Here is a 72,089-nt window from a genome sequence, read left to right as displayed (position 1 = left end):
TGTAGACAGGGTTGTTATTCTGCTGGAAGAGATGACTTCATGTAGAAAAACATTCCGGAGAGGCATTATCCTCTGTCTATGAGGAAAAAATAAGGAGAAATAAACATATTTCTCCTTGTTACGCCTCACCAGGGGAGGCATGGGATTTTGACACATTCCCAGTTCTACCACTAATGATAAATCTGGGATTGTCTCAAAATCAATGAGTGTATGCGTGGGAACACCCACGTTCCACCACTGGAGCATCTCCCTGGGGCAGAGTAATGCAAGGCAGCGATTTGCACTATCTTGATTTACTCTAGATTTATCAAAGCAATAGGTATGCAATGCACCGCTTCTCTCTAAGAAACTCTAGACTGCATGCTTGCCTATGGTAGTGCCGCTCGAAGTTGCGAGGAGCTGTGTGGAGTTCACTGTCCCTTACCTGTTCCAAGGGGATTCCAGGATCTCTAAATGCGGAGAAGACACTGGCGTAGCTGCGGGACTGCAAGTCCCAGGACCCCAAGCGGCGTGCTGACCAGCCGCACCTGGTGACTCTTCCTGTCGGCCGCGCCCCCCGCTCTGGGTGCTTAAGACCGCGACTCGCGCCCCCTGCTCCACGGACGCCGCTCGAAGTTGCGAGGAGCTGTGTGGAGTTGACTGTCCCTTACCTGTTCCAAGGGGATTCCAGGGTCTCTAAGTGTGGAGAAGACACCGGCGTAGCTGCGGGACTGCGAGTCCCAGGACCCCAAGCGGCGTGCTGACCAGCCGCACCTGGTGACTCTTCTCGTTGGCCACGCCCCCGAAGGACACAGGTTACAAAACCACGCCCTAGGTCGCGCATCGCGGGACGCGGCGGGCGGGCACCGGGCTAAGCCCGGGCTAGGGCGGGCCGTTTGAGGCAAGTTAGAGACCGGACCGGGCAACCCCCCTAACGCCCTACTTTCCAGGTTACCTTTACAGATCCGCCTAGCGGCACAGAGCTCGGACGAAACACAATGGCCACCAGAGAAACAAGAAGCAAGGCTGTTTCCATGGTCTCAGGCACTTTGGACAATTTTCTTGCTAAGGCAAATACTGTGGTCAATAAGGGACTCACTGTGTTGGAAAAACAAATTGCGGAGGGTATAGAACATTCCAATCTAGCTTCACCAGGGTCATAACCTAATGTTAGGTCAACATTATTGCTTGATGCCACGCACCTAACACTCATGGATAATATTGACCAAACCATAGAGTCTGTCCTACAACAGCTAAGGACACCATCCAACTCTCATAGGGACAGAGACTCACTACGCATCACTGATGACGTGGAGCCCTCCCCCATCGTTGAGTTAGTATCATCTAGGGCTCTGGGGGACTGTCCCGCATCAATAGAATACATGGGTCATAGAGAGGATATTGCCCCGAAAAGGAAAAGATCTAGGAAGCCTAAAGGCGCCAAAAGGGCTAAAGTTGATCCCATAATGAACACCACTGAAGATAGCGTGGGCACCCCCGGAACATCTGCCACGGGGAATGATATGTAAACGGAGAGTATTCCACCTCCCGCCCCCATACCCACGCACACTGGCCCATTCTTTTTTGGTGTGGTTGTTCCTAATACCTCAGAGCACCTTATCTGCTCACTCACTGGTATCCTCAAAAGCCTTTTGGATCCTCTCTCCCTTAAATTAGACTCTATAGAGACTAGACTTCTAGCTATAGAAAGACTAAGTGGTAGTGTTGGCGATAAGCCAGAGCAAAGAGCAAGCACATATGGAGCCTATGGGGATAATGCCGGGACTTCTCATTCCCCTACTGTTACAACTACTGTGGCCCCTATTTTACCAATAGCTTCTTCCCGTGAAAACACCAGCCTAGGCCCCGTGCCACAATCTGCCCCCGTGCCCCTTCCCAGGCAACTGCCTCAGGTACCAACTGCTAGGAGGTCGAAGTCATCTGCTTCGACCACCCTACCCGGCCAGGAGAGACCATCAAATGAAACAGCTAATTGCCCAAACAGGTTAGTTAGTTCTAACAACCGGCGAAAAGCAGTTAACCTGCCCCCAGAGGCAGCAGCGTATACTGTGATTCTGATGAGGGTACCAGAGCTTTCCAGCGACGCGGTGGAATCCTATGATTCCCTACGTAATAAGGTTATTAGCTGGTTAAATATCCAAAGGCCCCTACCATCTAATCTAAGAGGAGTAGTTCTTATGCTTAGAAGGGTTCCATGGTTTGGGTATACCGTTAAGAAAAGTGTGGGGAATTGTATAATTGTAAGCTTCAAGAATCCTCAGGTTGCTACCTATATCTGTAATTGGCTTGGGAGTTCAGGAAATACATCCATTGAATTGGTCTCCCTGTCATACTTTTATCCTAGTGTACGCGATTTAACTGTGAGGAGGGATGACGGCTGGACAAGGGTGGGTTTTGCCGTTGATGGGTCAAGATACAGGCCCACCTGCAATGTTATCCCTGCTTATGGCAATTACATACACCCCAACAGATTCAGCCGTCTCGAACAGGTCGATTGACTCAAAAAGGGTGCATCTTCACGACGCATCCAAAGTATTGTTAGTGAATCTGTAGGACAGGGGATTGCGAGAGGTGATATTGACATTATTATTCGAGATTTTGATGCATCCCTTCGGGAAAGCTCAACTCCTATTAGCTCCAGGGGCCAAGTAAGTGACCCACCCCAGAGTCTACCAGGTCATAATCTAACATCGATAGCCCCGCCTGCTCCTAACTTAACACCCACTGTTCCATCTATCTTGGAAGAGGTAGTGTATGCAACAATTGCAGATACATCCCCTTACGAGGCACACCAGGCGTGATCAATAACGTGATTCAAAATTAATGCGATTTCATGATTTATTCATCATACTTCATTGTTGGTAAGTTTAAACATCTGATATTGTTTTCATATCTGCCATGTGGCTATTCATTCACTTTAATGGCACATGAACTTTTGGCCCGAAATGCATTGGAGAAAAGTTCATGTGCCATTAAAGTGAATGAATAGCCACATGGCTGATATGAAAACAATATCAGATGTTTAAACTTACCAACAATGAAGTATGATGAATAAATCATGAAATCGCATTAATTTTGAATCACGTTATTGATCACGCCTGGTGTGCCTCGTAAGGGGATGTATCTGCAATTGTTGCATACACTACCTCTTCCATAATCCTTTGGTGCCTGACGGAAGACACCACCCTGGAGAGCACCCATAACTTTCGAAAAATTCAGTGCAAAAGTCACATCACCCAGCTGTGCGCCACCGACTCCCCGTTCCCATCTATCTTGGAAACATCACTGCAAGGGCCCGTAGTCCCATCAACTGACAGTGCACTAGGGACAATTGAGGGGCTGGGATCAAATTCTTCAGCCGTAATCCTAAAGGTCCTCTCCTGGAATGTGGCGGGTATTGCCAATAAATTATACACAAATGACTGGGATTCTCTAATAGGCAGCAGTAATATCTGTCTTTTTCAAGAGACGTGGGCCAGGGAACCCCTGTGTAGAGCAGGATATGCAGTCTTTGAAATTCAAGCCAGGTGGAGTGGTAAAGTGAGGCCTTCAGGTGGTTTGGCGGTTTGGGTAGCTAGTCATATTGGGAGTAATGCGGAGAATGTACCTACGTTCTCGCAGGACATGCAGTGTGTTCTACTCAAGTGGCCAAATGCTTTAAATCTGGCAATTATTAATGTGTACTCTCGCCCAGTCAGTGCGGCTATGGAATCACCAACACTGGAAGATCTTTCGTCATTTTTGGGCCAACTGCCCATTGATTGTAAGATAGTGATGGGCGGAGATTTTAATTGCCACTTTGAACCTTTAGAAGGTTTAAAGGAGGGTGCCCTTACCGCCGAAGATGAATTCTGGGGTGTTCTGTCATGCCAATCCCCCCACCCTAAATCTTGGTCTCCTCTCGCAGTGCAAATTATGGCCCTAACATTAAATTTTGCGTTAAGGGCCTGTAATGGACGCACTCCTTCTGACATTCCTTCACTGTGTACCTTTAACAGGAAGGACCATGAATCGAGGCTGGACTACATTTTTGTAGACATTGGTCTGTGGTCCAAGGTCCAGGATTTTAGGGTAGTTGTAAGATCAGACAGTGACCACAACGCACTTTTATTAGATATGGCGCACCCTGCACTTGCTGTTGGGTCACTACCCGCCAATCCCAGCGAAGATCCAGGGAATCTGGTTCTTAGCTCCAATAGACGTAGGGTAAAATGGGGGAAATTGGCAAACTCAGAAGAGAGTATAAGCAAAATCTATGAAATAGCACTCCCTAAGCTAAAAGAAATGGATGTACTAATTAACCTGCCCAGACCTCCAGACTTCAACGAAAAATTAGCTCAAATCCATGTAGATTTAGTGGGAGCCCTAGGTGAGGTTTTCTACCCAGTGGTAGCCTCACGGAAGAAAAAGACTCAAACCTCAACCTGGTACAATTCTACGTGTAAAAAGATCAAGACAGAGCTAATAGCCACAATAAAAGCAGGTTCTGATAAGGGTAAGGTTGTTGAGCTTAGGCGGAAATAAAGGGAAGCAATGGCACTGGCAAGGTCGGAATGGGATTGGAACAGATGGCAGGACCTCTCTTTAGCACTAGAAGCGAGGGATTCTAGAAAATGTTGGTCCCTGGTAAATACTGGCACAGGAGAAGCCAAAGCTGCAGTGGAGCCAAACATTGCATCTTCTGTCTGGGAGGCCCACTTTGGCAAATTGTATCAAGATACCTCTGAATTTGCCAATGATGTGACCTCTGATGCTATATCCAATCCTGTAGCTGGACTAGAATTTACCCTTGGCGAGGTGGTCAGTGCAATAGAGAGATTGGCAGTGGGGAAGGCCCCGGGACTGGACAGATTGCCCGGTGACCTCTTTAGACACCATCCAGAGATCTGGGGCCCGTACCTCCTTATTCTTTTTAATTCCATCGCGGGAGGTATGGAGATCCCCTGTACTTGGCTGGGGGCGGAGATAGTGCCTATCTTCAAAAAGGGTTCTCCTCTTCTCCCAGCCAACTACAGGCCGATCAGCCTCATAGATGTCCCCCAAAAACTATTTTCTCGCCTCCTCCTGGACCGCCTTTTAGACTGGATGGAGGATAACGAAATTCTGAGTCCCCTCCAAGCTGGCTTCAGGAAAAACACGCCTACCATGGACCAGATTTTCCGCCTCGTCCTCCTCTACTGGAAAACTGTGAGGATCGAGGGGGGGAGGCTGTACAGTGTGTTCGTGGACCTGAGGTCAGCCTTTGACCTGGTCCCCCGCAAGAAATTATGGGAGGTCTTAAAGGAGCTGGGTGTTCCTACCCATCTGCTACATGCGATAATTAGGCTCCACGACAGCAATTATGCACAGGTTAGGTGTGGGAGGGATGGAGCGTTGTCATCCAGGTTCCCAGTTCTCAGGGGGGTAAGGCAGGGTTGCGTTTTGGTGCCAACCCTGTTTTGCCTCTTCGTTAACAGTGTCATATCCCATCTTGACAATGTTAGGGACAATGACGCTCCCCTCTTGGCAGGCAGGAGGGTACCGGCTATCATGTTCGCCGATGATACCCTCCTGCTTTCCAAATCCCCGATGGGGATCCAATGGATTTTAGATGGATTTGGTCTTTTCTGTAGACAACATGGTCTAGAGATCAATACAGAAAAGACCAAATTCATGATATTTAATCCTTCCCCTAAAACTAGACATAACCCATTACTGGGTTCAGCAAGACTGGAAAGGGTAAAAACTTTCCAGTATTTGGGGGTCACCCTACATGATAACTTATCCTGGGACCCCCAAATAGCAAGATCCCGGCTAAAGCTGTCCCAACTGTCGGGGGCAATTTTGAAGGTTGCAAACACTTCTACTTTCAAACCCATTAGCCCGGCAGTAGAAATTTATAAAACCCAAGCTAAAGCGGCCGCATCTTATGGCAGTGAGTTATGGGGGTATAAAGCAGGGACAGAACTTGTTAGTGTAGAAAACAATTTTCTCAGACGTCTCCTGGCCCTCCCCGTGGCACACCCTTGCTCCCTCTAAGACTAGATGTGGGTCTCCCTTCTATAGCTGAGGATTTGGAATTAAAGCCATTAAGATTCTGGCATAGGCTATGGACCACCGGTGAGCTTGCACCCTATAGGCAAGACCTCATTCATGTAATGAACTTGAACCAGCGTGATAGAATCCCGTGGCTGGCCTTTATAAAGAAAGAACTGTATCGCCTGAGACTCCCTGAGTTATGGGAGGTTCCTGAACAAGGCTGCCAAAGGGTCTCTCGCAAAAAACTGGTTGTAAAATACAAGGAGCAAAGTCTAGCTTCTCTGATGTCTGCACCCAATAATGGCATTTTAACTGATCGTTTTCTGGATTCCAAAAATTCTTATCAATTTGAAGGTTTTATGGACATCATTTCTCCCATTTTAGCAAAAAAATTATTTATCCAATGGAGGTTAGGCACTCTGCCTATCAAAACCTTTACCTGCAAATGGTCAAAGAGGGATGATAAAATTTGTCCAGGATGCAGTAATCATGATGAGGAGGAAGTCCATGTTCTTTTTTTCTGCCCAGCCTACAACAGACCAAGGAAATATTGGCTTGCGCCATTATGTAAGAACTTGGGCATTAGGAGTCACTTGTATTCGTACAGAATATTGAAAACAAGTACTCTGCCCCACATAGTCTTTGCAGTTGCCAAATTCTTATTGGCTATGTGGCAGATTAGGAAACTACTAAAAGACTGAACATTGATATGAACTGATTCATGATTGGACTCCCAGGGAAATGTATTTTTATGCAATGTTTTTTACATAGGTGAATGTCTTTTAAATGTTGAATGTTTTATTGTATCTTTTATGGTCTAAAAGACCGAAATAAAGAATTTTTGGATTTGATTGGATTGGTAGTGCCTAGAAGTAGGTTTTTGGGTGTTAGGATTTCAGATGATATTTCAACCAAATTAGAAACGTCTCAAAAATGTCAACTTTTTTCTAATTGTTTACAACATGCTGTCTTGCTGTTTTTATGATATCCTTTGTAATTATTTTAGATGCACTAAGAAGCAGGTTCACCCAGTTTACAGATCATGGGCACTGCTGAGGCACGGACGGGTCTAGCTTTTGTACACATTTGGTGACCTAGCGACTCACCCGTACTGCAGCTGCAATTAAGTAGGTCCTGAGAGGGGAAAGGAGAGCAGGAAGTAGTGGGCTGGGCTGGAAAAGATGCAGGAAGTGGGTGTGCGGGAGAACAGGAGAGGCGGGGAACATGGTAGGAGTGCACTGGGAGGGAGACTGAGGGAAAGAGTAGTAAAAAAGTCCAGAATGGAGGGGAATAAAATGAAGTGAAACAAAATCATGCAGATACAAGTATGGTGGCAAAAAGAAACAGGAATATAAGAAGGGTGGCCAAAATCAGCAGAAGAAAACAAAGAAATGATGCATGAAATGCAGATCAAATCAGACATTCACTACCAATCTCAGCTTGGGGAAAATTGATTGTTTTTGTTCACCACGCCTCCTTAGTTTGATCCAGCCATATGCAAATCAGTCTTGACCCTGTTTCCTATCAGTACAGTCCAGCTCAAACTGTCAGGTCATATCCTCCATGGACCAGAAAACAAACATCCTGGGACCAGCACAAATGGGTGAGATTGGAAAAAAAGAAACAAGCACAAAAGAGCACGAGAGAGAGAGAGAGAGAGAGAGAGAGAGAAGAACAATCACCAATGGGTGGAGCTTGCCTGGCCTAGAGAGCCGCCTGCTAGGAAATCTCTCTTGCCCGCTTCGCTCATTCTACACTATCGTGCTCCATCAAGATGCAGTGTGTCTCTTCAATTTTTGCTTTGAGCTGCCCAGACACAGCTCTGTTTATTGTGCCCAAAATTACCACAGATGAGGGTTTTTTGTAGGTTTATGGTGGCCGTTGCAGCCTACCCTCTCCTCTGGATGCGATGTACTCTGGGCTCGGCCCAGGGGGATGCCCCACTGATTGTGCATCGGTCCTCACCAGAGCCACTAGGAGGGTGAAGCCTTTTCCAAGGGCACAAGCCTATGTGGCTTCGAGTAGTGGGAGGGTAACTGTGAGCATGCAGAGTGAGTCCGCTGGGGACCCCAAGGCTGCCATCACCCAAGTCGTGGGAGTCTACCAGGACTCCCAAAGTGTCATGGGCCAGGTAGTGGCTGAAAACCTCATCATCAGCTATAGCCATATTACTTACCCCACAGAAGGAATCCTGCAGCAAATAAAAAAAGAGAAAGAGACACATGTCAGTGCAACAGTTTCTGACCACAGGGTCATTTCAATCCAGTGTTGCTTCCATCTGGTGAAATGTCACAAACAAATGTCAGAGATATGCCCCAAGCACTTAGGCCTACAATGAGGGGACACATTAACAGCTACATGCAGTTCATACATAATGAGGAATTAGCCAATGTTAAGGCAGGATAGCATGAAATGGGCGCAACACAGCAAGTCCAATGACGCAAGGTAACATTTATTCTATTGCTGTGCAGCTGTCTTCTTACCTGCTTTGTACACCCACACATTGTGACAGACATTCCCAGAACCAATCCATGTCAACTTCATATCTCTGAACTGCAACATATACCTACTAATGTCACAAACATGTTCTAAACTCCATCTATCATCCTATAGAGTTCCCCAAGGCTCGGTGCTGAGTCTTTTGCTGTTTAATGTGTATGTTCCTCCTCTGGCAGATGTTGCTGAGGAGGCGGGCTGTCCCTATTCTCCTGTGCTGATGACACGCAGATAATCTTTTCTCTCCCTTCATCCAAGGGATCTAATTCATCTGCCCTTCAGGCTGGCCTGAGACAAATCGCTTCTTGGATGCAAAATAACTTACTCAATTTAAATGGAGACAAAACTGAAGTCATGATCCTAGGGAAAGAACGCGATCTCTGGGGATCTCAACACTGGCCTTCTGAAATGGGTGTCTCACCTCAGCCTGTACATCAATTTCATAACCTGGGATTCATCATTGATGACCACCTGTCAATGAAAGCGACAAGCCACGAAGGTGGCCACAACCTGTTTTACCATCCTAAAATGGTTAAAGAAAATTCTATGGATGATAGCCCTCTCTGTACAAAGAAAGGTAGTCCATGCCCTGATTACATTCAGGCTAGACTATGGCAATGTTCTATATTTAGGCTCTAACAAAGCTACGGTACAAAGACTGCAGGTGGTACAAAATGAGTCTGGCAGGTTGCTCTGCCAGATGCCAAAGTCTATGTCAGTCACCAGCTCTCTCTGTGATCTTCATTGGCTAATAGTGTACAATCGTGTTAAATTTAAAGCCTTGAGCTATATGTTCAAAATTAAATCTGGAACAGCTCCTCAATACTTGCAATCTTTAGCCCAACTCTATATACCTTCTTGTCCTCTGCCCTCTGTGGGCCTGTTGAAATTCACCATTCCTAGAATTAAACTCACTTGGATGCGTGGAAGGTCCTTCTCGTTCCTTGGACCCTCCCCATGGAACTCTCTACCTAGCTCACTACGTGAAAAAAAACGTTTTTGGTAGATTCCGTAGAAGAGTGAAGACTTGGGTATTTAATCAATAATTTCTTCTTTCTCCCTTCCCTACCTTGGGGTAGCTGTGTGCCTTACAAATTTAAATAATAAATAATAAACTCTGAAATGTCCAGAGATTAGCTAAGAAAACATACATATGACACGCGTCACATTGTCAACTTCTAGAGAACACAGTTCAAGGAAATATTTTACAGCTGAACAAAGCTACACTTAGAAAACAAAAACCTTAATCAGATATTTCCAGACCCCTATATTCCTATTATGTAGCATTAACACCCTCCTCACAACATCACTACAAGAGTTGCAAGAAAAGTCATGGTTCATGGTCAAACAGTGTGAATCTCTAACGTGGTCTGTGTCAGAAATGTCATGCCTGTGATTGGTAAGTGTTTTCTAATTCTGAGTAACTCAAAATTGTGCTGAAGAATGCAGTAGTTAAGAAAGTGTAAAGCAGACAGCGGTGTATAAGTAGTGTCTCTTGTATTTGACACATGCTTGAACAGTCATGGGTTTGAGAAAAATAGGTCCTTATCATACTTCATGACTCAAGGTGGTTCTGGGTGTTCCATATTTTTACCAGGAGTGAGTTTTGGACATTGGCCATCTGCAGAGACAAAGAAGTACCTCTAAATCAGAGAATTCTGAAGGACGGGTTACTGAGAAGTGGGCGAGGCTAGTGTTACTATTCAGCCAATGCATTATATGATAATCCCTTTCGCAGATGGGTCTCTTAGACATGCACTACCACACACAATAAGCAGTAATGACATTTCCTGTTTTAAAACTTGGATACTTCAAACAAACATATATTTAGATACGATAGGCCTGATTCTCTCACTGCATTTTGTAGTATGTAAAGTAGCACAGTTAAAGTGTAATACCTTTTTTAATTTGTCCCTATGCTTTACCGAAGGGAGATCTCTGCCAGCAGGGACAAGCTCTCACTATGGGAAAGTATAGGGCCATTCAAAAAGTGTATTAAACTTGAATAAAATAGTAAAATGTGTTTACTTTAAATATGAATGTAAATTAATTGAATACATTTATTTTTGATGTAGAACAAAATATAAAACATACCACAACACTAATAACTTAATTTTGAAATAAGTATGTAATTTAAATATAAGGGGGGAGGAAGCAAACTGGCTCTCCTTTCAGCACAGTTCACCCCATTGCATTCTGGTAAATGCAGTACTCTTACTTCAATGTTGCTGTAGTTTTTCACTAAAGTTGATGCAAGTAGAGCTGTTATCTCTAGACTCATATTTCTGGGTCTAGCCCATCATCTCTAAAGAGAAGAAGTAGTAGAGAGCAGAGAAAATTCATGGGGTTTCTGTAATGCTGCCCAAGTCTTCACAGGCCACAGTACTACTCCACAGGCACACAGGGGCATCCCTAATGAGCGTGTGAGCTTGTTGGCTCAAGGAAGTCTTTTAAACACAAGAGGAAGGGAGCACACTGCCTCTCATCCCAGCACTGTTCAACCCATAGCATTCTGTTAAAGGCAGCACCCTTACTTCAAAGGTGCTGTAGTTTACCTGCACCAACTTTGGTCATGAACTCACCTGAGATACACCTATGATCCACTGTGCCTCCCACCTTGTATTTAATTTAAATATATTAATTTAAATTAGCATTGCTCTTTTAAAGATATAGTTACAAAAATCCCACCCAAAGTTAAATATTGGGTCAAGGGGCTCAGTGGATTAAAGCAAACCATGCAGGAATCTGTGGTTGACTGCATGGTCACAGGTTCGTAATCCTAATGGTTCAACTCAGTCTCTCATGATTCCATGTTCAATGAAATGAGCATCATTAAGTTGGGTAACAATAAACACCTGTTATTTCAGTTAGCACCAAATTACTACTGCTAGCATGCATGTGAGCTTTACAAATACACACTATATTAGTGTGTTAGAAATAACAAAACTTTACGTAGAGTATTAATGTAAGTTAATGTTATGAATGTTGTATAAATTAAAGTAAGATTTAGTTTGAAAGTGTAAACAGGTATTAACACATTTTATAATAACAAATATTTCGTTTTTGTAATATTTAATGTTGTATAGATTTAGTTTGAAAGTGTAAACAGGTATTAACACATTTTATAATAAAGCATATTTCGTTTTTGTAATATTCAATGTTGTATAAACGCACAAATACATTTTTTAAAAGTCAAAATAATTTAATGTAATTTGATATTATTTATTATGAGGTTACATTTTAAGTCCTTGCGTCCATTACTTTTTATGGGAGGGTTTTCCAGTTTCAGAGGATGGTCATGTGTGGTACCGGACTTACCTATGCTTCATTTTGGCTGTAAAACCTCACATTCATAATTTTGCCTCAACCCATGTTTAATGGGGTGGAGACATGTAAGTTTACCCTTTTGAGTAACTTTACGTTTGTTAATGTTAAATAAACAAAAGTAATGAAGGTATTCAAAAGTGTAAGAGTAAACTAACACAACTAACCCAGGTATAAGTTACCTTTGAGAAAGCACCAAATACTTATATCATGTGACCCAAGAGTTGCACATAAGCTTGATATATAATTGATGATATTTTGTGAAATTGATGGTATATGATTAAAATGAATATCAGCCTGGGTGGCCATTCTTCACAGATGCTGTACATAGATACATTCACGCCATCTTAACTACCAACATGTTAACATAAATGGTACATAAGTATTTTGGTTGGTTACTTTAACTGACACCGGGATGAAAAACTCTTGGCCCATTTGTCTGATGTAAAGCGAAGTAAAATTGCCTGGAAAAACATGTCTAAAATTACATCAATATAAATAGATGTATTTTTCTGACTCCATTCTCTCATACTTAACGTATTTGTCAATTTCAGCACTTTTTGAGAAATAGAATCTCTTTTTCTGACGGCTAGAGTACTATATTAAGACACATTAAACATTTACTTCCTTTCAAAAGTCTGATTTATGAATGAGTCAGCATCATATTTTGGTCATCTAATGTAAGATTCAAGTCTGCAGTATAAATGTTTGATGCCGAAATGTTATTCAAAGTTAAGAAAAGGTTTTTAATATTTTTACTTTTGAATAATGGGCGTTACACCACACCGGGAAGCATGGCAAAGACAATAATTCATTCATCAATTAAGAAATATACATTATTGTAAATCTAGGAAAACTGTGAAAACCAGGAATAGCCAGCATAGTTTTAAGTAGAGCAGTGAGTGCAGTGACGCGGCTGCGGAGGGATTTACTCTCCAGTGGGGCTGAGTTGTCTATATTTATTCCTTGCATTAGGGCACATAGCAGACCTGATAAAGCACCGGGAAAAACAGGAAATTGAATTTGCAGTGAACGTTACCTTTGCTTTCATTGCAGACATTAATGTGGAACACTCGAAACTATACAATTCTTTTAGACATTAATGTGGATCACTTCATATTATACAGTTCCATTTTGATAAAACATTCAGACTTTTCCATCTTTATAATGCTTATAGTAATGACAAGATGGCCCAGCTAAATAGCATTCGGATGGTCAACGGGTTAAACTCCAGTCTGGCAAGCTCAGCCTTAAGTTCTCGTGAAGTGGGTAACATGTGCATGATTACATTGGCTAAAGTAACGTGATACTTATAGCACTTATAAATGACAGGATGATATGGAACAAGCATTGTAAAAGCCAACAAATCTAGGTTTTATAAAGGAGAAATGACATTCAAATGGTCATGCCCTCACAGTATCGAAATAGTGAAATTGCCATTTTCCTGAAACAGGCTACAGTACCTTAGGCCTTTACTAAAGGTCCCAAAAGTCAGATACATGAGTGAACTGAATGAGGCTGGAGCTCAGCCTAAAGTGTGCATTTGTGCGTGCTTGTGTTTGCATGTATTAGCACTTTAAAGAAAAGACCTATTGGAGCGTTAGTGATCTATCTGAGGTCAGAAATGAGCCTATTCTTCTGTAAATAGTGTAAGAGTGTTGTCAATTATGTGGAACTGCTAGTCTGCGAGGGTGTCAGTTGTAGTGATTCACTGCTAGTCCTTGAATATGCTGAGACTGTTGTCGGCAGTTTAAAACTGTTAGACTGTGAGGAGTGTGAGAGGGTCGCCAGTAGAAGTGTGGACTGCTACTCTATGTGCAGTTTGAGAGTGCTTTCTGTAGTGTGTGACTGTAAGTCTGCGATTTGTGTGAAAGTTATGTTTGTAGTATAGGACTCATAGTCTGTGTTGAGGGTGAGAGTTCTAGTAGTAGTGTGTGACTCCTGCTCCTAGAGATGCAGGAGTGCAGGAGGTAGTCTGTGAAGTACTGATAGTCTTTCAAGAGTATGAGTGCTTCTAACTGTGTGTGGCTGTTTGCTGTCAGTAGTGTGATACTGTAACTCTTTGAGCGGCGGGAAACTGCTGTTGCTGGTACAATGTTGCCAGTTGCGAGGGTATTTAAAGTGATTTTGCTAGAATGTGACTTCTATTTTGTGAGCGGTCTGAGAGTGCTATCAGTAATGTGAGACAGCGTGTTTGAGAGGTGTGAGAGTGTTGTTGGCAGCATATGAATGATAGACTATGAGAGCCATAGGAGTGCAGTTGTAGTGTGCAACTGCTAGTGTGTGAGTGGAGATAGAGAGCTGTTGTTAGTGTGGGACTCGGAGGCTTCAATGTGTGCCAGTGCAATGTCTGAGGGTGGGAAAAAGCTGTTGGAAGTGTATGTGCAAGAAAGTGAATTATTTTTTGAGCTGGACGGTGACACACCTCAAGGAATAATAACCCTAACTTGTCAGGGGACCCCATCTATCACTAATTTAATCTGAGCTCAACCCCCTGATAGCTACAGAACAGACAGGCTTAACTTAAAGAAAGGTGTAAAGTATTTAAGCAGTACCAAAACAGTATCATAACACCAAACAATACAAATTAAATTTCAATTTAGAAAAATAGATTGAGTAAAATGTATTAAACAAAATTACATGCAAATCGAAAAAAACAATACAGCAAATTAGAGATATGATTTTTTAAAGTTTTAACTGAAAGTAGTGCTAAAATGCACTGACTGCCAATGATAGTCTAAGGCCTCAGTAAAAGTGTGGGACCTAGGCACACCTTGAGGCTCACTGCAATGGATGCCGAGGTCAGATACACCAATCGGAACAGCCTGGTCAAGGATTTTACCTTCGGACTTGATCTGCTAAATGGAGGAAAAAGTCTTTAAGTGACTAAGGTATCAGACTGCATTATTAGATGACGTCAGATAGCCATTGGGCAGGGACCCATAGAAGCTATTGTTTTAGGTGGGAAAAAACTCAAAATGGGACAAGTTACAATATCCTACTGATTAGAGTACTACTGTTGCCTGGATACTTTTCGCTCCTTCTACTAGTCAACATGTTCTCATTGGGACATAGTTTCTGAAATGGAGGTCCTTTTATTGTAGGAGGGCATGGCAGCAGGCTGTATCCAGTAAGGGCTACACAAGGTCAGATACCTTCTCACAAAGGGTTAGATGAGACAGATATGTTGCTGAAGAAACATTCCAAAATGGACAAAACTGTTTTTTGTGCCTGGAAATGTAATGTCTTTGCTGGATCTGCTCTGGTGCTTTATACCCATTCTCCAGCCGGTGAAAAGTAAAGTCCTAAAACTTTGCATGAGTAATCTATATAGAGAATATAGAGCAGCAGTCCTGCCGCTGGGTTGCACCACCCCAGTAAACGGGGGCCACATGACTCTCTATACAAGGAGTCCCGAATATGGAGCTGCGCGATGGATTGAGGACAGGAGTGGTGTTTGAGGCTCATGTGAGAGCCTTGGAACTCAGCATTCAATTAAAGTGCATCCATCTAGGACTGAATAACTTGGAGTACTGCTCCCACAACACAACATGCGGTGTCATCATGGGCGCACGATTTGGTGAAATGAGGGATGCAGGAAACTGTTACATGCACTTTACTGATGGCCCCTGAAGAAGGGAACAAATCTCTGAAACGCGTCGGGCCTATCAGATGCTTTTAAAATTCAAACACGCAACTGCCCTTATTGACAAACACTTTTGGGAAGGCGCACGCAGTCTTGAGTACAACCCACTAGTAGGACAAACTCACAGAGCTGGAATATCTATACATATATATATAAATTCACTGAATAAACCATAGGTTTCAGCCACGTTATAGTTAGGAATTAGCATTTAAAAAACCTTAGAAATTCACTGAAAAAACCATAGGTTTCACACGTGTTATAGTTAGTTGGACATTTCACTCATACAAAATCATTGAAATTCCCCCGTTATAGGGGTCGATTAGGATGGCGGACGGAAACGGGTACCGTCTGCTGAAAAATCACTCCCGCCGGCACCGCGGAGAATCCGCGGTTGCGATTAGGATATCCATGTCAAGAAACTCCGACCGCGGCGGACGGATCACATCAAACACCGTCTGCGGCGGACGGAACACATCTAACACCGTCCGCGGCGGACGGAACCAAAAGAACACCCACCGCCGCAGGCGGACATGACCGCGGGAACAGGCCCAACCGCCGCCATACCTGCGGAGGGTCCGTCCGCGCGATTAGGATAATGCTGCCATTCCAACGGAACTCACCGCCGTCCTCCACCATCGCTGACCATGACTGCGGAAGGACCACACAAACACCATCCCTGCCGTCACACCAATTACAAAATGGCAGATGGAAGTAAATAGAAAATACATTAAACCGAACACCAACCACCAGAAACACCCACCCCCAGCAACTACACGCCCCAATGACATCCCCCCAGCTCCGAAAAATGCACATAAATCACTACACCCACAGAACACCTGATTGCCTACAACCATTGGGATACCACCACCACGCAGAGTATAAAAAGATACCCTCCCACTACCACAGTCCTTTTCTTCACAGCATAGCTGCAAGCAAGAGCCACATTACCACGAACAGCAGACACACAGAAACACACATACAACCTGCTCACAAACACACACACCACACAACCCAACCCAACACCATCCCTACACACCACACACCTGCACATCCCACCCCACCACACCAACACCTTGCACATCACACACCATGGCACCCAAGAACAATCCTAAATTCACTGACACTGAGTTGAAGGTCATGGTGGATGAAATCATCCATGTCGAACCACAGCTCTTCGGCAACCTAGTCCAGCAGACAACCTTGGCAACCAAAAACCCCATGTGGGACAGGATAGTGACCAGAGTGAATGAGTCAGGGACCGTGCCATGCACCAAACACGACATCCAGAGGCGGTGGCACGACCTCAAGGCAAGGGTGAAAGGCATCAGGGCGAAGAACCACCTGCGGGCAAACCACACTGGCGGCGGCACTCCCCCGGAGCCCTTACCATTTGCTGAATGGGAGGAGAAGGTGCTGGGCATACTGCACCCTGAGTGCCTGGAAGGAATAGAGGAGGGAGAATAGGCTGGTAAGTACAAACAAATGACCACGATCACACTGCCATGGTCTGCCATGCACAACTGACAAGACACATCTCCCTGGCCCCAATCCATGCATGTGGACCACACAGTCACCCAAATGTGAAGTCCTCAGCTCAAATGCACCCACCATGACCAACCACAAATGTTGCCTCCTACGTTCCCATGCTTGCATGTATTCAGAGCAACCAACACCACAACTCCCAACAGGCCCCCATGTCCACAGGGAGGGATGGCGGTGGGGGGGGGGGGGGTGAGAGAGACCAGCACTACAACTCCCGACAGTCCCCCATGTCCACAGGGAGGGTGGTGGTGGGTGGGGGGTGTGAGAGAGGTGTGTGGGGTGTGTGGGAGACCAGCACTACAACTCCCAACAGGCCCCCATGTCCACAGGGAGGGATGGTGGTGGTGGGGGTGAGAGAGATCAGCACTACAACTCCCAACAGGCCCCCATGTCCACAGGGAGGGATGGCGGTTGGGGGGGTGAGAGAGACCAGCTCTACAACTCCCAACAGGCCCCCATGTCCACAGGGAGGGATGGCGGTGGGGGTTGAGAGAGACCAGCACTACAACTCCCAACAGGCCCCCATGTCCACAGGGAGGGTGGTGGTGGGTGGGGGGTGTGAGAGAGGGTGTGGGGTGTGTGGGAGACCAGCACTACAACTCCCAACAGGCCCCCATGTCCACAGGGAGGTATGGCAGTGGGGGGGGGAGAGAGACCAGCACTACAACTCCCAACAGGCCCCCATGTCCACAGGCACAGGGAGGGATGGCGGTGGGAGGGGGTGAGAAAGACCAGCACTACACCTCCCAACAGGCCCCCATGTCCACAGGGAGGGATGGCGGTGGGGGGGGGGTAAGAGAGACCAACACTACAACTTCCAACAGGCCCCCATGTCCACAGGGAGGGTGGTGGTGGGTGGGGGGTGTGAGAGAGGTGTGTGGGGTGTGTGGGAGACCAGCACTACAACTCCCAACAGGCCCCCATGTCCACAGGGAGGGATGGCGGTGGGGGGTTGTGTGAGAGAGGTAATTGATTAGTAATGTTGTTACCAAAACCATGTCATGTCCACAGCATTGATCATGATAATCTTGTCCCTCAGGTGATCGCAACTTGACTGGCGCAAGCACCAACCGCCAGCACCAATCACCCCCTCACAGCACGGACTCTCTGGGGACGAGCCCATTGCCAGCTCAGACGCAGAGGACGAAGCGGGACCAAGCAGACTTCCAGGGCCATCAGGCTCACAGGACATCACTGCCTCCACCACCACCACCACCACCACTCCTGCCTGTGCCACCCTGCCTGACCCATCAGCCGATGATGGGCCATCTATATCCCAGGCAAGCAGGGAGAGTGGACGTGAGAGGACATAGGGGAAGGCACAGCACACAACCAGGAGTGCAGTTGTCCGGCGAGGTGGGGAAGGACACCCACCCCATCCTGCCGCCGAAACCCTGGAAGCCATTGCAAGAGTCAATGCCTCCTATCAGCGGGCGCAGGAACAGTCTGAACGGGCCCACCAAGACTCACAGGAGAACAGCAATCTGTTGCGGTCCATAGATACGCGCATAGGGCAAATTGTGGACATCATGGGCCAAGCAACTGCTCTGTGGAGGGACTGGCTATCCCGCGCACCACCCCCCCCTCACCCTAGTGCCCAGTGGGACCGCTCCCCAACACCACCACCACCCACACCTGAGCCCACGGACATGGAGGTGGCCCCTGACCAACCTGTCCCCACAGCTGTCTCCGCTCCGGCTCCAAGACGGAGGGGCCATCCGAGGCTAGATGCAGGTGAGAACAGTGGTGTTGCCCCATCTACCCGCTCTAAGAGGGGGCGCCAATGACTTCACCCTTGTCTGAGCCTGCCATTCACCCTGAAAACTATCCTGTCCCACAATGCCAACCATTGCCACACGTCTGTTGGACTAGCTGGACATCACACATTGTGGTGTCCCCACGGTGATTTCATCTGCCATGACCTTCAACTCTCACTCCCCCACCAACACTTCCTTGTAAATATGCACCAACAACAATCCTCAACCTGTAAATAAACATCATGTAGACACTCAATGATGTGTTGCCTCCATGTTTTATTCACATGAATGTCTTAGAATCTAACGTTACCAGGTGCAGGGATCAATGTTGTTGATAATCATGCCTCTGTGGGAGTGACCTAGGGATAATGAGAGAACAACAAACACAGGTCAGGAAAGAGATTCACACCCATCACAACACACTGTACAGCAACATCCCACAAACCACACTCATCACCCATTAAGTGGATCACAGGACACACATCAGGGAGCATACCATGTACCCCATCTAACACACACATTTGCAAACAGAACAGGCTGCATAGACACACAACATCCACAGTCCACCACCAAACATACATCACGCATTGTCTGGCTGTACAAGCGGTAGTTACTCACATTCAAGGGAAATAGCGATCAATGAGCTGACGCCTCTGGTCCACACCTTCTTCCTTACCACTATCCTCATCAGTCGACATGGGTGGGATGGGAGGCCAAGCAACCTGTTGGTCTTCAGGGTCCATGATCAGTTCTATGTTATTGCGCGAGGCCAGGTTGTGGAGCATGCAGCAGGCAATCACGATTTTGCATACTTTGCCTGGTGAGTAGGGCAGGGCCCCTCCGGTTTTATCCAGGCAGCGAAACCTAGACTTCAGCAGCCCAAATGAACGTTCTATCACTCGACGTGTCCTCCCATGGGCATCATTATAACGCAATTCATCAGGGGTAGTAGGATTCCTGATGGGGCTCAGCAGCCACGGCCTGTTTGGGTACGCCGAGTCGCCTAGGTGGTGTGATGACAGACACAAATGTCACTACCATGAATTGTGGAAACACCATACCACACATACAACACAATTGTCCTCACAACACACTGACAACGCAATTGTCCTTTCAGCACACTCACCTACAAGCCACGCAGGTTCTGGACGCAGATTAGCCATCAGTTGGGGGACAATGCTGCTCCGCATGATGTGGGAGTCATGGGCGGAACCGGGAAATCTGGCACACACATGCGAGATGATGTTGTCAGCCAGGCACACCACCTGCATGTTGATCGAATGGTAGTGCTTCCGATTCCTATATACAGCTTCACGAGCCTGGGGTGGTATGAGACCAATATGTGTCCCATCCATTGAACCCACCACGTCTGGTAACTGGGCCAGGGCATAGTAGTCCCCTTTGACTGCTGCCAACTGTGCCTGACGTGGAAAATGGATGTAATCATCCTTGTAATGCATCATGGCATTCAGGACATCCCGCAGAACCATGCTGAACATGGATTGTGACATCCCTCCCGCATGACCAACGGTGTACTGGAAAGTGCCAGTCGCAAAGAAATGTAGTGCCGCCATCACCTTTGCTGTGGGTGTGAAAGCTCCAGGATATGTCCTGCGTGGCTGCAGATGAGGTGACAATTGTGTGACAAGCTCCTGCAATCTCAGTCAGTCAAGCCGGTATTTGCGGATCACCTCCTCGTCAACCATGTCCTCCAGCACAGTGTATGGTCGATGCACATTTGGAGCCCTCCTGTGTGGGAGTAGATGGCAGCAGATGTCAAATGATCAACAACGCATAGCTGTGCAACACTATCACATCTTGAGCACCACAATGCTAATAATACATGTTGCAGACAGTGATGATATGTGTGATCGCCACAATATCTCAGGAAACAGAGCTGACTACACACAATGTACAGCCACAAAGAACATCCTGTGGGCTAACATGGACAATGTAACGTGCACACATGTTAAAACATCTTGCAACAACACATGACTGAGGGCCCATATGTGGACAAGCGTCCACATAGACACACATGCACGTGCACAAACAACATGAAATTGGAAGACACCCTACTTGTGTTCATGCACCCATGAACACACAGACAATGCCCCCTCAGCTGACATGCATGGGCACACAACAACAGACACGCATACACTGAATGCATGTACACACCCATCATTGTTACTTGCACACACAAACAACACACTCACAACAGATAATGAATGTGTGTACACACCCTTGCGGTACTGTGTAGACGTGTAGAAATGAACACGTGTATCCACAAGACCAAAACGTCAACACGTCGCAATGCACATCTGACGCTACTTTGGCCCACAACACAAGCCTTTGTTAACCACTGGCAAGGTCTACAGTCTGAGCACACATGCAAAAAATGGACATGAATGTAGCACGTGGACATGGTCCATAGACTACACATCAAAAATCTTACAGCATTCCGGACATGTCCTGACACACTCGTACAACTAAGAAGATTACATGTGTGCGGAGACATGCAGTGTGTGTACATACGCCATATGGGGACGCCTTCCACCAACACAGGAGATGACCGATTACACAGCAAATATGCATGTCATATGCTGTATGGTCAATGACCATCTCGGTTGCACCCCGCTAAATGCATGTGCGCACTACCGCGGCGGTGCATCATTTGAAATCTATCACTCACTGGCGCCGCTATGGCGGTGCACGCCTTCCGCGGTGGCGCTGCAGGCAAACACATACATTTGATGACGCAATCTGAAATGGCAGTTGAAACAATCCCTACAGTGTTATTGCCTCACCCACCGTAAGTCCAGGCCGGTCACCCACCGCCAGTCCAGGCCGGTCACACACCGCCAGTCCAGGCCCGTCACCCACCGCCAGGACTGGCCTTGTGGACGGTGTGCTCAGCCACTATGAACGGCTCTACGGTGCTCCCGGACAGGTGGTAAGTGAAGTGTGTAACATGTTGGTGGGCATGAGGTGGTCACTGACTCCTTGCTTCTGCAAGCTTGGCGGTGTGCTGTGGGACCTTCACATGTGTTGTACTGCGCATGGATGCATGAAGATACGTGTTTCTGCAATGTATATGATTGTCAAACAGTCCACTGACGTTCCCTTCTTGTCTCCCATCCTGGTAGGTGAAGCTGCACCTTCACAAGGCCGTGTGGAGGACCATAGCACGTGATGTACGGGCAGTAGGGGTGTGCAATAGACGACACACACACTGCCACAAGCGCTGGGACGACATATCCAGGCTCAGCAAGAACGTTGTGGAGACGACACTGGGGATCATTCCGAGAACAGGCCGCCTTAAACGACGACCAAGACACCTCTAATGCACCGCATAATTGCTGTGACGCATCCTGACCTGTCCGCCCGGCTGAGAGGGGATCTACAGAAAACTAGCGGTAAGCACACTTTATGTGTCTGTAACTTGTGAGTGAATGCATGTATCCGTGCTCAGACACAGTAATGACATCTGTGGTGCGTATCTTTAGCATATATTGCATGTTGGAGGCATTAGCGGAGTGAGTGGTAGCACCCATGTCCGCCAGGTGGACATGCCAGTTGATTTGTATTTGAGGGTTCCAGGACATGCCGTTGAGGTCTGGTGTCCCATGGCATGACATGTGTGGTGGTCTGCATACACTTGCCCTGTTTGTATGATGTACAGGTTTTACATACACCCACGGATCTATGATGTGTGGATGTGTGGTAGGGGTGGTTCATGTACAGGATGGGTGCTACATGTCAATCGACTGTACGGAACGGTGTGACTTTGAAACCTTCAGTACGTGAGTTTGTCACTTAGGTTCACATCTCTTTACTCTCTCTTCCAGCTTCGGCCGAGGACACTGAGACACAGGCGACGGAGATAAGTGGTGGCAATGCATCCGGATCCGAGATGACACACACGCAGACTGACACTGAAGAGGGCAGCCACGGAGAGGGGGACAGAACCGTCCCTGAGGACTCACATGTGGAGACACCATCACCCTCATCCTCAGAAAGTGTTGGTGAGTCAGCACTGTTGTCAAAGACAGGGAGTGGGCAATCGACACCTTCAGTTGGGACACAGCACACAGGGCCCACACTGCCACCCACTGCAACATGTACTGCTCGTGCTCGCCAGAGGAGGGGGAGCAGAGTTGCCTTCGGTGCAGGAACCGCTGCCCCTGCACCTGTGACACAAAGTGCACTTTGTGCAGATCTGCTGCGACAGCTGTGTGTAGGGCAGACCAACATGATCAATGCATTCCAAGACCACGATAGGAAGTTGGGGCAGGTGGTGGCATTCATGGAGGGGATGCATGGCGATGTTGCTGGTCTCCACAGAACAGTTCAGTCATTGGCAAACACTGTGTCCTCAGCCATTGTACAGTCGCATAGACAGGGCGCTACTTCTGTACCACCATCCACACCACTTGATGTTACAGGGGAGAGTGAGTCATCAGACCAGGCCTCTTATTCAGGTTATTACACTAGGAGCAGCCACAGGCAGCAAGGCAGGGCACGGAGGGCACAGACACCATCCCCTATGACGGTGATATCTTTCTCCGAAGACGATGTGAGCAACACTGGAGTTGACACACAGGATCATCAAGGGGTGTAGGTGGAAATGGATTCACATGCTACACAGGCATCCCCCACAAAAAGGACTCCCATGCTAAGGCCACCTCCCAAGAGCAGGGACACTCCCAAGGACAAGGACAGTACCAAGGAAAGGGCACCTCCCAAGAGCAGGGACACTCCCAAGGACAAGGACAGTACCAAGGAAAGGGCACCTCCCAAGACCAGCGACACTCCCAAGGATAAGGACAGTACCAAGGAAAGGGCACCTCCCAAGAGCAGGGACACTCCCAAGGACAAGGACAGTACCAAGGAAAGGGCACCTCCCAAGAGCAGGGACACTCCCAAGGACAGGGACAGTACCAAGGAAAGGGCACCTCCCAAGAGCAGGGACACTCCCAAGGACAAGGACAGTACCAAGGAAAGGGCACCTCCCAAGAGCAGGGACACTCCCAAGGGCAAGGTAGCTTCAAAGGAGAGGGACACTACAATGGACAAGTCTGCACCCATGGACAGGGCACCGGCAAGGGATCAGGGACATTCCAGGGACAGGACACCTCCTACGTCCAAGGCACATTCCATGGGCAAGGGTTCTCCCATGGACATGAGCACCATCAAGGACAGGCATATATCACCCCTGGCTGCACTGAGGATGATGTTTAAGGAACGTACAACACATGTGTCAGCAGTGGAGTCCCCCCATACCTCTACTCCCATCCACGCCCCTCAGAAGCAGAGGAAGGAGTACACTGTTGTTGCATCCCCCATTACACATGATGCAGAGGGCAGAAGGCAGGCCCACAGCAAACGGCAGGCAGGGTCCAGCACGTCCCCAGAGAGCAGACCACCACAAGCACATGATACACCTTTGATGTCTGATGATGCCACTCCACTTACCAGTCCAGTCATGTCTGGGTGCCCCTACGTTTCACAAAGAAACGGAGACACACACCAGTGAGACCTGACCACCCCAATGTCGCTCCAGTACAGCTTTTCCCAGCTCCCAGAGCCACCCTGCCTCCTGGCCCATACAGCCCTGTGGCTCATCATTTCAGTGGTCCTAGTGGCTCATCTGCAGTTCACTCTCATGTGTCAGATAGTGGCACTGTGTCTATTGTTCACTGTCATGCATCATGTAGTAGCCCTGTGTCAGTTGTGCCCTCTCCTGTTGCAGGTACTGGCACTGTGTGTGTCCACCACTCTCATGTGTCAGATGCAGGCATGGTATTTGTTGGTCAGTGTACAGGGACATGTCCTGGCAGTGTGTCTGGGTCTATGGCTCATGTGTCAGTCAGTAGATCTGTGGCTGTGTCTCACACTCCTGTTTCTGGTGCTGGCGGTGTGTCTGGGTCTAGGGCTCATGTGTCAGTCACTACAGCTGTGGCTGTGTCTCACACTCCTGTTGCTGGTGCTGGCGGTGTGTCTGGGTCTATGGCTCATGTGTCAGTCAGTAGATCGGTGGCTGTGTCTCACACTCCGGTTGCTGGTGCTGGCGGTGTGTCTGGGTCTATGGCTCATGTGTCAGTCAGTAGATCGGTGGCTGTGTCTCACACTCATGTTTCTGGTGCTGGCGGTGTGTATGGGTCTATGGCTCATGTGTCAGTCAGTAGATCAGTGGCTGTGTCTCACACTCCTGTCACTGGTGCTGGCAGTGTGTCCGAGGCGAGTAGTTCAAGCAGTCCACCAGATTCTGTGGTGTGAGGTTTAGTTGCCATCACTCATATGTCATTTAACTTTGGGTGTAGATTGACGAATGTAACCACCTAGATATTATTATTGTCCTTGTCACGGGTCGCTTGACACACGTACTTGGGTTGCCTCTGATGTTCCTGCTGTGTTGTAAACACTGCCCTGTTGCTGTTCTGATACTGCATTCTGCCCTCTCATATGCTGCCTCTGATGTAGCTGTTCTGTGCAATGGACTGTTGATGCACTTACCCCCTCTCATATGCTGCCAATGATGTCGCTGTTCTGTGCAATGGACTGTTGATGCACTTACCCCCTCTCATGTGATGCCAATGATGTAGCTGTTCTGTGCAATGGACTGTTGATGCACTTACCCCCTCTCATATGCTGCCTCTGATGTAGCTGTTCTGTGCAATGGACTGTTGATGCACTTACCCCCTCTCATGTGCTGCCAATGACGTAGCTGTTCTGTGCAATGGACTGTTGATGCACTTAGCACCTCTCATTTACTGCCTTTGATGTACCTGCTGTGTTGGCCACAATGCCCTGTTGCTGTTCTGATACTGCATTCTGCACTCTCACGTGCTGCCTCTGATGTACCTGCTCTGTTGGCCACAATGCCCTGTTGCTGTTCTGATACTGCATTGTGCCCTCTCTTGTGCTGCCTCTGATGTACCTGCTCTGTTGTAAACACTGCCCTGTTGCTGTTCTGATACTGCATTCTGCCCTCTCATATGCTGTCTCTGATGTAGCTGTTCTGTGCAATGGACTGTTGATGCCCTTACCCCTTCTCATATGCTGCCAATGATATAGCTGTTCTGTGCAATGGACTGTTGATGCACTTACCCCCTCTCATGTGATGCCAATGATGTAGCTGTTCTGTGCAATGGACTGTTGATGCACTTACCCCCTCTCATGTGCTGCCTCTGATGTAGCTGTTCTGTGCAATGGACTGTTGATGCACTTACCCCCTCTCATATGCTGCCAATGATGTAGCTGTTCTGTGCAATGGACTGTTGATGCACTTACCCCCTCTCATGTGATGCCAATGATGTAGCTGTTCTGTGCAATGGACTGTTGATGCACTTGGCCCCTCTCATATGCTGCCTCTGATGTAGCTGTTCTGTGCAATGTACTGCTGATGCTCTTACCCACTCTGACGTGCTGCCAGTGATGTACATGATCTGTTGTACCCAATCCCCATGCTCTTGGATATTCTGATATTATGCACCTATTATGTTGAATAAAGCTAATAAATCATGTTTTGTCGTTTGTCGTTGTCATTCCTGGTTGTGTACTTCAATTGTGTATGTTTTGGTGCTATGGTCAAAGTATTTCCTGTGACATGACACTCCCCCTTCCAACGTCACATCCCTGCCAGGTACTCCCCTTCCGTCAGCAATTGGTGAGTTGGCATACCTGTGTCGTCGTCGATGATGGTCCATGACTTCCTGGTGGTGGAGCACGAAGAGTATCGGAAATGCGTGCAGCGCTGGGTCCATGACGGCAATCTGCTTGTGGTGTGTATCTCCGCTGTGGTGATTCCGCCGTGTTCAGGCAGGTTGTTTTTCCGCAGCGAATTTATGTGTGTTTTCCGCCATCGTGATTTGGAGGACGGTCGGAGACGTCATCCATACGGCGGTGTGTCTGGATTGGGTGCGTCCGCTGCGGGGTCGGGTGTACTTCCGCGGCGGTGCGTGCTCTTCCGCCGCATATGGAAATTTGACAGTGTTTCCCATCCTAATATGGCGGACGGAGTGTCAGCAGCAGGCGGACGGAAAAAAGGCTTTTTCCACCTACTCCAGGACGGCGGTCGCCCTTCCGTCCGCCATCCTAATGAGCCCCATAGTTAGTTCAGCTAACTATAACTCGAGCGCCCGCAATGCACCGCTGATGACGTCACATATTACATCACTCATGACATGGTCAGTGACATTACTCATGACATCACTGATGACATCTCAAATGTTATTACATATTTTTAATATAAATTGAAAAAAATGTTTTAAAAAATATTGAAATTGTAATATTTGTTTTATTGTTTTTAATTTATATATTTTATATAGCAGGCAATGATATCCTTAGGTAGGAAATTCAAGTTACTGGTAAGTACGGTTAAAATTACTTTTCAGGTTCAGTACTGGGCTGAAAGATGCAGCACTGAGGTCTCTCCTGATAACAGATGAGCAAATCGGAATTCGTAGTTCGGCTGATTTTAGAGGAATTTTTTTAAGTTCCAAAACTCCACACTTAGAAGAATTTCGAAGTGAAACAAGTCAATGTAAGCCTATGGAAGGAAATTCAAGTTACTGTAAGTATGGTTAGAATTACTTTTCAGGATCAGTAGTGGGCTGAAAGATGCAGCACTGAGGTCTCTCCTGATAACAGGTGGGTAAATCGGAGTTCGTAGTTCGTCTGATTTTATAGGAATATTTTGCTCAATAGTGAAGGAAGGGGGCGGGCCTGAGGTGACATGTGTGCAAACATGCCCTGTGGCATGTTTTAAGTTGGGGAATTAATTCCTCTTCAATCCTGAGGTCCCCTGTGTGCCAAGTAGCCCACCAGGTACCTCCAGTATGCGCCAGGGAGCTGCGTTGCAGAAAGGTGTTCAGAGGCTACGCCCCCTTTTTACAACACTCTGCAACACAGATCCGTGGTGCTTACTGGAGGTACCTGTTGGGTTAGTTGGCCCCTAGGGGACCTCTGGATTGAAGAGGAATTAATTACCCAACTTAAAACGTGCCACAGGGCATGTTTGCACACATATCACCTCAAGCCCCGCGCCCTACCTTCATCACTTTGCAAACGCACCCCGTAGCACGTTCTAAGTTGGGGGATTAAGTCCCCTTGCATACTGGGGGTCCCTGGGGGCCAACTAGCCTACCAGGAACCTCCAGTATGCGCCATGGGGCTGCATTGCAGAGAGGTGTTAAAAGGGCGTGGCCTCAATACACCTCTCTGCAACGCAGCACCCTGGTGTGTTTCTAGAGGGGGAACTATATCCCCTGGAATACTGGGGGTCCCTGGGGGCCAACTAGCCCACCAGGAACCTCCAGTATGTGCCAGGGGGCTGCATTGCAGAGAAGTGTAAAAAGGGGCATGGCCTCATTACACCTCTCTGCAACGCAGCCCCCTGGTGCGTTTCCAGAGGGGGAACAAAATCCCCTTGAATACTGGGGGTCCCTGGTGGCCAACTAGCCCACCAGGAACCTCCAGTATGCTCCAGGTGGCTGCGTTGCAGGAAGGTGTAAAAAGGGGCGTGGCCTCATTACACCTCTCTGCAACGCTGCCCCCTGGTGCGTTTTCAGAGTGGGAACTAAATCCCCTCGAATACTGGGGGTCCCTGGGGCCAACTAGCCCACAAGGAACCTCCAGTATGCGCCAGGGGGCTGCGATGCAGAGAGGTGTAAAAAGGGGCGTGGCCTCATTGCACCTCTCTGCAACGCAGCCCCCTGGCACGTTTCCAGAGTGGGAGCTAAATTCCCTTGAATACTGGGGGTCCCTGGGGGCCAACTATCCCACCAGGAACCTCCAGTATGCGCCAGGGGGCTGCGCTGCAGAGAGGTGTAAAAAGGGGCGTGGCCTCATTACACCTCTCTGCAATGCAGCCCCCTGGTGCATACTGGAGGTTCCTGGTGGGCTAGTTGGCCCCCAGGGACCCCCAGTAGTCAAGGGGACTTAGTCCCCCCTCTGCAAACGCACCAGGGGGCACGTTTGCAGAGTGGTGTAATGAGGGTGCGTGGCCTCCTCCCGATCCCGTTTTTTTTTTCTTTAAATTTCTTTTTTAAGAAGGGGGGCCCATCCCCCAGGGACTGACCCCAAAATGTTAATTTAATAAAATATTTTGCGGGAAGGGGGCCGCATGGCCCCCCTCCCACGCCCAATTCCGTGCCCCGAGGACCCCATCCCACAGGGCATGGCCAAGTTTGTAAACATTTTTTATTGGGGGGCTCCATAGCCCCCCTCCTCTGTCCAATTAAGGCCCCGGGGACTCCATCCCCCGGGGCCTTTCATTTTTTTTATTTTTTATTTTTATGATGATAGAGGGGGGCCGCAACCCCACGGTCCCACAGGCTCCACGCCATCCTGTGGGAGCCTGCATCGCTTTTCCATATGGGGAGCAGCTAACATGCTGCTCCCCATATGCAACAGCAATCTGCTTTGCTTCATTGAAGCAAGAGCAGGTTTCCAATGGCAGTTTGCAATGGCAGGGTGGGAGCCGCAAGGCCGCAAGGCTCCCCGCCCTGCCATTGCATATTTTTTCTTTTGATTTTCTCAGGAACTACTGAATGGATTTACACCATTTAACAAAAAGCGTAAACTGTGAACCAAAGTCTACCTTTTTTCCAAATTTGGTGTAATTCCGTTCAGCAGTTTGGGCTGTAGCCGCGTCTAAAGGTCCCTATGGAAAATTGCATGTGGAAAACATGTTTTGGGACCCCCCTTTTTTCTCAGCCCCCGGTTCACGAATCACCCTGAAACTTTCAGGGAAGGAGCGGAGCGCCCCATCTTCTTTGAGAATTTCGAGAAGATTCGGCAACCGGCGCCAACGTTATTCCAAATAGAATGTAACAGATTTCCTATGGAAACTAGGTCCTAACTATAAGTACCTACTGGCGACCGCCAGTAGGTAATATAAATATATATATATATTACCTACTGGCGGTCCGCAATATTCTATTGGGAATAACTTTGGCGCCGGTTGATGAATCTTCGCGAATTTCTCAAAGAAGATGGCCCGCTCTGCTCCTCTCCTTCCCTGAAAGTTTTGGGGGCTGAGAAAAAAGGGGTGTCCCAAAACGTGTTTTCCCATCACCAGTGGATTGCGGGCGAGAGAGTTACAGTTAGTACAACTAACTATAACGGAGGAATTTCAATGGTTTTGTATGAGTGAAATGTCCAGCTAACTATAACACCACTAAAACCTATCGTTTTTCAGTGAATTTCTAAGGTTTTTTTAAATGCTAATTTCTAACTATAACACGTCTGAAACCTATGTTTTTTTTAGTGAATTTCAAAGGATTTAGAAATGATAATTTTTAAATATATTTTTTGTTATATCTTTCAATTAAATTTTTTTAATCTTTTTTTAGGTATGTTATTTTTTAAATTACATTACACATATTTCTTTTTTTAAATGAACATATTTTTTCTATTATTGTATATTGTTTAATATATACCTAAATTATTTTTTTACTATTATTTTTTGTGCTATTTTTGTTTTGGAGTCGCGCACCCAAAGCGCACCCTGCTCGTTCACTGCGTGTCACATGTCCGCCATGTTAGGATTGCTGTATAAGAACAGCGTAGAGTGTTCGACGAGTACAACTTTTTAAACATGGTCGATATGCGACTTGTACGCGAGTTGTGGCGCATACGCGGCATGTACGTATTACGCGACGTGTTGGAAGTGCGGTAGCGTGTGATGTCGTATGCATATCGGGTGTGGTGGATGCGCGACTCCCAGGAAATTTTAAAATGTTCCACAAAGTATATATATATATATATATATATATATATATATATATATATATATATATATACGCTTGGAGACCCTCACAAAACATGTATTTTATTCAGTTATATATATATATATATATATATATATATATATATATATATATATATATATATATATATATATATATATATTTATATATATATATATATTCAATCCGTTAGGTCCACAAAAGCGGGGCTTCCAGGCGCTCTCAGGCGGTGCGCTCAGAGCGTGGCAGAACCAAGCCACGAATCAAATTATTCCAGTTTTCCCCAAGGGGAAGATTGTCTCTACGCACTCCCGGATATATAATTACACAGCCATAACATCCAGATGGTAGTTCAGTTTTCAATTTATTTTAGCAAGCCAGCTGCACCTGATGCGTTTCGGTCTCTACGGAGACCTTGCTCACAGGAAAACAATTACTACGTTTTTTTGGTGAGTTTAAATAAAATGAAAAAATGCAAACATCCTGTCATTATGTTACATCACTTCCTGTTACTAGCACAGGAGTTATGGGACATGTAGTTTTGCAACTTATTACATTATCATGACAGTTTGTTAAACTTATATAACAATAAGATAACTGAGTTTGAACTGATAATAATTTACAGGATCATTTTGATTATATTTAACCCTCTGGTGGGTATATACAAAATTGCCAAAGCCATTATCATCACCTAAATAGCTTAATATGTAAGCTGCATTATTCAACTCAGATTAGCTCATACAACCCTCAGGTGGGTAATTAGAAATTCAAAAATTATTCATAATTTCATCCCATTTTTCTCATGTTTGCACGTGAAAAGATTTTTAAACCATATATTTAAAAAAATTAAAGTGGGTTAAAAGGTTACTAAGAGAGATAGTTCATGTTTGTTTCCTTTTCAATACAGTTTGTTGGAGGTTTACAGGTGGCAATGAAGTTCTTCATCCAAGTTAATCCCGAAGGGGTTCATATTACGAAAGTTCATTATGTGTTTTGACTCCTTTTGCCTCATTATTTTCTCACGGTCTCCTCCTCTTTGATTTGCTCCCACACTTTCAATCCCATAGAATGTTAGTTCTTTCCAGTTGCCTTTGTGTTCTTTTTCCATGTGCTTAGCCATGGCGTTGCTTCTGTCACCGTTAATCGTAGCACGGACATGTTCCAGTATTCGTAATTTGAGCTCTTTTTTTGTGCTCCCGATGTATTTGAGTGAACATGGGCACTCTAGCACATAAATTACAAATTGTGTTTTGCAGTTTATCAGTTGATTGATTGTCCAGTTTTTGTTGTTTGCCATTTTTAATTCTTTTGTGTTTTGGGCAATACAGCACACCTTGCAACTCGAGCACTTATAGAAACCTTTGGACTTATACCAAGCCTGTGTTTTAATCTGCTCCTGGAAGTGGCTTGAAATTAGTTTGTCTTTTAAGTTTTTAGCCCTGCGATATGTCACATTCGGGTGATCTCCTACGATTTCTGCAATTTTTGGGTCCATGTGCAAAATGTGCCAATTTTTTCTCAAGATTTTGATTATGGCATCATTAGCTGTTGAGTGTGTGGTAATGAACCGGATCTTTTGGTCCTCAGTTTCTGGTTTTGATTTTTCTTTTAGCAATTCAACTCTGTTAAAAACGGAGGATCGTGTCACTGCATTTTGGATTGTGAAAGGCTTGTATTTCCGTTCTTCAAATCTTCTTCTAGTCAATTTCTGGTTGGTGATCCAATCCACTTCTTTTGAGCATATCCTTTTGATTCTCAAAAACTCCCCGTATGGAATATTACGGATTAAAGATGGCTGGTGAAAACTTTGAGCATGCAATATTGCATTCGTCGCTGTGCTTTTGCGATGCAAGGTTGTTTGTATTGCATTATTTTCGATAAAAATTTCCGTATCTAGGAAAATCACTTTTGATTCACTGATTGTGTAGGTGAATTTGAGACCAAAATTGGAATTGTTTAACACTTCAAAATAATTTGCAAACTCCTCCTCCGTTCCATCCCAAATCAAAAGCAAATCATCGATGTATCTCAGCCAGGCTATGGTTTTAGATACTGATACATCGTTTTCACATCTCCAGGCCCATGTCCTTTCCCAATGGCCCATCGTGAGGCAGGCATATGATGGACTAAAAGAAAAGCCCATTGCAGTGCCCTTAGATTGTCTGTACAATTCCTTTCCAAACAAAAATACATTTTGATTCAGGCACATTGAAATCATTTCGAGCAACATCTTGTTGTGCTCAGCAAATTGAATGTTCCTGTCCATCAAGAAAGATTTGCAAGCTGCTATGCCAATGTCATTCTGAATATTAGAGTACAGAGATATTACATCCATTGCTATCAATTTGTAAGATGGTTGCCAAGGGGTATCTTCCAATCGTCTTAACAGATCCCCGGTATCTTTCACATATGATGTTAGACCCTTAACATAGGGTAAAAGGAAAACATCAAGATAGTTTGCAATTGGCTCCAACAATGCACCTTTGGCTGATATTATTGGCCTCCCTGGTGGTTTCGTGGGATGCTTATGTATTTTGGGAAGGAAGTATATGGTTGCCATTTTCGGGTATGGTGTTTGGAGATATTTGTATTCATCAATATCTAATAAGTTAGATTTGAACCAATTTTCAAGCTTAGTGTCTAGTTCTTCTTTAAGTTTCACTGATGGATTAGCCTTCAATTTTTCATAATATTCCTTGTTGCGGAGTTGGGAATATGCTTCCCGCATATATGCTTCCTTGTCTTGGATGATGACATTGCCTCCCTTGTCCGCTATTTTTATTTCAATAGTGTCGTCTTGCTGTAAATTGTTGAGCACTTGTCGTTCTTCCCTCGTTAGATTATCCTTTGTGTGAGGGATTTTCAGGTGGTAAAGGTCTTTTATTACACACTCATGGATAAAATATATGGTTTAAAAAATTTTCACGTGCAAACATGAGAAAAATGGGATGAAATTATGAATAATTTTTGAATTTCTAATTACCCACCTGAGGGTTGTATGAGCTAATCTGAGTTGAATAATGCAGCTTACATATTAAGCTATTTAGGTGATGATAATGGCTTTGGCAATTTTGTATATACCCACCAGAGGGTTAAATATAATCAAAATGATCCTGTAAATTATTATCAGTTCAAACTCAGTTATCTTATTGTTATATAAGTTTAACAAACTGTCATGATAATGTAATAAGTTGCAAAACTACATGTCCCATAACTCCTGTGCTAGTAACAGGAAGTGATGTAACATAATGACAGGATGTTTGCATTTTTTCATTTTATTTAAACTCACCAAAAAAACGTAGTAATTGTTTTCCTGTGAGCAAGGTCTCCGTAGAGACCGAAACGCATCAGGTGCAGCTGGCTTGCTAAAATAAATTGAAAACTGAACTACCATCTGGATGTTATGGCTGTGTAATTATATAGATAAACAAAAAGAGAGAGGCCAAATCAGTCTCAAAAATGCCACTAGATTGGAGCGAGATAAATAAGGATCACACACTCACTTAGGGTGAAATAGGAAAGCCCTCACACACCGACCTAGTCAGTGTCATGCTTCATCATCGGGCCCCACCAAAGAGGCCGAGTGCCTCTTTGGTGTGCTACAACGCCAGAAAGACTGCGGAGCTGGTTGTGTGAAGAAGGACGTGTTGTGAGGGTGAGTTAAATTAAAAGTGTCTAAACGAGTATCAAAAAAATATTTTATTAAATGATCCCTAAGACACGATTTAACAGGTATTATGTGTCTGAATTTGGTTGCCAAGGTTTAGGAATGGTAAAATTCAGAGAAATACAGTAAATTAGTTAGTCAGTCAACATGTTTCTGCCATTTTGGAGGCTTAAATTTACCAAGGCATTCATCAGGACTATACCCCGGCGGTATGGACTCTCTAATCGTCCACCCTAACCAAGGGACGTGAAAGTGAAAAAAAGGGTGGGTGAAAAAGTGCATAAAAAAGGAGAGCAATTGCTCAATCCCAAAAAAACTCCAAATTCGGGAGTGTTTCTGCACCTGTAAAGTGAAAGTACACATACAAACACAAACACAAACACACAACAATTAATAAATGCCCTTGCGTTTGGTTGTCGTGCTCCTTATGGTGTGGCAAAATTCGTGTGCCCAAAGTAACATATAGGTTTAACACCATCCACATAACCCTAAAGGGATGATATCGGTAACTCTGGGACGTGGGGTGATAAGGGTGTTTTAAAATACACTTATTTTGGAAGAAATGGGTAAAAAACACACTCTATATACTCCTTCTGAAGGGATCAATGGACCAAAGGGTCTGTGACCCCCTAGGTTGATAATAACATACATAAATCTCACTTTAAAATTTGGCGCTACTTGCACCATGGGTCTCGGGAGGGGGGTTGGAGCGAGTTTGGCACATCCTAAAAATGAAAAGAGGTATTAGCCATTCGGTCCCGATATTCGGGCAGTACTTAGCTCTGTTTTCAAGCAGATCGGCGTTGTGGTTCAGGAACACTCACGCCCTCGTTGCTCACAGCCCGCTTAGACACCTAGGATCTCCCTCGTGACCGGACCCCATCGATGAAGAGCGGGGCCGGTAAGTGAGTATAAGAGCAGGAGAGCAGGGCGTCGCGTCCTTCCTGGTGGGCGTGTCCGGCCAGAACGAGGCTAGGAGCGCGCCCGCCCTTCGCCGCAGAGGAGGCCTGACACGCACCGGCCCCGAGCAGGGCGTCGCGTCCTTCCTGGTGGGCGTGTCAGGCCAGAAAGAGGCCAGGAACGCGCCTGCCCTTCGCCTGCAGAGGAGGCCTGACACGCACCGGCCCGAGTAGGTGGGGCGTTTGGTTACACCGTGCTCGAATGGGGCAGTACTCGATAAAGTGAAGGCTATTAATATTCCATATATCTAGATAACGAGTCATGTAGGATTTTGCCAGCATTATGAAATTAGAAAAGAGGGCGACTGATGAAGTCAGTAGATAGCGCCCTAGTTGTACACTTCAGTAATAATAATACTGTACTATAGAATCAGTGTAATAAGATTCTGGGTACACGAATGCTCTGCACATTAAAGGCACGTGGTACAAACACTTATTCCAAAAAGGGGGGGAGAGAGAGGCACACAGCAAATAAAAAGAAGGCACAAAAAAGGCATTTGGCTCAAAGTGGACCTTGTCAGGAATGAATACAGAGTGATGGATCATATTATCATATTGACGCTCAGGATAATACAGTGTTCCATGGAATATCATCGTTAAGGCCGTTGGTATTAGTCCCCAGACGATACACCCAGCGTTGTTCTTTTTCAAAGAGTCTGCTTGTGATATTGGTGGTCCCTTGGAGTGCTTCAATTACAGTCCACCTCATATCATTGGGTGTGTGATTGCTGTCTAGGAAATGGCGGCTCAGCTTGGTGGTTAATTTTTTACACCTTATGTTGCTTCGGTGTTCGCATATGCGCTGTTTCACCCTGCGGGTGGTCATGCCAATGTAACGAAGCTGGCAAGTGCAGGTGATCATATACACGACATTCGTTGTGTTACAGTTAGTGTGTTCTCTCTGTACCCAGACCTTCCCTGGTTCCAATGCTAAGGTTTTTGTTGCTTCTGTCAAGTGGCAGACAGCGCAGTCCGAACAAGGGTAGTGCCCAATAATTTTTGGTAGGCCCCACGCTGCGGTTACTGATGGCGCATTGTTGGTAAGTTTCACTTTTGGCCTAGTATGGACTAGAGCATCTTTTAAGCTTCGACCTTTTTTGAAAGAAAAAAGTGGTTTCTCCCAGTTTTCTTTACAGGATGTGATGATATTCCAATGTTTGTTAATTGTCTTTTTCATTACATTGGACAGACTATTGTATGTTGTTACACACGTTAGTGGGATTGAATCCGGGTTCTTTTCCTTTTCATCCAAGAGTACCTCTCTAGGTTGGTTTCTCGCTCTTTTTAGACCCTTATTCAAGATTGGAGCTGGGTAACCCCTGTCTTTCAATTTCTCTGTAAGAATGGTTGACTGTTCCTTGAAATCAGAAAGGGCGCTACAGTTTCTTCTGAGTCTCAGGTATTGCCCATACGGGAGATTCTCTTTGAGAGGGCGAGGATGAAAACTTCTAAAATCAAGAAGATTGTTTTTGGCTGTAGGCTTATGGTGGGTCTTAGTCGTGAGCCCAGTACCAACAGCAGAGATGACCACATCAAGGAAGACAATGTCTGTTTTGCTAGTGTTGTTTGTGAATCTCAGGTTATGATCTAGCGTGTTGATCCAGATCAGGAATGTGTCCAGTTCGCCATCACTCCCTGTCCAGAGCAGCAGAATGTCATCAATATAACGCTTCCAAAGAAGCATGTGAGTGGAAAACGCTGCAGTGGGGGGTAATATGAATTTGGCCTCAAAGTCCGCAACGTATAGTCCTGCCACGCTGGGAGCAAAGACACTGCCCATCGAGGTCCCAGAGCATTGTAGGTACAGCCTGTCTTTGAAAGAGAAAAAATTCTCTTTGAGGGCTATGGTGGCACATTCAATGATGAAGGTTTTTGGTGTCTGATAGTTCCATTCGATGGAATCTAGAGATTTCCTCAGGACACTGATGGTATCGTCCTGTGGAATACTCGTGTAAAGGCTTTCTACATCGAGGGTCACTAGGGTAACTGAATTCTCAGTGAACGTGATTTCTGATAAAAGTTTTAAGAGGCTCTTGGTGTCTTTGAGGTACGTGGGAGTGGATTGTACTAGAGGTTTCAAAAAGTAGTCACAAAATTGTGACAGGGGCTCCAGAACGAACCGATCCCTGACACGATGGGGCGTCCTGGTGGCGGCAATCGATTCTTGTGCATCTTGGGCAGGGTGTAAATGTATGGAATCAGCTTGCTAGGATTGTTTAGGAAGTCTGCTTCGTTTTTAGACAGATGTCCGCATTCCTCAGCATGGCGGACCAGGTTTGTAATCCTTTTGGTGAGATCTGTTGTAGGATCTCTAGTAAGTAGGGTGTAGTTTCTGGTGTCCCCCAGCAGGTCATTACAGGTTTTTTCGTAGTCTCCGGTATTCTGGATAACTATCCCTCCGCCCTTGTCTGCCGGTTTTATGGTTATAGAGGTATCATTCTGTAACGTCCGTAACGCTTGATGTTCGGCTGTGCTAAAGTTACCAAAGGTCTTAGGAGTATGGTGTGTTTCCAGATCCTTAGATACGGCATGCTCAAAGGCGGGACAGTGTGGTTAGGAGGGGTGAAAGTGGAACTTAGTCTGAGTCCCGTGTCTCCTTTCCTGACAGCCTCATTTGGGTCTGTCTTACCTTCAAAGAAGGCCTTGAGTTTTAATTTTCGAAAAAAGCTTGCAAGTTCACAATGTAACTTGAATTTGTCCGGCCTTGCTAACGGGACAAAACCTAAGCCTTTCTCCAGTACTTGGATTTCAGTGGTTGTTAGGGACCTATCTGATAAGTTTGTCACCAAACTCAAATCCCGCTCGTTCCTGGCTCTTGGTTGCTGCGGGTGTGATTCGCTACTGGGTCCTCCTCTTCCCAGGTCACTCTGTTGTTGCCTCTTCTTTTGCCTCTGCCCCTCCGGCCGTTCTCTAAAAAAGGCTGTCTGTATTGGTTCTGGAATTGTGCTGGGGGCATAAAGCCAGGGTTCCATCCCATGAATGGAAATTGTGGCTGTTGGAAGGCATAAGGGTGCGGACCCATTCCCATTTGGGGGGGATACCATTGGCGCTGGTTGTCCTGGTTCCCTTGTCTGCCCCTGTTATTCCTATTCCCGCGGTTACCTCTTTTCTTTGTCTGTTTGAATGAATTATTGCTAGACCCACTGCTATTTGAAGAGTCATCATCCGTGTAATCGGATTTACTCTCATTCCGTGCTTGAGGGGTGAAGGTCGCCGCAGAATATGGGTACACTTTCTCAAAGTCAAATTTCTTCTGATCTTTTTGAAGTTTGGTAACTTTAGACTGCATGAGGTTGTCTTTGTATTAATTTAAGTCTTTGTTAATTTTATCCAGCCGTTTTTTGTACCCCGTGATTGTTGCTTTAAAGTGAGACTCAGTTTCCCTGATCTCCACCATTAATGCTTCGGAGAGTCTCAGGGCTGTCTTTATTATCAGGACCAACCAGTCGCGCGTGCAATGCCACGCGATCATTGCCCAGTCCTTTCTAAAGGCTGCATCGTTTAGAAAAATGCGGGGGGCATTCGTAACCAGCAGGCCTTTTGGTGCTGAGTTTGAGACAAGGTACTGTTTGAGGATGGTGCCATGAAGTATTGTACGTATGTGCTCTCTTTTCTTTTCAGTGAGGTGTTCCCACTCGGTAGTGTTTGCTATTGCTTGTGATATATGTGGATCTGCAAATACTGCAGGATCGGTCATTAGTGCCTCAATTTCAGATTCAGAGAATGTAAGGCCAAAGTTCGCCATGGTGAGATGGTAATAGAAGAGAGTATGAGTGTGTAGCTAAAACAAACAATAATAATAGAATACTATATTGTTTGGAATAAAACAAAGCTCTCACAGCTGTGCGCTGCTATGATACAAAAACAACAATGGGAGAGGTAGGGAGAGTCAAGAAGGCTTCTCTCAATCCCCGGTTCAATGTAGATAAACAAAAAGAGAGAGGCCAAATCAGTCTAAAAAATGCCACTAGATTGGAGCGAGATAAATAAGGATCACACACTCACTTAGGGTGAAATAGGAAAGCCCTCACACACCGACCTAGTCAGTGTCATGCTTCATCATCGGGCCCCACCAAAGAGGCCGAGTGCCTCTTTGGTGTGCTACAACACCAGAAAGACTGCGGAGCTGGTTGTGTGAAGAAGGACGTGTTGTGAGGGTGAGTTAAATTAAAAGTGTCTAAACGAGTATCAAAAAAATATTTTATTAAATGATCCCTAAGACACGATTTAACAGGTATTATGTGTCTGAATTTGGTTGCCAAGGTTTAGGAATGGTAAAATTCAGAGAAATACAGTAAATTAGTTAGTCAGTCAACATGTTTCTGCCATTTTGGAGGCTTAAATTTACCAAGGCATTCATCAGGACTATACCCCGGCGGTATGGACTCTCTAATCGTCCACCCTAACCAAGGGACGTGAAAGTGAAAAAAAGGGTGGGTGAAAAAGTGCATAAAAAAGGAGAGCAATTGCTCAATCCCAAAAAAACTCCAAATTCTGGAGTGTTTCTGCACCTGTAAAGTGAAAGTACACATACAAACACAAACACAAACACACAACAATTAATAAATGCCCTTGCGTTTGGTTGTCGTGCTCCTTATGGTGTGGCAAAATTCGTGTGCCCAAAGTAACATATAGGTTTAACACCATCCACATAACCCTAAAGGGATGATATCGGTAACTCTGGGACGTGGGGTGATAAGGGTGTTTTAAAATACACTTATTTTTGAAGAAATGGGTAAAAAACACACTCTATATACTCCTTCTGAAGGGATCAATGGACCAAAGGGTCTGTGACCCCCTAGGTTGATAATAACATACATAAATCTCACTTTAAAATTTGGCGCTACTTGCACCATGGGTCTCGGGAGGGGGGTTGGAGCGAGTTTGGCACATCCTAAAAATGAAAAGAGGTATTAGCCATTCGGTCCCGATATTCGGGCAGTACTTAGCTCTGTTTTCAAGCAGATCGGCGTTGTGGTTCAGGAACACTCACGCCCTCGTTGCTCACAGCCCGCTTAGACACCTAGGATCTCCCTCGTGACCGGACCCCGTCGATGGAGAGCGGGGCCGGTAAGTGAGTATAAGAGCAGGAGAGCAGGGCGTCGCGTCCTTCCTGGTGGGCGTGTCCGGCCAGAACGAGGCTAGGAGCGCGCCCGCCCTTCGCCGCAGAGGAGGCCTGACACGCACCGGCCCCGAGCAGGGTGTCGCGTCTTTCCTGGTGGGCGTGTCAGGCCAGAAAGAGGCCAGGAACGCGCCCGCCCTTCGCCTGCAGAGGAGGCCTGACACGCACCGGCCCGAGTAGGTGGGGCGTTTGGTTACACCGTGCTCGAATGGGGCAGTACTCGATAAAGTGAAGGCTATTAATATTCCATATATCTAGATAACGAGTCATGTAGGATTTTGCCAGCATTATGAAATTAGAAAAGAGGGCGACTGATGAAGTCAGTAGATAGCGCCCTAGTTGTACACTTCAGTAATAATAATACTGTACTATAGAATCAGTGTAATAAGATTCTGGGTACACGAATGCTCTGCACATTAAAGGCACGTGGTACAAACACTTATTCCAAAAAGGGGGGGAGAGAGAGGCACACAGCAAATAAAAAGAAGGCACAAAAAAGGCATTTGGCTCAAAGTGGACCTTGTCAGGAATGAATACAGAGTGATGGATCATATTATCATATTGACGCTCAGGATAATACAGTGTTCCATGGAATATCATCGTTAAGGCCGTTGGTATTAGTCCCCAGACGATACACCCAGCGTTGTTCTTTTTCAAAGAGTCTGATTGTGATATTGGTGGTCCCTTGGAGTGCTTCAATTACTCTCCCTACCTCTCACATTGTTGTTTTTGTGTAATTATATATCCGGGAGTGCGTAGAGACAATCTTCCCCTTGGGGAAAACTGGAATAATATATATATATATATATATATATATATATATATATATATATATATATATATATATATATATATATATATATATATATATATATATATATAACTGAATAAAATACATGTTTTGTGAGGGTCTCCAAGCGTTTGGTGCTTCTTTTCTTGGATATACTGCGGCCCGCACCAGGGTCGCGGAGAGCCCCCGCCGCGGAAGTGTGGCTCCTGTACCATTACTCTCGAATGGCACGACTGGAACAACGTGATGGTTTCTACAGTGAAGGAAAGCACAATTATCATATTTGTGTATTCCGAGCAACCCACTAAGGGATTTCAAAGTATCTGGAGGAGAAAGAGGCAGTGAGTACCTACTATAGGATTGCCTCATTGAACTATAAACTACGAGTACTACACTGCATAGCGGCGAAACGAAGAGGCGGGATTTAAGAACTATACAATGAAAGATCTCACTGCCTCTCCCCATTGGCCATTTCCCCGGATGAAGGGCGTGGTGACGCCCAAAACGCAATGGAACTCGAATGGCTATCTCTGCTCGAACTAGTCAAGATTTTAATGTGCAGCTGAAGAAACTGAATAAAATACACGTTTTGTGAGGGCCTCCAAGCGTTTGGTGCTTCTTTTCTTGGATACATATATATAATATAAATATTAACACAAGACTTTGTGTGAGGTAATTTTAACAATAATATTCTTTAACTTTCAAAGATAGCACATTACTTTTAAATGCAATTTCACGAAGTTACGCTGGATGCGAGATGGGTGCGTGCCGGGTGCTCGCACCCTACGCGTAACCCATGTGACCACAAAAAAAGAGATTTCATTGGTTCATTAGATTTCCTATTCAAAGTATTGAAGGACCCACCCCTTTCAATCACTCTTCTTTTAGACCTTTTCTTAGGCAAAGACCTGTTGAGAAGAACTCCCTTTTTTGCTCAATACAGACCTCATAATTTTCAAATTGGCAACAAATCCACCTTCTTCATCTGATTCTGAAGAGTCCACCACTCTGAAATTTGTTCCAGAGCCTCCCCCTCCAGAGTGGTATTCATCTATCGTGTGGAAGTTTTTCACATTCCCAACTGGACTAAAAAGGTCAATGCGACCAAAGTAACGTGCAAAATCTGCAAAGCAGTCCTCTCTAGAGGAAATCCGAACAAAAAATACTTGTGTGGTACTGCGAGTATGAAGAACCATTTGCAGACACGTCATCCAGTCAACTTAGCACGACAGGAGATGAGAAGAGTACATCAAAATGCTCCTGCACCACCAGCTGTACCAAGCACATCTGGGACAGCACCATCATCTTCTAGTTCAGCACCAGATATACATCCCCAATTTGCACGAGTCAGTATAAATTGTGTAAAATGCAGACATCTCATTGCTTATGGTGAGCAATCAGTGGACCTTATTTGTCAGGCTATCGACTACCACCAATGTTAGTTTTTTTTCTCCTCATAGTTTTTGGTTCTTTTCATCATGTTTCCCTGTTTAAAAAAAAACAAAAAAAAATAAAAAAAATTGTTGAAAGAAATACAAAAACTACAAAACAAAACAAAGTTCTTGTCAGAACTACCTACTCTGGTTAAAAAAGAGCTAAACTTGTATGCTACTGTGTGAAAGTTTAGATGTATGTATGTGTAGTACATAATTGACTGAAACAATGCATTTTTAATATGAGGTGAATACATAAGTGCAGAACTATAAGAAAATGCTGCAGCATGACACGGTGAACTATTTACCTACAGAATGCTGCACTATTTTTGAAGCACAGGGATACAACATTTGTACATAAATATGTTGCAATTCTGTGCTTCCCTCTGCACAGCTGCTTAAACTGCAGCCATGTGGTGACACATACACCCTTGCAACATGGTGGAAGGATGTGCGTTATGCGGAGATTGTTTTTGTGCAGCAAGGGACACTTTACTGTACAAAAACAATCAGAAAAGTAATTTTTCACCTTCAATACAAGTTGTGCATTGTAGCATATATTGAAAGTAAAAAATGATGAGAAGTCAAAAAAATTCTCCTTGTTTTGCTTTGCTACACCAATAGGAGAATGGTGTACCATTCACAAACATGGCCAGATTTTTTTTTTATAAAACTGGATATATGTCTTGTTCTATGACTGTTCTGTGCAAACATGCACAGCAAAATCTATAGAACACCTTTTCAACGTCAAGTGCTGTCTATGATGAGATTATCTTTACATGGAAAACAAATAGCATATAGAATGTCTTTTTCTCACCTTGTAATTAAGAAAGAGAGTTAAAAGCTAGGACAATTCTTATTATACGAGTACATTTTTGTACTACTAACAGAGAACAAGATACATTTATAGGTAATTATGTTTTACGAAACTTATAGCACATATTTATGTATGACTGAAGAGAAGGGATGGGGCCTACTGTCACATGTAAAAAAACACTTAGTGATGTGATTTAAGTTAAATAGTTTTATTTCTTATAATTTTACAAGTACCAGGAACTACAAAACCACCACATATCTCCATTGTGTACTATACCATGTATCTTGTAGACAGGTGTTCTGAAGCTGTCTCCTATTTGATACCTGTCTGCAATGGAATTCTCTGGCACAAATCTAGTCCATCAATCTCCCATTTTTTCAACTGTGTGCAAACACAGTCCATTGTGCATTTTAAGACTTACTTAAACTTACCTCAGCAGTAATACAACTAAAAAACGCTACACATTTTGTTCAGTTGTTTTTTATAATGTAAAATATAGTAAATTCTATATTTTAGAATTAGGATCTGTAAAACAAAAGAAAAAATAGTTATAACATGTAATAATACACTTTTAACAGCAGAGCATAATTTTAACATTTTACAAAGTAATTTCTTTGCCTTTTTTGCTGTTCTCAGAATATATTGAATTTCACTACAACCTGTGATTTCAATCGTACTCATCACATAAAACTGGGCAAAAAAAAACAATCAATTAGATTGTTTAAAAAAAAACAACAATCCATCTACACTTAAACACCAGATAATACAAATGACACATATATAAAATGATTACTGCTAAGAAAATGTTATAAGTTAAATTTATAAACAGTGTAAGTGTTGTTGGTTAAAATTATACACCCAGACAATGTGCAACAAAAAGTCCATAATTCAAAGAAATACCTTTCCTTGAGGCCAAATTGTATTTTTGCAGTAATTTTTATGTAAATTGTCCAATGGTAATTCTATTAAATCATAATATTAAATTTCTCAGAGGCTGAATTATCTTTCAAAATCTATGGCTTTAAAAATATTAGGTAGGAATTTGGTAATTTGAAAAACAAATGTTGTTTGAAAACCAACTTAGCATCATTACAAAGAGTCCAGCTTTTGTTACTTTTTAGATAGGCAGTGTAATGTCCAGATGTTGTTGAAAGACCATCGTTGAAAATTATTGCTACTGCTACAAAAGTCCTTCCTGATATTGATAGTTGAGTAGCTACAAAATGTTTTATTAAAGAGTCCAATTTTCTTCCATCAGCTGTACAACGTTGCATCATTAAAATTATATATTGTCCATATCTTTGTATAAATAATGTTGTAACACTTCTGATTTGCATTGGCTACACTGCATTTTTTGATTTGCACCTTTAACTAATTTACTAAAAGACACTGATTTACAGTCCGGTTATGTCAAATATAGAAATCTTTCAGTATCTACATTAGTGCTACATGTATACATACAATTTTCAGATTGATGTTCCCCTTTATAACAAAGGCCAAAAATATTTTCTATGTCTACACCTTCATTTTCCAATACAGTAAGCATATACATTAGAAATTCCTGAGCATCTTGTTGGATATTTTGTATAAATTTTGTAGAACCAGAACATACATCCAAAAGATTACGAACATCAGAAGTGGTTTGTATTTTACTTGTATCACTTCTTAATTTTTCATATACAGAATGCAACAAGCAACAAAACATTTTTTCCCGATTCTCCATAATTTGCTGTTGCAAAGCATCAAGAAAAAAACCATTGACCACTACATTAGCATAGCAGTTGACACCAGAACTATTTTCAAACTGATAACCAACAATCTCTTCAACAGTGACCTTTTTCTTTTTGCTTGCAATCATACCATTATCTTGTTTGTTTCCCTTCTCTACACCTTCAGTACAGATATTCTCATACCTTATTTTTCGACCAACCACATGCTTTTCAAATACAGCATATTGACCTAAGTTGGGAGCAAAAGTTCTTCTTAACCTATTATACTCTTTGACACAGTTTGCATCTGCAGTAATCTTTGTCTCATCAAAATCAATCAAAAACAAACCAGATAATGTTCTGACTCGCGACAAAGCAACATATGCCATACCCTCTTTAAACACAGTATTTCCAATGTTCACCAAAGCACTGTCAACACTCAAACCTTGAGATTTATGAATAGTCACTGCATATGCCAAAGAAACTGGAAACTGGTTTCTGCGGACATATACATCTTTAACAAGCAAAAAGCAACTGAACAACGACCAATTTGTTTAACTTCTTCAATCTGATCGAATTTAACCTTTAAGAACTTTATTCTGATAATTAACAAAATCCACAACTTTACTGATTGCCCTACTAACTAAACCTTTTTCTACATCCAAATTACACCTTAAAATGACTCGACAGTTTCTACATACATATAAATTCTTTTCTAAACCAGCAGTTTTAGATACTGATTTTTTAAAGAATCCAATTTTGTCTTCAATTGTCAAAATAATAGTGATTCCTACATGCTCTATTTTATCGATGGCTTCCATTGTTATTATTTCCTCATTTTCCAGTTTCAAAAGTTCTTCATTGAATTTACAACACTCACGCAGTGTTGGCATTAAGCAGATTACAGATTTGTTTTCTGCAATTTTCATGTATATTTTCTCAGGGAACTACGTTTTCATTTGGAAACAAATTGGAAAGTAATCGACTCTGCAAAGCGTGTTTGCCAAATTCAGTCAGTTGTCAAATTCGTATATCTTGGAGAATAGTTCCATAATCAACATCATTTGCCTGTTGCATATTTGTAATGAGTTCTTTGTATTCAAAATATGACCAAATGTTGACATTTCCAACACTACCCAGTGACTTTCTGGTGTCTTCATGCGCAAATGTTTTAAATACTGGTTGTCCTTTTACAGGAGTCAGTTGCAGTAGATCTCCAAAAACTACGACATGTTTTCCTCCAAATAACATGTCGTACTCTGTTTTAAGAATTTGCTTCATTCTTAAATGCACAAAGGCAAGCATTAAGTATGAGACCATGCTTACTTCATCAATAATGAGAAGTTTCATTTCATTCAAGACTCTTGAAACTTCACAACAAGCTTCTCCAAATAGTGTGTGGTATTCCAATTTGTCTTCATGCTCCACAGGTAGCATTAGTAAACAATGTAATGTAATTCCTTTGATGTTGTGTGCTGCCAACCCAGTTGGAGCAGTGACAATACAAGACAAATGGCACTCAGTTGTTTTCTGTAGATAACTTGTAATTATTTTTACTTAAAACGTTTTCCTGTTCCAGCTTGTCCACTCGCATACATACGGATAGGTTGAAATGACGTGCATGAGCACTCTCTCTTTTCATGAAGTAATCCATGGTCAATCTGTTGTCTCACTTGTTCATATATTTGTTTCTGTTCAACATTTAGTTGTTCTTCCAAGTTTCCTAAGTCCATAATATCTTCTTGAGCGTGATGCATTTCTGTTTCTACCTCATTCATGGTGATTGCTGCTTCATTTTCAACAATTACTTGTCCTAGTGGATCTTGACTCAGCTTTTCAGCTGCAATTGTAGCTTCTTGATCAATTTCATCGTTCAACATTTTAACATAATTTGCATAAGCACTGCATTGTATGATATCTTTACAAGCATTAAAGGAATCTTCATACCTCTGGAAATCTCCAAGTAATTCCAGTTCTGAACGCCATGGTTTAAATAGTTGTAAAAGGGCTAAATAGTAAAATTCCCGTTTATCAACAGTGTCACAAATCAGCTTTCTGTGATGAATCAAATTTCCTTTTGTTTGTTTCACCAAACATCCTTCGGAACCAATGACTCCATATTTTCCATCATTGATGTTCTCAGTAGTATTCAGTTTAAAAGTGTAGTTTTGCAACACTTCACAGAGACACATGTTCTCAAGATGATGACTTCTGTTTGGGTAAGATGTGTCCAACATATTCGTTTTCAAAATATCTGTACTTTCTGGATCTTTTTCTGCTAAATATTCAATTTTTGGAACAGAGTTCAGTACCCGATTTCGCATTGCTGCAAGACCTAGACTCACCCAAATGATTCTTATAGATTTGGAGTATAGACTTGCAGATGCTAACCGATCTGAGCATTCATATGCTCCGATTTCTCAATGCAATAACATCTTCAAACTGAAACTGTATAATTTCTTACTTAGAGTCTTCTCATGAGAAATCTCTTCCCACATTTCCTTCAATTCCGTCTTTTCTGATTTTGTAATATAGGATGTTACATACCGAGCAACAGCAATGGAATTGTGCGCAACGTACTGAATATCCATGTTAGCATTCCACATGGACAGAATAACTGGGTTGTAGTCATTTATGTACTTTGGCTCTTCATTTCTTCTTAAGTTGTAGGTATTTTTAGGAGACTTTCTTGTGATGGTATGTCGCAAAGATGATATAAAACTGTTCACTCTTCCTTTGGATATTACAGAACGTGGAAATGCAAAACGACATTTGGTGTAGAACTTATCCTTAGATTGGTACCTTCGTCGACAGTATTTTCCACATCGGTGGCTTTGGAATCGTAAGACTTGTGCTCTTAAGTTGTTTTATTCTGTGCTTTTGGGTACAGCACATGTGGCATATTGTTCAATAAAAGACAAAACAGTATCACCTGCATCTGTTCCAAATGTGGGGGTGTCCTTGATCCATAACAGTATATGTATATGAGGAGCACCTCTTACTTGAAACTCCTTTCTCCAAAAGAAATCCACAACTTCTCCAAGAGGAGGATTTTTTTTATTGCAGATAAAAGACATCATAGCTTCAAATCTATGATTGAAATACCTGCATACAGTAACAGGATCCAAAGAGCACAATTCCCCAGGTGTCTTGTATTCAATATTATTTATATTGGAATTTGACTCTCGAAGAAATTCAAGTAAATCTTCCCAAGTGTACTCAGCACAGCTTAGGGTAAGGAACCATGTAGGAGTTCCTAAGTTCCGTAGCATACATTTCAGTTCCCAATGACGACAGTACCAATATTCATTAGTCCCACGCCGACATGCCATCAGATTAATGAGCTGAGATTCTAAATGATCATCTCTCTGGTGCACTTTATCCATAAAACCTTTGGCAGATACATTTTGCAGATATGTTCCAGTTTTTAAAATGTGATTGACTGCATATGAAAGTCCAGACAAGTCACTTTCAAACAAAAGATGAAATATATAAGGGATACATTGTCGAAATCTTGGATCTTCTGCATATAATCTTGTCCGATATTCGGATGCAGGAATCTGCACATGAAGTTCATCATATCGTCCTCCTTTTCCAGTTGGGAACAACTGCGGAAAACAACGAGCTTCCAAGCTCTCTTCCCATACACTCATGGAACTTCCTTTTGCTTTTTTTATTTGGAACAACTCAATAGTTTTCCCCATCACTTCTTTGGAATGAAGTAGATGCACACTGTAATCTTCATCGATGTCTTCAGATCTTAACATAACCACTTTTTCAATTTGTCCACTTGACGTTTCTGTATCTTCTGCTAAAAGTATTCTTCTCCCATATAAACATTTTTATAGTATGTATTGTTTTTTATCAAATACAAAGTTGCCTTCTGTACTTTCCTAACATCCACTAACTCCTGTCAGATTTTCATATTCTTAGTCTCGGCACACCATCAACAAGAATAAGTAGTTGTTCACTTTCTACACACTCTACACCAATAGTTTCAATATTTTTCTTTAAATCTAACGATAAACACACAACGCTTCCTTTTAATCCTCTTTGTAAATCTGAAGGAGGCAATTTACCTATTTTAGGCTCCATACGAACAATAGCCTGAAATGGGTGCACACATTGAATAAGAATAGACTCTTAGGTGTTTAAATCTATCAATTCTGGAGGAATAGCAACTAACTCTAAATTATTATGCACAGCTCTAGCGGGCATTTTATTCTCATCTAATTTGTTACAACAATATTTACAAAAACGCTGATCAGAACCCAAATCAAAACAATTCTCTACCAACAAATAAGTTGCACATTCCTTCCACTTATCATTTTTTTCTTTTTCACTTTTTAAATACAGATCAATACTTTTAGTCTGATTTTTGTAGTGAGTTCGCCGACAACAAATACAAGAAAAATTTGGCCATTCACCTGAAATCACCTTACACTTTGAAATTTCACCTTAAAATTTTTTTGTACAACTATGTTCAGTATTCCCTCCTGCATTTTCTTCTATAATGTCTGAGTTTCTTCACTCTCTTGTTCAGGACCAAAGTAACAAAACATCACAAATCTTCACATCTGAAACTGACCTACGCAAAAAAGCACTGTTCAACTCACTTACCTTTAGTGCGGGACTTTTTCATAATACAATCTTCTGACTAACTTCCGCATTTGAGTATGATGTACTGCCAACATCCTAAAATGGTGAAAAACACTTTGACAAACTTTCCTAGAAAGACAAGCCAGAAGTGACCTTGCAAACCAGTATTTTTTCTTACTCTACAAGGGTCTAGGCCTTGCAACATCTTAATCTTTTGTTTATCACTTTTATTAGTATATGTTCATAAGAAATTGCATAATTATCACTAGATTCTTGTCGTACACTACAAATACTACTGCAATCCCAAGTAAACACAGGGGCTTTAGGACATATGCCAAGAACTTCATCAGCTATCACTTCTTCTGCATTTCTGGGAACCATTTTTTCTTTGTCAATTGGACAACCATTTCTAACCTTATAAGCTCGCCCACTGGTGTCAACTGCATGCAACAAATCATTGGTCTGAGAATAACTCTCTTCATTAAAGAAAGACTCAGAATTTGAACAGTGTTTCCATTCCCCTAAAAAAACAACACAAAAATGTGTTTTGTAAATTATTCTTTTCCTCTTACTTTTGGCCTTCACTAAATTGATTCGTTTATCTAGTGATCAAATTCTGTTTAATACAAAAATGAATAGTTTCCTTTTTACTTCAAAAGCCTTTTCGACAATAAATTCAATACACTTCTTCATTTTATAAAATAGTGCTATATTTTTATATTTCTTTGTATCTTTCAGTAAATTAAGAACTACTCTATTATAAAATATTTTTTTGCAAACTTCTTTATACTGATTTTGTTTTCTTTTACCATAGATCGTATCCTTTGACTGTTCATTTGCTTTTCTCGTTTGCTATTTTTTTTACTATTTTTCTACTTGAACCATTTTCAATGGTTTCTGCATTCTGTACATTCTGTCTGACCCTACAAACATTGTTTATAAATTGCTTTGTCCTTTTACCAGAAGATTGTGTATTTTTAGCCACATTATGTTGGTCATCCAATACTTTTGGTTGAGTTTTCCTCAAGTAACAGTCCTTTCTTTGCCTTTTTCTTTTTCTTACTTTATCCGGCATGATAACCTAATTTTAATGATGATAAACAGTATCTGTAAAAAATAATTATAAATAAATACATATTAATAACTTTATAAAGTATACTTTTTTATTACTATACAGTACTATAAGGAGAGATAGTGGGTGAATGGATTACTACATGATATTGAAAGAATCACTATGGGATTGCAAGAGCACTCACAGGGTATTTTCTGGAGTGTATGGATACTAACTGGGGAATTGTAGGCCTGAAATACATGTGTGAAGGTGATTAGACCACTACATGCATAATGCATAGGTGTTTGAAACTGTCAGTGCCCTAAATCCTGGCTCAGCGCATGAGTACATGTATACTGACTGAATGATTACAGTACTATAAGGAGAGTCTGTGGGTGAATTCATAATTTATTTAGTTTTAGTTTAGTGAATGGATTAGTACATGGTACTGAATGAGTCACTATGGAATTGCAAGAGGACTCACAGGGTGTTTACTGGAGTGTATGGATACTAACTGGGGAATTCTAGGCCTGAAACACAACTGTGAAGGTGGTAAGACTACTACATGCATAGTGCATAGGAGTTTAAAGCACTGCATGCCCTAAAGCCTGAGACCTGAGCAACATTGCGGATGCCTGGTGGAGCTGCTAGACAGCTATAGAGGAGATTGGCCCTGGTTCCCCATCAACCGTCACCTACACAGCCAGACATTGGACACAGTTCCCCCTCGTCTCCCTGCTATGGCTCCTTCCTCCCCTCCCTCCTAATATTTCCAGCAACATTGTTTTGTTCACTGTACCTTACTATGTTCTTGTAACTGATGTAACATGTAACGCAACGATCCAAAATGTAAAGCGCTCTGATACCCTCCAGGGTCTGATTCGTGCTATATAAAACTATAAATATAAATAAAAAGTACATTAAGATGGTTGCAGAAGATCCTATGGATGTTACCTTGCTCTACTCGGAGAACTGTCGTCCAGGCTCTTGTGATCTCCCGCATCGACTATGGGAATGTGCTTTATCTTGGGGCCGATAAGGCCACAATAAACAAACTCCAGGTGGTGCAAAACTCATCAGCTCGTTTATTGTGTAATGTACCCCGGAGATCCTCTGCAGCCAAGGCTCTGTGTGACCTTCATTGGCTTAAGGTCCCGAACTGCATACAATTTAAAACCTTATGTCTTCTTTTCAAAATTCGGCAGGGCTCTGCTCCTAAATACCGGCAGAACCTGGTTCAAGTCTATGAGCCTGGTCGTACTTTAAGATCCTCCACCAGTGGCAATCTCGTGGTCCCTAGAATTAAATTGGCCAAAATGGGCGGCCGCTCGTTTTCCTATCTTGGTCCAAGGATGTGGAATGCTCTTCCGCCGGCTCTGAAAGTCGAGACTGATCTCCTCTCATTTCGGAAAAAATTAAAGACCTTTTTGTTTAATTGATCCTTCTGCACTGTTTGTTCTGTTTGGGCTTTTTGCTTGCTTTCTTCTCTTGTCTGTCCCTGGCGCCGGGAAACCCATTGAGGGTAGCTGTGCGCAATACAAGTTTAGATAAATAAATAAATAAATAAATGTACTTATGTGTCTGCAAACACATCAAGCAACCAAATGATTCTCTCTCAATTTTCCCAAATGCACACTGACTCACAGTATGATTCTAGACAAATAACAGTATCCCTTGCACTTAACTGAAAGGATTACTACATGGTACTGAGCAACTCACTAATTGCTGGAGTGTATGTATACTAACAAGGGGAATTTTAGGCCTGAAACACAAGTGTGAAGGTGGTTAGTCCTGTACATACATAGTACATTGGAGTTTGAAGCACTCCTTGCCCTAAAGCCTGGCTCACTGCATGAGTACATTTACATATGTGTCTGCAAACACATCAAGCAACCAAATGATTCTCAGTGTGATTCTAGACAAATAACAGTATCCCTTGCACTTTACTGAAAGGATTACTACACTATGGTCACTATGGGATTGCAAGAGCACTCACAGGGTGTTTGCTGGAGTGTATGGATACTAACCATGGGCCAAAAATCTGTTCCTCTTGTGAAATTTGCGGATTTTTGGCAATTTCGCGATCAGCAAATCTCGAAATTGCCGACAACGCCGCAAATTCGCAAGCGGGCGGATTTTGTTTGGGGGGATAGCCAGCTAACTCAAGGGACCATAGTTACAGGCACACACAGTCACTGGAGGCAAATCTTCTGGCCCTTTACGCAGCTGCAGTGTAGGAAAAGCACTGTACATTTAGCCAACGAGGTAGACCTGAAACACAAGTTTGAAGGTAGTTAGACTACTACATGCATAGTGCATAGGAGTTTCAAGAATTGCACATCCTAAAGCCTGGCTCACTGCATGAGCACATGTACTTATTTATCTGCAAACACATCAAGCAACGAAATGATTCTCTCTCAATTTTCCCAAATGCACACTGACTCACATTGGGATTCTAGACAAATAACAGTATCCCTTGCACTTTACTGAAAGGATTACTACATGCTACTGAAAAAGTCACTATGGGATTGCAAGAGCACTCACAGGGTGTTTGCTGGAGTGTACTGGATACTAACTGGGGAATTATAGGCCTGTAACACAAGTTTGAAGGTAGTTAGACTACTACATGCATAGTGCATAGGAGTTTCAAGTACTGCGTGCCCCAAAGCCTGGCTCACTGCATGAGTACATGTACTTATTTGTCTGCAAACACATCAAGCAATAAAATTATTCCCTCTCAATTTTCCCAAATGCACACTTCACTGAAAGGATTACTACATGCTACTGAAACAGTCACTATGGGATTGCAAGAGCATTCACAGGGTGTTTTCTGGGGTGTATGGATACTAACTGGGGAATTGTAGGCCTGGAACACAAGTGTGAAGATGGTTAGACTACTACATGCATAGTGCATAGGCGTTTGAAACACTGCGTGCCCTAAAGCCTGGCTCACTGCATGAGTACATGTACTTATGTGTCAGCAAACACATCAAGCAACCATTCCACATATTTTGTTACTGCATTTTACTGTTAAAGCCTAACTCATTTTGCAAATACATAACTAATGATTTTTTCTAATTCTACAGAAATGTGAGAACACAATAAGTTTTTAATCAATTATATGTCTGCAAACACATGAAGTACCGAAATCCTTCTCTCAGACTGATTCCTAAATGCACACAGACTCACAGTGTGATTCTAGACAAAGAACACTATCCCTTGCAATTCACCAAAACACATTTCACAGTCTGGAAGGAGAACTGCATTTTAGTGTAGAAACTTGACTTATTTTCAAATACATGAAGAATAAGTGCTTTCTAATTGTACCATAATAATAAAACAGCACAGATTTGTAACAGTTATCTGTCTGCAAACACATGAAATACATAAATGCTTATCTCAGAATGGTTTCTAAATGTAGACACACTCACAATAAGATTCTAGACATAAAAAGTACTCCCTGCACTTTAGCAGGAGAAACACATTAATCTTTTTAAAAACAAACACACTACATACAACCCGTCAAAAATTATGAACTGACCTTTCAAATTGTTTTGTAGATTCAGAAGGATGTCAGTCACACACCAGATTTTCTTATACAGAATCTCTGTACTGTGCAGCTGTTAGCAAAACCAAAGAATGGCAAAGTTTCCCTCTCATTTTCAACACATATACATGTAAACATCAAATCACATTGCTTCCCACATGAATTCAAAAGCATTTCTATTGGTTACACATTTCAGCCTTTCCAAGTGACATACATTTGAACCCTATCCCCAATCTGCCTTATGCCTGTTACCATAGAAACAGTTCATGGAACACTTAACTGAGCACACTGGTCACAAGTTCACCACACAATGTTGCTAATCAAAACAGCAAGTGTGATTGACTTTTCAACATATCAGCTTAGCCTATGTAATGTTTCTTTCAATCAGTTTTTGTTAGCCAATAAGAATCATGCTTTTTTAAAAACATGCACCCTAGTTTTCAGTGAAGAATGTTGTCAAACAACAATCATTTCTTTTCTTTTTTCAAAACTGCATCTTATCCACCATTTCATAAAAATCTTACTTTTCAAACTGCCATTTCATTCACAGAGACCATCTGAGTGTATCCAGACCTCCCTTCAAGATGCTTAGAGTGTGGATTGTGGGACACAGCTATATTTTCTGGAGCCAAAGGTATGCAGAAAACAGAAACATGGACCTAGGTTTACCAAATGTAGACTTTAAATGGATTGGACAGAGAGGGTTAACGTGGCTCCAATTGATGCCATTGGTTAAATCCTTTTTGCATCTGCAACACCCGACCTCATAATTGTGCCCTGTGGTGGCAATGACCTAGGGACTTTCACTGGGGTAGGTCTGGGAATGCTTATAAAGGAGACCTTTATAGAATTGATGTCACTTTTCCCCCAAACTGCCTTTGTCTATTCTAACATATGACAAAGGCAGAAATGGAACTGGTCCAATCAATTTTGTCCACAGATTGAGAAAGCTAGGTAACATGTCAATAAATCTGTTTCTGGTTTTCTCTGAGATTATAGAATGGGGTCCATTTACCACAACAATCTACTTTTCAATATGCATGGCATCTATAGGAGAGATGGTGTACATTTTACAAATGAGGGTAAGAGAGTCTTCCTCTTGAACTTTAGACTCTGCATAGGTACTTACTTGTAGGTACCAAAATCTTTCAATAAACACAAGGGCTCTTTTTAGAGCCACCTAAAAACTTAACATAAAAGCTTGATGTATACCTAAAATAAATTTGTGATTTTTCGCGCACCCAACGTGTCAGAGTCGTGAACCAAACGCGTAGAAGTCGTGCATCAAACGCGCTGGAGTCGCGCACCCTACAAATTATGGGTTGTGCATCCAATGCGTGCACACCAGGGGGCGGCACTGGGCGCCATGCTGGGTGCGTGACTCCTACATTTACCGTAACCAAAAATAGCCCAGATCAGTAATTTCTAATATCCCCGAGACCCCATCCCCTGGGGCTTATAAAATACACTGGGGACCGTGGGGGGGAGCCCTAATGCCCCCCGGGACACTGCAGGAGCCGGCCCTGGGGGGTGGCAGTCCCCAGGGCCCTCAAGGGCTCCAGGAGGGGGCCACACAGCCCCCTTCCCACAATACATAAAGCACCCTGGGGTGGTGGTCCCCAGGTCTTGGGGGTGGTCATTGAGGCCCCATCACTAATTTTGCAGGGGGGCATTGGAGCCCCCCAACCATTTATTTTAAAACCCCGGGGTGGCTGGTCCTGGGGCAAGGGGGCCCCTCTGTGCCCCTCATACATTTTTAAAATTTGCCCTCGGGATTTGGCCCCCCGGAGGGCTAATTATGAAAGTAGCCCCATTATATTTATTTATGTATCTTTACGGCAGTATCTGCACACCCTGCGTGCACCTGCCGGTTTACAAAAATAAATAAAAAAAATTTGAGCCCTGGGGGTCCCCTAAACAGGTCTAGAGGATCAGGATATTTCTACCTGCCCCCTTTATACGTTTTGCACACTTGTTCCACTGACTTCTTCAGCCTCGCTTCTATCGAGGCACAAAATGGCTGCCAACAGTTCCTGGTTTCAAATGTTGACAACCGCTTGACAGCCAATTAGCATTCAGCGCGTGATCGGAAGGGTGCGCTTATGGTGCACTCATGGTGCAATCAGGGTGCGCAGATCCACCACGCCCATAGATATATAAATTATTTTCTCAGGAACTACTGAACGGATTGACACCATTTAAGCAAAAGGCACGAGTCTGAAGTGAGGACTACCTCTTTACCAAATTTGGGGTAAATCCGTTCAGCAGTTCGGGCTGTGGCTATGTCTAAAGGTCCTATGGAAAATTGCAATGGGAAAACAAGTTTTGGGACTCCCTTTTTTTCTTGGCCCCACTACACGATTCATCCCCAAACTTTCTGGATAGGAGCAGACCAGATCTGATAATTAGTTTGGAAAATTTCGCGAAGATTCATCAACCGGCGCCAAAGTTATTCCAAATAGAATGTTGAGGATTTCCTATGGAAAATAGGTCCCAACTATAACTACCTGCTGGTGACCGGCAGTAGGTAATATATATATATATATATATATATATATATATATATATATATATATATACATATATATATATATATATATATATATATATATATATATATATATATATATATATATATATATATATATATATATATATATATATCTATATATATCCATTCAAACATCTCCTCCATTCCGGATTCGAAATCACAGGACACAGCGGGACTTCGTTTAAAGTTTTTAATATCAGGCTTGCATGACCGGTTTTCAGCGAGATGCCTTTGTCAAATGCTTCTGTCCCAGCAGCATGTCACCCACTTTTAAATCTTTGTTATAGGCTCCTCCTTACCCAGTGGTTGTTGGCTCCCCTGCACCTCATGCCTCCTGCTTGCGTAAATGACAAGGGACTACCAATATATATATTTGAACAAAAAAAAACGAAGAGCACCTAATTTGAAGACCACACTCGTCGTGTCTTTCTCTTTCATTTTGTAAGGCAGCAATTCAACAACCTTCGTGGGCACAGTTACATCAAACAGCCAATTTTACCAAACGTTTTTGGCATCCTTTCGCCTTTGCTCACTGGAATGGCTGCACGGAGTGAAAGTGGCAGACAGCAGCTTGCAATTATCTTGTAATTTACGTCCCGCCCAGAGGGCGTATTTGCACATTGCATTCTGTTTTTTGTTGTCCTTTGTAAAACTGTTCACCTTTCAATGCCACTTTCAACATCTTATTTGCGCTGTATAAAAAACCACAGTGGGTCACTCGGCTCCTCATGAGGCTGCTTTCATGCTATTTTTACACCTCACAAATGCTGCACGACATTCCTCTGTGCTCTATAAGTGACAGCGCTGGACTTGCTCTTCTGCAGGGGGGTCTTCACGACCAGGGTAGGCCGTACTGTGTTTGAACAAAAAAAGCGAAGAACACCCAATTTGAAGACCACACTCGTCGTGTCTGTCTCTTTAATTTTGTAAGGCAGCAATTCAACAACCTCCGTGGACACAGTTACATCAAACAGCCACTTTTAGAAAAGATTTCTGGCGTCCTTTCGCCCTTGCTCACCGGAATGGCTGCACGGAGTGAAAGCGGCAGACAGCAGTGGCAGAAAGAGGAATGTCGGTGCTGTGGTTGCTGTGGAAACCGACTGGGATGGGTCCAGGATGCTGTTCTCCTCAAGGTAGCGGGTCAGTTGTTTGTTGACGATATTCTCTGTGACCTTCTCTGGGAACGGGAGCAGGGAGATGGGTAGGAAGTTTCTGAGGTCCTTGGGGTCTGCCTTGGGTTTCTTGAGTAAGGCTTTGATCTCGGTGTGCTTCCAGCTTTCCGGGAAGGTTGCTGTCTCGAAGGAGATGTTGATTATTTTTCGGAGATGGGGTGCGATGGCTGTGCAGGCTTTGTTGAAGATAAGATGTGGTGAGGGCATGGGTCTAGCGGTGACCCGGAGTGGATGGTGTTCATGATCTCGCTGGTGACCTTGTCGTTGATGCTGGTCTAGGCGGCTCTGATGAGTTGATGGTATCTGCGGGTGACATTCTTGTGGGCTGCGTAGCTGTCCGGTGTTCGTTCACGGTGCCAGTTCTTTTCCCGTTTTTGGCATGTTCGTTTGGAGGCCTGGAGGTCTTCGGTAAACCAGGTGGCTTTCTTGTTGGTGTGGCTGTTGGAGGGTGTCTTGAGGGGGGCGAGGGTGTTGGCGCAGTTGTCCTTCCCTTGTCTGAGGTTGCGGACGGCGGTGTCCGGGTCAGTGGAGTCTGCGGGTGATCTCTGGGCGAGGATAGTGGTTAGCTGGTCTTCGGTGACTTTGCTCCAGCAGCGTCGAGTCATCTGTTGGGTGCGGTGTCGCGTGGTGGGCTTCCTGAAGGTGAAGTGGATGCAGTGGTGGTCGGTCCAGTGGGGTTTGGTGGTGTGTTTGAAGGTGATATAGGGGCTTGCTGTGAAGATGGGGTCAAGCGTGTGGCCGGCGGCATGGGTGGGTGTTGTCACGAGCTGTCTGAGTCCAAGGTTGGCGAGGTTGTCAATCAGGGTGGTGGCGTTGGTGTAGTTGTTGTTCTTGAGGTGGAAGTTCAGGTCCCTGAGGAGAATGTAGTCCGTGGAGGTGAGGGCGTGTGCGCTGATGAAGTCGGCGGTGGACTCGCTGAACTGTGGTCAGGGTCGGGGGGGTCAGCAGACCCCACCCTCCTCTGAGGGTGGTGTTGGGGTCAGTGTGGATCTGGAAGTGCAGGTGTTTGGCGGTGCTGAGGGTGTCGTCAGTGTTGGTCGAGGCTCTGAGGGTGTTCCTGTGGACAATAGGGATTCCTCCTCCAACGCTGTTGTTGCGGTCTCTGCGAGTGATCTTGTAGCTTTCCGGGATGGCTATGGCGATGTCAGGAGCTGAGGCGGGGTTCAGCCAGGTCTCTGTCAGGAAGGCGACGTCTGGGGAGGTAGAGTCGAGAAGGTCTCAGAGTTCGACGGCTTGTTTGCGGGCGGAGCGGGTGTTTAGGAAGATGCATCTGAGGTAGTTGGGTTCTTTGGTTGGCGGTTTGGCAGGCCGGGCTCTGGTGAAGCTGCAGTTCCGGCAGGTGAAGGGTCCTTGGGTGTGCTTCGGGGTGGCCCGGTAGCAGGTGTGTTCTCGTCCGGTGTTGAGTGCATGGAGGGTGCTTGCATCGTAGCGCAGTCGGGCATTGTGGTGTTCGCAGGAGCCAGGGGTTCTGGCGCTGGTCGCGGTCCAGGCACGGACGGGCACAGAAGGGCTTGCCTTAGGCGCGCCTTCGGCATGCCAGCGGCGCCCAGCTGCGTGCGGCCGTACAGCAGCCGCCATATAAGGGGATGTGGGAAGGAGGAGCAGCTGGGACACGGGAGCGGGGGGTGAAAGGGCAGCGAGGGGGCGGGGCTGCAGGGGACACAGCGGCGCGAAGGCAGGAGGGAGAAAAAACAGTGGAAGGATACAGAAGGCAAGAGGGGTACAGTGGGGGAGAAGAGCGCAGAAGTGCTAAAGAACACAATACAACAAAACGGGCACAGTACAGATGCAGTAAGGCAAAACACAGTATAAATACAGTAAGGAAGGAAAAACGAGCAGGGCCCATGGCAGGCCTAGAACACATCACAGTGGCAGCAACTTGGCTGTGGGCACGGGCGCAGTCAGGTGGAGGTGCGTGACGTGGGGGGGCGACCTGACTGTAGGCAGGATCAAGGGTCGCATGTCAATAAAAGGACTTCTTTGAGTCCTCATCATTTGGTACATCCATTCGCATACTGCCTTCATCACCAGTATAAGACATAGCAAGAAAATATGCCAACCATGCAGAGTCTGTAGAGAATACCTGATCAGGCGCCGCTTGGATATCATTTTTGGTTTAGTATTTTTTCTATTCTGCAGTGCTTGACTTCAGGGTGGTGTCCCCATGATGGTCCCGGGTAAGGAGATTACATCAGGAAATTTGTGTAAGATACTCAAGGAGTGATAGATTTGGGGGTCTCTAGTTGGCACAGGTAGGTACCCTTGCCTCTAGTCAGGGTAAGGGGGTTCGCTCCTAAAATAACCCCTGCTCACCCCCTTGTTTGCTTGGCATGAGCAGACAGGCTTATCTCAGAGGCAGTGTGTAAAGCATTTGTGAACACATACAGTAATCAAGTGACAACACTACAGATGGACACCACACAGGTTTTATATAAAAAATAAGTATTCTTTATAAAGACTTATCACAAGACCACAAACAACAAAAATCCACAATATTATACTTAAGATTGTAGTTTTAGCTTAGTTCTCTTTAGTTCTTAAAATGCGACACTTTGAGTCTATGTACCTTAAGATGCGACACGCAGGGCCTTGAAAGTGTTGCAACGATGGAAATGCGGCAAAGATCACTGCAAAGAAATAAAGATGGTGTTTTCTCCTTGATGCGACATGCTTCCCGATGAGCCAGCAGCGTCTGCGGTGAAGTTGATCTTCTCCCCCGGCGATGCGAGATGCTTGACACAATGCGAGCCGCGACAGGCCCTGCGACACGCTTCCCAGTGATGCGGGGGTGTCTGCGGCAACGTCGATCCTCTCTCCTGGCCAGTTGCTTTCACAACAATACGAGCCGCGACAGGCCCTGCAACACTCTTCCCGGTGATGCGGTGGTGACTGCGGCGATGTCGATCCTCTACTCCTGCGACATGCTTCCCGGTGATGCAGGGGCGTCTGCGGCAAAGTCGATCCTCTCCTCTGGTGATGCAAGGCGCTTCGTGCTGCAAAGCGGCAGTTCTGCGACTCACTTCTCGATCTTGAGTCGTGCTCCCAGCTCCTTGCGACAAGTCTGGTGGGTGAAGTCTGTTGTCCCTGAGACTTCAGCAGGAGGCCAGCTCTGTTCCAAGCCCTTGGAGATCCTTACACAAGTTGATGAAAGTACACACAAAGTTCCTCTCTCCTTTCTTTGACAATCAGGCAACCACTGCAGGCCAATCCCCAAAGCAGCACATCAGCTTATGAATAGTCTCTCCTCAGTCTCTCTGATTCCACTCCTCAGCAAAGGTTTCTTCTTATTGTCCATAGTGATCTAATTTCTTTGGATCAGGGTCCCAAACATTTATACCCCAAAATCCTTTGTCCTCTGAGGGCAGACGGGCCTTTGCGCAGTCCAAACCAGTTCTGGAGCACTCTGTTTACATGACTCCTTCTTTCCCTTCACAGTGCAAGGCAGAAACATTAGACGCCCCACAGGAGGTGGAGCCAGCATTGTGGAGGAAAGGCACAGCCCTGGAGCACCTTGTTGACATGATTCCTTCACTTCTTTCACAGAGCAGGGCAGAAACATCAGACTTCCCACAGGAGGTGGAGCTAGCATTGTGGAGGAAAGGCACAGCCCTGGAGCACTCTGTTGACATGATTCCTTCTCTCCTTTCACAGTGCAGGGCAGACACATCAGACACATCACAGGGGGTGGAGCCAGCACTGTGGGGGGCAGGCACAGTCCTATTCAGGTGCCAGGTACAACTCCACACTCCCATCTAGATGCAGATCTCTCTATTCACCACTGGGCTGACTCATTTTGTCTCCTGGAAATCCCCAGCCTTGTCACTCAAACGCCAGACAAGGAATACAGAGGCAGCATTGGATGATTAGACAAGAAAATGCCTACTTTCTAAAAGTGGTATGTTGAAACACAGAATGTTAAAACTAACTTCACTAAAATATGTATTTTATCATTCTGAGTTCAGGCATACTAAACTCGAATTTCTACCTAGTTTCCTGAGTCAATTAGGATTATAAGATGTAATAATCAAACTGCCCATTCTGACCTATGGAGAAAAGGTAGCCTTGCAATAGTGAAAAACGAAAATGGATGTAAGTCACTATTAGGACATTCCACACACACCAGGGCATGTCCTCCCTTATACTTACAATGCATACTGTACTTGGTTGAACATCTCCGCTCTGTACTAGATGCCGGTCAAACGGCGGCACTGGTCCTTTTGGACCTTAGTGCCGCCTTTGACACTGTATCCCATCCCATTCTTGTCCAACGGCTTAGGGAGGCTGGCATCTCAGGCAGTGCCTTAGACTGGTTTCAGTCGTTCCTGTCGGAACGCACCTTTCAGGTGGTTGTACCACCATTCAGATCTAAATCCCGTGCCATCACCCAAGGAGTTCCGCAGGGGTCGGCGTTGAGCCCCACTCTCTTCAACCTTTACGTTCAACCATTAGCGGAGGTTGCGAAGAGATGGGGTCTCACAATGGTATCCTACGCCGATGATACCCAGTTGGCGGTGGCCCTTAACGGAGATTCCGACCAACTGGCATCCAACTTTGAGGATGGTTTGAGGGCAGTTGCTAGCTGGCTAACGACCAACTGCTTACAGCTCAACGCCCTAAAAACCGAGGTGATGGTACTGGGTAAACAGCCAGATCTGTGGGGTGCAAATTGGTGGCCTAAGGAGTTAGGACTCCCCCCAAAACCGGTGTCTGAATTAAAGAACCTTGGCATCTGGCTGGACTCCAAACTTACCTTCTCATGTCACACTAAGAAGGTGGCATCTATGTGCTTCGGCATCTTACGTGGGTTGAGGCCTATCCTCAAATTTTTTGATGCCCCCACTCGCCAGATGGTAGTTCAAGCGAGTGTACTATCTAGACTTGACTACGCAAGCGCACTGCTTCTGGGCGCTAACCAGGCGGAAGTCTTGCGGTTTCAACGGGTCCAGAATGCGGCAGCTAGGGCCCTGGTAGGCCTTCCACGGTTCTGCTCAGCCCGTAGTACAATTGCTAAACTACATTGGCTGCCAGTCATCAGACGCATTGAATTTAAATCTTGAAATCTGATACTCCTGCCATTCTTCAGCATCTCCTGACTCCCTACACCCCTTCGCGTAGTCTGCGCTCTGCTGGCCAAAGTTTGGCATCTATTCCCCGATTTCGCAAATGCAGATTGGGTGGTCGATCGTTTATGGTGCTGGCCGCCAAATTGTGGAATGCACTTCCAGTCCATATTCGCTCTTTAGAAAACCTTTTTGCTTTTAGGAAAGCTATGAAAACTCATCTTTTCCCACTCCCCTATTAGCTTCCTACTTTGTTGTTTGTTATGTTCCTTTTCAGATATAGCGCCAGGACACCCCTTTGCTGGGGTAGCTGTGCACTCAAAAAATACATTTAACATAACATAACATAACATAACATAACATAACATAACTTGGGCCTACCATAGGGGTGTCTGATATGGAAAAAAAAGGGAAGGTTCAGGGACTGGCAAATGGATGCACTTGCCCAGTCAGCATGGCAGTACCAGACTGCACACAGGCTCTGCAATGGCAGGCCTTAGACACACTTTTACAGGCTGCTTCTGTGGGTGGCACAACCAGTGCTGCAAGCCCACTAGCAGCATTTGGAATACCAGCCCCTGGGCACTCCAGGTGCACTGTACTAGGGTCTGACAGGTAAACCAAACCAGCCAATCATGGAATCAGTAATCCATACATTAATTTACAATAGGGAGAGCATATACACTTTAGCACTGATCAGCAGTAATAAAGTGCCCAGAGTCATAAAACCAGCAAAAACAGGTCAGACAAAATACAGGAGGAAGGCAAAAAGTGTTTCTGTGTTCTAACTACTTGTGCGCTTATGATTGACTAGTCCCAAGCCTCACCTGGTGTTGGGTTGGGTGCATATTGTGTTTTTATTATGTTTTTATTGTATCTTTAATGGCAACACTTTGGGTTGGGAGAGCAATTTAGTAATGTCCCCCACAAATCAGTTTGGATTAATATGTAGGGGTGGAGGAGTTTACTTGCAATTGTCATTTCTTTTTCACAGATATTAATGGTGAATGTGTTACAGAGAAACAAGTAAGGTTGACTCAACCACTTAGTAAAAATTGATCACATAGTGATATAGACAAAAGTTTGAGAGGGATCTTCACCCTAAAGAAGGCCAATGACCGAGAAGGGCAAAAAATGTTGCAGAAACATGTTGGTACATGCAGTGGGTTAAGGAGTAGTAGCTCCTCCTATATACCTCTCCTTTCTATTTTTTAATCCTGGCCAGGTGTTCCAATAATAAAGGAATTCAGGCGAAGCCTGAGTCAGTTTTAGCACACTCTTTTCTGCACCAGTGATCCCTCTTGAGGGAACCTTTTCCTTCTCTTTTTTTTACCGAACAAAAAAGTCAGCGCTTCATCAGTGTGTTGGTCTGCATCGGGGCGTCATAAGCGGCCCTATGATGAAGCATGCCACTAACTAGTGGGTGAGGGCAGTACTTAAAAATCTATTGATTTTTCCTTCTATCCTTTTCTCTCAACCCTCTTTTATGCTGTTTTGTTTGGACAGAGATAACGTCGTCACAGCATGGAGTAGGGTTTTCGCTGTTATGTTTTGTAGTCCTTCTCTTTTTGTGAATTTTAGTGCACTTATAAGGAGAGTTAGACAAAGCTCACTCCCTAGTCTCTCCTTTTGTGATAGTGAATTGTATTGACATGTCCAAACGGTAATGCTACCTTTAATTGTATTGTATTGTATTGTATTGTATTGATGATTTGTAAAGCGCGTTGGCTACCCAGGGGCGTCCCAGCGCTATAGAAAAGAGTGAGTTGGGCTGGAGAGGCTGGAGTAAGAGAAGCTGAGTGAAAAGTTAGATTGGAATTTTGCTGAAGAGCCAAGTTTTTAATAGTTTACGGAAGGTGAGAAGGTTAGGTTCTGATCTGATAGGGAGGGGAAGGGAGTTCCAGATCCTAGCCAGGTTGTAAGAAAGCGAGCGGCCTCCACATCTGGCCTTCCTAATGCGTGGTACTGAGGCGAGGTGGGAGGTCGTAGACCTGAGTGGGCGGGAGGGTAGATAGGCTTTCATCAGGGGGAGTTAATAGAGGGGCCTGTACCCCAGTAGGATCGGTGTGCGATGCACATGCTCTTAAATTCAATTCTGGATCTCACCGGGAGCCAGTGAAGATCCTTCAGTCTGGCTCTGACTGAAGTTCGGCGGGGGATATCCAGGAGGATTCTTGCCGCACAGTTTTGAATGACCTGGAGTCTGTTAAGTGTAGATTGTGGGGCCCCCAAATATAGGGCGTTTCCACAATCGAGACAGGAGAGGATCAGGCCTTGAACCATAATCCGTCTTGAATGGAACGGAAGGAGGGGGAGAATTTTGCGGAGAAGTCTCATCAGCCCGAAGCAGGTGGCAGCAAGCTTGGTGGCTTGGTAGTTGAAGGTTAGAGTGTGGTCGAGCCAGATGCCTAAGCTCTTGATTTGCTCCTTGGGTTGCGGGGGGCTTCCTAAGCAGAGAGGCCAGATGGGATTGATGGATTTCGAGATGTTATTTCCAAGGAGCATTATCTCTGTTTTGTCCCCGTTAAGTTTGAGACAAGAGCTGTGGAAGTATAAATATTAATAGGAGTGTGGAAGTATGCTAAGGGTTTAAATAATACTATTTTGTATAAATCAAGAAGAAATTAGAAATATTATAAGATCTTGGTACATTTAGGAATCAATGCAGTGGACTTAACATCTGCCACCCTAACAGATAAATAGCTCACTGTATGAAGAGATGTTCACCCGACCAGCAGTCATCTCTGTATGTTCATAGGAACACCCTTGGGTTGACAGCCGCCATCAGTGTTGATAGCCATCCACCAAATGTTTACACATTTTTGTTTTTCAAAAGCCAAACTCGCAAAGTGGGAGTTTGTTATGAGAAAATCTACAGCTACTAGCTCCCAAACTGGTTCTTTATTTTGGTCTCTGTCCCTCACAGCCAGGTTTTTTCGGGTGGTCATAAAACAGGAAAAAATAGGTTTTAAGTAAAGTGGTTGGTCTGATGGTTTTACTCTGAGCATCTGGTCTTCATTGGTAGTTTTCCATTCATGAAGCCAATAATGGAAAACTGATGTTCCTCCCAAACCTAAATTGGGGAGCAGGCCGTCAGTTTGGCATACAGGGTACCCTGTCCACCAAACTCTAAATCACCCACTTAGCCTGAACTAAGTCCACTTAAGCTCCAGCCATCTTTGAAACATACAAATGTTTAAGTTCTAAATTTTCACACTTTTTATTGCAGATCCTCTTGATGACTTCTACGACCTGCAAGAACTCAAGGACAATACTTAGGGGGCAGCACTCACTCCATCAAAGGCAACCAGTAGCATCCAGTCCATGCCCAGTTGTAACTGGTCTGTTGGTCTCTTCAGGAAAAGAGCCTCTTGAATTCTGTTGTGCCCCTGTAACCAGGAGGTCAGTCAACTGACCCTTATATTCCATTTTGTTGCTTTGGATACAAGTAGAAGCAAGTCCTGCCCTTCAGGTCTCCACGCATGTCACAGACATCAGTTCCAGTTCTCTTCTTCTACTCATGCACAGGTATAGATGTATCCTGAGAAGCTGTGGCTGAGGTGTCACCTTTGTAGGATTCACTAGCCAGAGGGTTGTAACTCCTTGCCACTCACTAAACAAGGAGATAAAATGTTCCCAAGGGCAAAACATCCCTAATTCTCAGCACATCATGTCTACCATACTGCAAACTACTCCACAGGGCACTATTATTAGTGAAATCCAAAATGACAGAATCCTTGTGCCCCTGAAGGTTGCTGGTGGCCCAGCCTGAGGGGTTTCTAGAGAAATTAGCACATAGGGAAGAAGGTGGTGGGAACAAAGTAAACTTTCAGCCTACATGGGTCAGAATATGAAAACTAGGACAACCTGCCCTAGACAGAATCTGCACTACCTTAGTTCACTCCTACCGAGTGAAACTGTTTTTAGCACAATTTAATAAATCAATCGAAATGACATTTAACAACTATGCAATTCATGCAAAGATGCAGAATCAATTTAAATAAACATTTGTGAAAAAACGATTCGTCCAGCAGGGTACATTGCTTCTTTTATTCAAAAGCACTGTTGCTTGAACTTCTTAAATTCGAACGGTGTGGATTTACAAGCTTGTCAGTGGCAAACCCCAATGCATTTCGGGTGCTGTTTGCACCCTTCTTCAGGGGAATTCTAAGAAACCGTATAACAAAATCAATACTGATGCTACATATCAATGTAGGGACCTAACAATCATCCGGTTTTTTTTTTAACATGCGTGGTCCATGTCAAGTACAGCTAAAAAATTGGAGTGACAGAAAATTTATCAGAATTAAAAGGTTGAATCAGGGCCATGTGAAATGTGAAACAAATCTCTAAAACAGTGAGCAGACAGAAAACCGATTCTACAGTGCTATGTGAGGACACCAGACCAATATGTGCTTGTTAATATAGATGGCCTCATCATGCATGTCCTTTCAAGGACTAGGAAATCAACAATATTAATAAAATACCTGAAACGTGTGGCTGAACGTAACTCGCAAGCTTGTGTACCAAATAAAACTCTGAAACGTAAGAGTAACAAACAGTGAGACCTTATGAAAGACTTAATTGCCATTAATCTGACAATGGAACATCCTGTGTTTGCTCTCACCTATAATGTAATGAGGTCTGCTGCAAAAAGCCTCAGTCAACCAGAAAAGCCTGCTGCTGCAGGTGTAATGTCGCAGGTAGTCACTAAAAACATGAGCACAGTAACTGGCATATATTAATGCTGTTGCCAATGTGAATAGTAATCATAGTGCCTTGCTCGAAATAAATAACTCCATCTCACCTCTGTTGAAACTGGATGCCGCTTACTCAATTACTGGGTGCTCGAGCTGAAAACCATCAACCGTCTGTTGACAAAAAATATTGGTCTATTTAAAAGCTAAAGAAACGTCATAGAGAGCTCACTAATGTCGCCCCACTACATGACCCTCGAACGTACTTGTATATTCGAAGCAACGATCCTAAATGTATCGGGAACTCCTGCTGTCTCACGTCCAAGGTACGCGTGAAGGTTAATGAAACCGTCGGCCATATTGGAATGGAGTTGTGTTGTTAGTACGGTGTGTGTGCATATACCCAATGTAAACCTGACCAACCTCATGTGAAAATCCTTGCGGTAGTGTGGTGTCTCTGAAATGCAGTTATGTACTTACTAAGAACAAGCGTGATGTGTAGATAATAATAAACGCAATTAAAAAGCATGTACAAAAAATGTGCCTTGATAAATCAAAATATGAGCGACTTAAAATTGCTGCATATAAACTGAACTATCACAATGTTGTATTCTCCACTGTACTCAGCTGAAAATTTCGTAAAACACATGGGAAACATGATGATTCTAACAACACTGTGATAACTTCACTAGCTATTGAGATGCTGTAACCTATTTACAACCAATATATAATCAACCACATGCTGCGTGAAATCGAATAGTCTAATAGACTATCACCAATATTTACAAAACATTGTCTTACATTCTTAATATGTTTGGACGTAAACAGATGGAAACATGCTTACAGTATGATGGCTATGCTGACATCATTATCTTGCAAATTTTCTTCAGACTTTACAAAAAGCATGTCAAGTCATAGTTTTACTCTCAATGATGTATACAAGACATAAACAACATAGTCCGTTAATAAACATTTGTCCTTGCATTCAAGGTAACAGTGTAACTTGTATCAAATGAAATACAAATTGTGTGTTGCACACTTTGAACTTCAGCTACAAATTCAAATCTCATGTGTGCTTGTTCAAATATCATCAATTCACTATGCTTCCTAGTGATATACAAAAAGGGTAAACAACATCAACAACATGTGAACATCTGTCCCTACATTCGGGGAGACCTGTATTCTGCATCAAAACTAAATCCAAAATACAATATATGTTTGATGACAGTGAAACCTAGGCATCGCTTGCAATTCTCATCTGTGCTTGTCAAGAGTCATAACTATCTGTTTGCTGCACTACTTAAAGCCGTTCTTTAACCATCACAAAATAGAATGAGTTCTCTGTCTACATAAATAGCCATGGTAAAAACGTGATCAACCTGCCTGCCACGTTTGTGTGCAGTACCATCTAATCAGTCACAGAAAGCAAGATAATTCCAGTTTCTGATTAAGCCTGTGTGGGATGAATGTGTTCAAGTGTTTGATCCAATATGTCTCTCTCTGTATTATGAAACTTGACATGTCTCTATATCGTCTCTGTGGCACTACCTCAAGTATAGTGAATCGTATTTGAGCTACCGTGTGGTTTGCCTCCACCCAATGAGTAGCTAGTGGGGAGCTCAGCGTGCATGTTCTTATCCTGCTCTTGTGTTCAGTCATTCTGACCCTCAATGCCCTTTCGGTTTTACCTACATAGTGAAGTGAACAAGGACAACGAATTACATAAATTACGTTCTGTGTGTTGCAGTTAGCTGTGAATTTCAAGGCTATTGGTTTCCCTGTCCAAGGGTGGGAAATCTGCGATCCAGTGATAACATTGTTGCAATGAGAACAATTATAACACTTTTGCATCCCTTTGTGTAAGTCAGTGGATTTCACAGGTTTTTTATTTAGTATCTCTCGTAAATTGTTGGATCTTTTGTAGTCGAAAATGGGGGGATCCTGAAAGCGGTCTTTGAAGTCTGGTTCTGTTTGTAAGATATCCCAACGATTTAAAATTGCTTTCTTAATCGCCGGTGACCTAGTAGAAAATGTGGACACAAACTTCTCATTTCAACTGTGGTTTCTCTTTTTTCTTTTATAACTGTTCTCTAGGAAAGTCATCTGTCCTTTTCTCTGATGCCTCTATGACTTCTATTGGGTATTCCCTCTCCAAGAAGTTCTTCTTGGATTCAACTAGTGCCTCTCTGAATGCAAGTTCATCAGATGAAATACGTTTCATTCTAAGAAACTGCGAGAAAGGAAGAGGTTTTTTGAGAGATTTTGGATGGAAACTACTATACAAAAGAGTGTTATTACGGTCAGTCGCCTTGTGGTAAACCTTAGTTGTTATTTCTGTGCCCTTGATCTCTAAAGCAACATCCAAATATGCAATCTTGTGTGTGTCCAATGTGTAGGTGAACTATACTCTAGGGCTTATTTCATTAGGTTCCTTCAGTTTCTTCTCTAAGTCAATCTCAGTTCCCTGCCAAATAATATATATATCGTCGATATATCGACTGTACATGAGTAACTGATCTGTCCAAGATGGTTCGTTGAGAATGTGCTCCTGTTCAAATTTCATCATGAAGATGTTGGCGTTGCTGGGAGCCCCCGAAAAACCCATAGAGGTTCCATTAGTTTGTAAAAAGAACCGGTCTTTCCAACTAAAATAACTATTGAATAGACTGAACTGGAGAATTTCCAAGAGGAAAATTGTACTGGCTGCCACACCCTCTTGCTGAAATAATGCCCACTCGATGGCTCTATGCCCTCTGAGTGTGGTATCTAGGTGTATAACGACACCACATCAACTGTTCCTAGCCAAACCTCTTGATCAATTGGTAATTTGAGCTCTCCTATGAGCTGTAAAAAATGTGTTGTATCTTGCACGTCAGTAGACCCTGACTGGACAAATGGTTGCAAAAATGTGTCTAAATAGTGCACTAGTGGTTCGTGAATTGAATTGCATCCCTATACTATGGGACGAAAGGGAGGATCCCTCAAGTTCTTGTGTATTTTCGGCATCATGTAGACAGAAGGTCTATGAGGATGCTTGGAATACAAGTAGTCCCTAGTTTTTTCCGTGATCCACTGTATGTCCAGTGCATGTAACAGTAAATTCCATAAAGACTCTTGGAACTCCCTAGTGGGATCCTGACTGAGTGGAAGATATGTGGTCTCATCAGACAGTATGGCCTCAACCTTAAGTTCATAGTAGCTGTGATCCATTACTACGAGGGCTCCGCCCTTATCAGCTGGAAAAAACACTATGGACTCGGTAGATTTCAAGGATTTTAATGCCTTCCTGTCTGAAACTGTTAAGTTCTGTCGTTTGGTTTGTGACATGGGCAGAAGCGCCAAGTCTCTTTTTACAAGCGTTTCAAATGAGTTTATCACTTTGTTCGAGGTGGGAGCTACAAAAATGCTTTTGGGACGGAATTCCTTGTATTCCTGTTGTTGAGACATAGGCAATTCAATGGAAGAGAAAAAATATCTGAGTCGCAATTTTCTCACAAATGTATACAATTCTATTTCTGTGTCTAAAGCCCTGGCATTGAAAGTTGGTACAAAAGAAATGCCTTTGTTGAGGATTGCTGTCTGTGTTGTAGTGAGTCTAGTGCTGGAAATATTCACCACTAATGTTTCTAATGCCTGCGGCTTACTTGCTTTGAGCTTTCCTCTACTTGCGTTTTTTTCCGTGTCCCCTTTTGTTGACCCTGAGCTCGTCGGGGCATAGTTTGCTGCCAGGCTTGTATCTAAAAAAGAAACCTTAGATGTGGATGGTGCAGAAATCAGTGTACTGTCTGTCTAGTTTTGAGTGATTGGGACAAGAGAGTATTGTCGAATTTTTGAGTGCATTACTGCTGTGCCCACGCAAGCCTGCATGGGTCTGCATTCCCGATTATGGGTCTTGACATCAAGAGCCACCTCCACTCCAGCCACCACTAGAGCAAGTAAACTAAATTTGGCATGAAAAGCTAAGACCATCCAAAAGCCCCTAAACCATATTCAACACACAAAGCAGTGAAAATATGAAAAATGCATTAACAACAGCATCAATGGTCACAGCCAGCAGAGAAGGCCCCACATAGTAAAATACCAAAATATAATTAGAAATCTTGCCAAAGACACAAAGAAAAGGTTGGAAATACATAATGAAATCCAGGCCTCCACCATCCTAAAACATTCATAGGATTACACTCATCTCTTATTCCAAAATGGGCATTTTTTCACTCACTAGACCACACCAGGAAATCCAGCTACAGTTGTGGTGCCTGCCTTCCCTCAGACATCAAACCTGTTGCACAGCACAGCACTGAAATTTCTTGATTTTCCAAAAGCAAATTGCAAAAATGTCAGGGTTGGATTACTTTTTCCTTCCAGAATCTAAAACCAAAATG

The sequence above is a fragment of the Lissotriton helveticus genome, chromosome 8 (assembly GCF_964261635.1).
Source record: "Lissotriton helveticus chromosome 8, aLisHel1.1, whole genome shotgun sequence".
Classification (NCBI taxonomy): Eukaryota; Metazoa; Chordata; class Amphibia; order Caudata; family Salamandridae; genus Lissotriton; species Lissotriton helveticus.
This window is presented reverse-complemented; position numbering follows the sequence as displayed.